The sequence below is a fragment of the Nycticebus coucang genome, chromosome 14 (genome assembly GCF_027406575.1).
Source record: "Nycticebus coucang isolate mNycCou1 chromosome 14, mNycCou1.pri, whole genome shotgun sequence".
Lineage (NCBI taxonomy): Eukaryota > Metazoa > Chordata > Mammalia > Primates > Lorisidae > Nycticebus > Nycticebus coucang.
Window position 1 is genome coordinate 63,994,212 of NC_069793.1, and position 60,948 is coordinate 64,055,159.

At 40.1% G+C, this 60,948-nt stretch overlaps 3 protein-coding genes and 1 pseudogene across 3 annotated transcripts; 2 read left to right on the forward strand and 2 right to left on the reverse strand.

The window, feature by feature from the left end:
- Positions 1-14,611: 14,611 nt before the first annotated feature.
- LOC128565370 (olfactory receptor 52P1-like) lies at positions 14,612-15,559 on the forward strand. Its single transcript, XM_053561774.1, has one exon. The coding sequence runs from the start codon at positions 14,612-14,614 to the stop codon at positions 15,557-15,559; it is 948 nt and encodes a 315-aa protein (XP_053417749.1).
- An 11,122-nt stretch (positions 15,560-26,681) lies between these two features.
- Positions 26,682-27,958, reverse strand: LOC128565366 (G2/mitotic-specific cyclin-B1-like; annotated as a pseudogene).
- Positions 27,959-41,525: 13,567 nt separating this feature from the next.
- LOC128565369 (olfactory receptor 51G2-like) lies at positions 41,526-42,479 on the reverse strand. The gene has a single exon (XM_053561773.1). It carries the CDS (start codon positions 42,477-42,479, stop codon positions 41,526-41,528), a length of 954 nt encoding a protein of 317 aa, XP_053417748.1.
- Positions 42,480-52,881: 10,402 nt separating this feature from the next.
- LOC128565365 (E3 ubiquitin-protein ligase TRIM21-like) lies at positions 52,882-60,471 on the forward strand. The gene is made up of 7 exons (XM_053561769.1): positions 52,882-52,941; positions 53,920-54,374; positions 54,661-54,756; positions 56,132-56,362; positions 58,256-58,278; positions 59,219-59,319; positions 59,647-60,471. Exons 2-7 carry the CDS (start codon positions 53,967-53,969, stop codon positions 60,192-60,194), a joined length of 1,407 nt encoding a protein of 468 aa, XP_053417744.1. The 5' UTR covers positions 52,882-52,941; positions 53,920-53,966; the 3' UTR covers positions 60,195-60,471.
- Positions 60,472-60,948: the final 477 nt, after the last annotated feature.

The window sequence follows — 60,948 nt, forward strand, 5'->3', positions numbered from 1 at the left end:
GTCAATGTGGAAGATAACCAGGCTGCATTAGGGAAAGAATGTGGTAATTCCATGCTTAATTATTTTAAGGAACTACCCTACCATTTTCCAAAGCAGCTACACTATTCCTGCATTCCCACCAGTACTATATAGGGTTCCAAGTTTACCATGCTCTCTTTAACACTTACTGTTTCTGGGCTTTGATAATAGCCATGCTAGTGGATGTGAAATAGTATTTTAATCTGCTTCAATTTGGTCCCTTAATGATTAGTAATGTTGAGCATCTTATTAGTCATTTGTACATCTTTTTTTTGGAGAAATATCCACTCAAGTCCTTTGCCCTTTTTTGAATTGAATTGTTGCAGGAGATGAGGGGTGGCATTGTTGAGCTGTAGGAGTTCTTTATATATTCTTGATAGTAATACCTTATTAGAAATACCATCTGTAAACACTTTAACTCTGTAGGTTGCCTTTCTACTCTCTTCATGCGTCCTTTCATAAAAATGTTTCATTTTTATGATCAATTTATCTATTTTTCTTTCATTGCCTTTCTTTCATTATACTTTTATGAAATATCTAAGAAATCACTGCAAACAGTGATTTCTGTGAATCACTTGTTCTCTGTTTTCTTCTAAGAGCCTTATAATTTCAGATCTTATTTTCAGATGTTTGATCTGTTCAATTTACTGATTACTGTCAAGCAAGGGACATTGAACTAGGCTTCATGAGTCCCAAGAACATGCCCATAGTCAGCATTTTTATGAGTCTTTTCTAAAACCCTGGACTATGCACAGTGATTATACTTTCTTTCTCTTGCTCATGCAGCATTTCTTCAAATGCTATTTGTATGAGACAGTTCGCTCTAAATCTTCTTGGTGTGACCATTTGTAGGTTAAGTAACAGCTCCTAGCCTTTTGTTCTTGCCTTTAAAAATGGGAAAGGTTGTCGTGAGATACTATGCACAAGATGTTTAGTAAAATGCCTGGAACCTGGTAAGTCCTCAATAAATAATTGTTATGGTCATTTCACTTCTATCACCTGGATGTTCAGATTTCTAGCAAGATCAGGGAAATTTTCTTCAAATATGCACTCAGATAATTTTTCCAGCTCTTGTGTATTTTCTTCTTCACCCTCAGGAATGTCTATGATTCTTATGTAAGTCTTCTTTATATAATCCCGTATTTCACGGGACTATAAGAAGACTTTGTTCATTCCTCTTATTTCTCTGTTCTCTTGACTGACTTATTTAATTCAAAAGTGTTGTCTTCTGGGTCTGAGATTTTTCTTCTAGCCTATTCTTGAGGCTTTTCACTGTGCTCTGTACTTCTTTGAATGAATTTTTTATTTCCAGAAGCTCTGTTTGATTTTTTTAATAATTCAATTTCTTTTGTGAAGTTTTTTGTAACTGAGATTTTATTGGTTGTGTTGAGCATCAGTACAGACATTTCAATTTGTACAGAATTCTTAACATATGTACCCCAAATCTTAAAAGCCATTTATTGCAATTCTTTTTTAAACAGTTATTCCAGTGACTGTCCAGATTAAAATTTGGAGGCAGTTTTTCCTTCAAAGGATTTCAAGTACCAGTATCTTCAAATGTTGATAAGCTGTTACTTAAGTCCCACCAATTCACAATTTATTGCCATATATGCTACACGCTCAAATTTTCAGTTCTTCACAGCACAGTAACAAAGTTCTTAGGAAAACAGGAGTACCACAACCAAAGATGTTACAGAGTGTACCTAATCCTGACAGGCAGAGCCATGATCACGGGAGTGGTTTTCTTTAGGAAATAATTCTACTAAAACACAACATCGAAACAGAAGTAATTTAAAATGTTTAAGACAAGGGGGGAGGATGGGCAGAGGGAGGGTAATTGGTGGGACCACATCTATGGTGCATCTTACAAGGGTACATGTGAAACTTACTAAATGTAGAATATAAATGTCTTAACACAATAACTAAGAAAAAACCAGGAAGGCAATGTTAACCAGTGTGATGAAAATTTGTCAAATGGTATATAAAACCAGTGTATGGCAAAAAAAAAAAAAAAAAGAATGTTTAAGGCATTAAAAGCAGGGCTGGACTCCCTCCATATTGCCAATTTAGTATACTTTGCATTACAGGATATAAAAACTAACCCCCATTTATGGAATGTAAAGCTCATATCCAAGGCAGTCAAAGCCTCCCAAAAGTCAACATCCCACACTATTTTCTGGTTGAACCAAAAAATAAACGAGCAAATGATTTCACTTCTTTAAAAAAGCATTTACACTTAAAAAATGGGATGAAGTGAGATTCCTTCCTTCTTAAAAACGTTTCTAGACCTACTTAAAAACTTGCATTTACAAAATAGTTGATAAAAATATTCCTCTGGATTGTACAAGAAGGGAGACAGGGACCACTGATAGACATAGTGTGTAATATTAATCAGACTTGGCTTCTTTCTCTCCTGCTTCATCAGCGCTGGACTCTCCTCAGTTTTAGTTTCTACTTTTTCCGCAGGTAAATCTTTATTTTCTTTGGCCTGCTTTCCCTTTGCTCCCCTTTTCCTTTTTGGTTGCACTTTTTTGTCTGAAGATTTATCCCTTGATGCTGTCTTTTTTGGCTTCATTTCCACTTTTGCAGGAGCAGGTTAGCTGACAACCGCGCCAACCTCCTCTTGGGCTCTTCCTTCCGCGTCCCTTTGGCAGAGCTGACCCTGCTCTTCCGAGTCTTGAGTCTTGGCGGCTAGCAGGGCGCGGGTTTCTGTGGGCAGCGGTGCGCTGAGAGCCTTCTTAAAGCTGCGCTGCCTGGACGCTGCCGCTCCTCCCTCCGGAGCTGCTGAGCTCTTTGGTAAATTTTTTATTCATTTCCTTAATTTTGTGTCTGTGCTTTCTTTGTGTTTGGTTTCTATTTTATTTTGTATCTCATCGAGCTTCCTTACAATCCACATTCAAAATTCTTTTTTTTTTTTTTTTTTTTTTTTGAGACAAAGTCTCACTCTGTCACCCTGGGTAGAGTGCTGTAGTGTCACAGCTCAGGGCAACCTCAAACTCTTGAGCTTAAGAAATTGTCTTGCCTCAACCTCCCGAGTAGCTGGGACTACAGGCGCCGGCCACAACACCCGGCTATTTTTTCCTTTTATTAAGTCATGTATACATAGATCATGAATACATTTATGCCTGTGTGGGATTCCATGTGTTGATTTTTTTGTACAAATTGAAGTGGTTACATCCAACTAATTATCATAGCTTTCACCTCATTTACTTAATCACTGTGTTAAGACATTTGTGTTCTATACTTGATAGATTTGACTTGTACCCTTGCAATATGCTCCATAGGTGTGGTCCCACCATTTACCGTCCCTCTATTTTTTGTTGCAGTTGTCATTGTTGCTTGGCAGGCCCCAGGCCGGGCTCAAACCTGCCAGCTTCAGTGTATATGACTAGCGTCCTACTCACTGAGCTACGGGTACCAAGCCCACATTCAAAATTCTTTATCAAACATTTAAGTATTCTCTTTTTGGATAGTTTCCCTTGGTATGGAGTTAGTGTTTTCTTTGGGGGAGATGTCCTTTCACTCTGATTTTTTTTTTCATGTTTCTGGAGTTTGTTTTTTTGTTGTTGTTGTGATTGTTTGTTTGTTTGTTTTGAGACAGAGCCTCAAGCTGTCACCCTGGATAGAGTATCGTGCCATCACAGCTCACAGCAACCTCCAACTCCTAGGTTTAAGCGATTCTCTTGCCTCAGCCTCCCAAGAGCTGGGACTACAGGCGCCTACCACATGCCTTGCTGTTTTTTTGGTTGTAGTTGTCATTGTTTGGCAGACCCGTGCTGGATTTGAACCGGCCAGCTCTGGTGTATGTGGCTGGCGCCTTAGCCACTTGAGCTATAGGCGCAAGCCTTCTGGAGTTCTTTTGATGATTCCTTCTCATCTGGAGAAACTGTTGCTTCTTATTTTGGAATTTTCTTTTACTTAGATAATGGTATACCCAGTTTAATCTCACATTTGGGGTGCCTGCAACAGCAATTTTGCCTGCTTTTTAATGGTGCTGGGTTTTCTGTTGTTTTTGTTTTTTAGTTGTGTTGTGTTACTTGTAAATCCTGAATGTTAGTCCCCCATCAGATGTGTAGTTTACAGATATTTTCTCCTGTTTTTCAAGTTGTCTGTTCATTCTGTGAATTATTTCTTCTGTTGTGAAGAATCTTTTTAGTTTGATCAATTCCCATTTGTTTATTTTTGGTTTTGTTGCTTGATCTTTTGAAGCCTTAATCATAAAGTCTGTATCTAGACCAAAATCCAGAAGAGTTTTCCCTTAGGTTTTCTTTTTGTACTTTTATAGTTTCAGGTCTTACATTTAAGTCCTTAATCCATCTTGAGTTAAGTTGATTTTTGTCTCAGTTTGGGACCATATGGCAATATACATATAGCAATCCAATTTCCCAGCACCATTTATTGAAAATGGTATCCTTTCCCTAATGTGTGCTTTTGTCAAAGATCATTGGCTGTACATATGTGGATTTATTTACAAGTTCTCAATGCTATTCCATTGATGTGTCTATTTTTATACAAGTACCATGCTGTTTTGGTTACTGTAGCCTTGTGATGTGAGTTGAAGTCAGGTAACTTGATGCTTCTAGCTTCCCCCTACCCCCCACCTTAGAATCACTTAGGCTATTCAGACCTTTTTTTGTTCCATATTAATTTTAGGATTGCTTGTTTTAATTCTATGGAAAAAATGGTGTTATTTTGGTAGTTACTGGATTGAGCATGTTCTTGACAGCATGGTCATTTTAATATTAATTCTTCCGATCTATAAGTATGAAATGATTTTCCATCAGTATCATCTACAGTTTCTTTCATAAGTGTTTTGTTGTTTCCTTAAAGAGATTTTTCATCTCCTTGGTCAAATAAATTTCTAAGGTTTTTGTTTGTTTTTTTGTAGCTATTGTAAATGAGATTGCCTTATTGGTTTGGTTTTCAACTAGATTGTTATTGGTGTATAGAAATGCTACTGATTCTTCCATGTCTATTTTGTATTCTGAAACTTTACTAAATTTATTTATCAAATCTAAGATGTTTTTGATGAAGTATTTCATGTTTTCTAGATATAAGATCATATAATTAGCAAACAAGGATAATTTGGCATTGTCTTTTCCAATATGGATGCCTTTTCTTTCTCTTGCATGATTTTTCTGGCTAAGACTTTCAGTTCTGTGTTGAGTAGAATGATCAGAGACAGCAATGAACAACTATATAATCACAAACTAGAAAACCTGTCTAAATTTCTGGAAACATGCAACCTGGAAACATATCACCTCCCATACAAACATACATGAACCAGAAAGAAATAGAAAACCTGGAGGGACCAAAAACAAGTAGTAAAACTGAAAAGTAATTAAACGTATCTCAATGAAGAAAATCCCAGGACAAGATTCATAGTGATTCTACCAAACATAGAAAGAATTAATAACAATCCTCCTGAAACTGTTTCCAAAAATCAAGAAAAAAGGAATTCTCCCCAACGCATTCTATGAACCCAGTATCACCCTGATACCAAAATCAGACAAAAATACGCACATAAAAAAGAACAGACTGATATCCCTAATGAACATAGATGGAGAAATCCTAAACAATACTAGCGATCTGAATACAATAGCACATAGAAAAGATAATACACCATGATCAAGTGAGTTTCATCCCAGCGATGCAAGGATGCATATGCAAATCAATAAAGGGACTATATCACATAAACAGAGCTAATAACAAATACAATGATTATCTCAACAACAGAAAATGCATTTTATAAAATGTATCATCCCTTTGTAATAAAAATCCTCAACTAGGCATAGAAGAAACTGATCTCAAAATTATAAAGGCCATATAACAAACCTATGGCCAACATCATACTGAATGGGAAAAGGTTGAAAGCATTTCCGCACTTCAGCAGTGATTCCAGAGACAAGCACTTCCCTGAGAAAGCTTCTGCTCGTCCACAGGCACGAGAACTTAAAGAGCAAGAGAAAGTGAAAGGAAAATTAGGGCAAGGAAACAGATAAAAGAAATCACCCATGAGGAAGAATCAGCAGAAAACTCCAGGCAACATGAAGAACCAGTCCAGAACAACCCCGCCAAGGGACCATGAAGTAGCTACTGCAGAGGATTCCACCTATACAGAAATGTTAGGAATGACAGAAAGGGAATTTAGAATACACATGTTGAAAACAATGAAAGAAATGATGGAAACAATGAAGGAAACTGCTAATAAAGTGGAAAATAACCAAAAGGAAATCCAAAAACAGAATCAAATAAGAGATGAACGATATGAAGAATATAAAAAGGATATAGCAGAGCTGAAGGAAATGAAACAGTCAATCAGGGAACTTAAAGATGCAATGGAAAGTATCAGCAACAGGTTAGACCATGCAGAAGAAAGAATTTCAGAGGTAGAAGACAAAGTTCTTGAGATAACTCAGATAGTAAAAGAGGCAGAAAAGAAGAGAGAGAAAGCAGAACGTTCACTGTCAGAATTATGGGACTTTATGAAGCGTTCCAACATACGAGTTATAGGAATTCCAGAAGGGGAAGAAGAATGCCCCAGAGGAATGCAAGCCATACTAGAGAATATTATAAAAGAAAACTTCCCAAACATCACCAAAGATTCTGACACACTGCTTTCAGAGGGCTATCAGACCCCAGGTCGCCTCAACTCTAACCGAGCTTCTCCAAGACACATTGTGATGAACCTGTCCAAAGTCAAGACAAAAGAAAAGATTCTGCAAGCTGCCAGGAGCAAGCGCCAGTTGACCTACAGGGGCAAATCCATCAGATTGACCGCGGACTTCTCTAATGAAACTTTCCAAGCAAGAAGACAATGATGATCTACTTTAATCTACTTAAACAGAACAATTTCCAGCCCAGAATTCTGTACCCTGCTATGCTAAGCTTCAAAATTGACAGAGAAATCAAATCATTTACGGATATACAAACATTGAGGAAATTCGCCACAAGACCAGCTCTACAGGAAATACTTCAACCTGTTCTGCACACTGACCACCACAATGGATCAGCAGCAAAGTAAGAATTCAGAAATTAAAGGACCAAACCTCCACACTGATGCAAAAGATAAAACTAAGCAATGGACTCTCACAAAATAAGACGAATAGAATACTACCACACTTATCAATTATATCAATAAATGTTAATGGCTTGAATTCCCCACTGAAGAGACATAGATTGGCTGACTGGATTAAAAAACATAAGCCATCCATTTGCTGTCTGCAAGAAACACACCTGGCTTCAAAAGACAAATTCAAGCTCCGAGTCAAGGGTTGGAAGACAATTTTTCAGGCAAATAGAATTCAGAAGAAAAGAGGAGTTGCAATCTTATTTTCAGATACATGTGGACTTAAAGCAACTAAAGTCAAAAAAGACAAAGATGGTCACTTTATATTGGTCAAGGGAAAAATACAACAAGAAGACATTTCAATTCTAAATATCTATGTACCCAATTTAAATGCTCCCAGATTCTTGAAACAGACCTTACTCAGTCTGAGCAATATGATATCTGATAATACCATCATAACAGGGGACCTTAACACTCCTCTTACAGAGCTGGACAGATCCTCTAAACATAAATTAAACAAGGATATAAGAGATTTAAATGAGACCCTAGAACAACTGTGCTTGATAGACGCATATAGAATACTCCATCCCAAAGATAAAGAATATACATTCTTCTCATCACCCCATGGAACATTCTCCAAAATTGATCATATCCTGGGACACAAAACAAATATCAACAGAATCAAAAGAATTGAAATTTTACCTTGTATCTTCTCAGACCATAAGGCACTAAAGGTGGAACTCAACTCTAACAAAAATGCTCAACCCCACCCAAAGGCATGGAAACTAAACAATCTTCTGTTGAATAACAGATGGGTGAAGGAAGAAATAAAACAGGAAATCATTAACTTCCTTGAGCATAACAACAATGAAGACACAAGCTACCAAAACCTGTGGGATACTGCAAAAGCAGTTTTGAGAGGAAAATTCATCGCTTTAGATGCCTACATTCGAAAAACAGAAAGAGAGCACATCAACAATCTCACAAGAGATCTTATGGAATTGGAAAAAGAAGAACAATCTAAGCCTAAACTCAGTAGAAGAAAAGAAATATCCAAAATCAAATCAGAGATCAATGAAATTGAAAACAAAAGAATCATTCAGAAAATTAATGAAACAAGGAGTTGGTTTTTTGAAAAAATAAATAAAATAGATAAACCATTGGCCAGACTAACGAGGAATAGAAAAGTAAAATCTCTAGTAACCTCAATCAGAAATGATAAAGGGGAAATAACAACTGATCCCACAGAGATAAAAGAGATCATCTCTGAATACTATCAGAAACTTTATGCCCAGAAATTTGACAATGTGAAAGAAATGGATCAATATTTGGAATCACACCCTCTCCCTAGACTCAGCCAGGAAGCAATAGAGCTCCTGAACAGACCAATGTCAAGCACTGAGATCAAAGAAAGAATAAAAAATCTTCCAACTAAAAAATGCCCTGGTCCAGATGGCTTCACTCCAGAATTCTATCAAACCTTCAAGGAAGAGCTTATTCCTGTACTGCAGAAATTATTCCAAAAAATTGAGGAAGAAGGAATCTTCCCCAACACATTCTATGAAGCAAACATCACCCTGATACCAAAACCAGGAAAAGACCCAAACAAAAAGGAGAATTTCAGACCAATCTCACTCATGAACATAGACGCAAAAATTCTCAACAAAATCCTAGCCAATAGATTACAGCTTATCATCAAAAAAGTCATTCATTATGATCAAGTAGGCTTCATCCCAGGGATGCAAGGCTGGTTTAACATACGCAAGTCTATAAACGTTATCCACCATATTAACAGAGGCAAAAATAAAGATCACATGATCCTCTCAATAGATGCAGAAAAAGCATTTGATAAAATCCAGCATCCTTTTCTAATTAGAACACTGAAGAGTATAGGCATAGGTGGCACATTTCTAAAACTGATTGAAGCTATCTATGACAAATCCACAGCCAATATTTTACTGAATGGAGTAAAACTGAAAGCTTTTCCTCTTAGAACTGGAACGAGAGAAGGTTGTCCTCTGTCACCTTTACTATTCAACGTAGTGCTGGAAGTTCTAGCCAATACAATTAGGCAAGACAAGGAAATAAAGGGAATCCAAATGGGAGCAGAGGAGGTCAAACTCTCCTCTTTGCTGATGACATGATCTTATACTTAGAGAACCCCAAAGACTCAACCACAAGACTCCTAGAAGTCATCAAAAAATACAGTAATGTTTCAGGATATAAAATCAATGTCCACAAGTCAGTAGCCTTTGTGTACACCAATAACAGTCAAGATGAGAAGCCAATTAAGGACACAACTCCCTTCACCATAGTCTCAAAGAAAATGAAATACCTGGGAATATACCTAACGAAGGAGGTGAAGGACCTCTATAAAGAAAACTATGAAATCCTCAGAAAGGAAATAGCAGAGGATATTAACAAATGGAAGAACATACCATGCTCATGGATGGGAAGAATCAACATTGTTAAAATGTCTATACTTCCCAAAGCAACCTACCCATTCAATGCCATTCCTATCAAAATACCAACATCGTACTTTCAAGATTTGGAAAAAATGATTCTGCGTTTTGTATGGAACTGGAAAAAAACCCGTATAGCTAAGGCAGTTCTCTGTAACAAAAATAAAGCTGGGGTCATCAGTATACCAGATTTTAGTCTGTACTACAAAGCCATAGTGCTCAAGACAGCATGGTACTGGCACAAAAACAGAGACATAGACACTTGGAATCGAATTGAAAACCAAGAAATGAAACTAACATCTTACAACCACCTAATCTTTGATAAACCAAACAAGAACATACCTTGGGGGAAAGACTCCCTATTCAATAAATGGTGTTGGGAGAACTGGATGTCTACATGTAAAAGACTGAAACTGGACCCACACCTTTCCCCACTCACAAAAATTGATTCAAGATGGATAAAGGACTTAAATTTAAGGCATGAAACAATAAAAATCCTCCAAGAAAGCATAGGAAAAACACTGGAAGATATTGGCCTGGGGGAAGACTTCATGAAGAAGACTGCCATGGCAATTGCAACAACAACAAAAATAAACAAATGGGACTTCATTAAACTGAAAAGCTTCTGTACAGCTAAGGAGACAATAACCAAAGCAAAGAGACAACCTACACAATGGGAAAGGATATTTGCATATTTTCAATCAGACAAAAGCTTGATAACTAGGATCTATAGAGAACTCAAATTAATCCACATGAAAAAAGCCAACAATCCCTTATATCAATGGGCAGGAGACATGAATAGAACTTTCTCTAAAGACGACAGACTAATGGCTAACAAACACATGAAAAAATGTTCATCATCTCTATATATTAGAGAAATGCAAATCAAAACAACCCTGAGATATCATCCAACCCCAGTGAGAATGGCCCACATCACAAAATCTCAAAACTGCAGATGCTGGTGTGGATGTGGAGAGAAGGGAACACTTTTACACTGCTGGTGGGACTGCAAACTAGTACAACCTTTCTGGAAGGAAGTATGGAGAAACCTCAAAGCACTCAAGCTAGACCTCCCATTTGATCCTGCAATCCCATTACTGGGCATCTCCCCAGAAGGAAAGAAATCCTTTTATCATAAGGACAGTTGTACTAGACTCTTTATTGCAGCTCAATTTACAATCGCCAAAATGTGGAAACAGCCTAGATGCCCACCAACCCAGGAATGGATTAACAAGCTGTGGTATATGTATACCATGGAATACTATTCAGCCATTAAAAAAAAATGGAGACTTTACATCCTTCGTATTAACCTGGATGGACGTGGAAGACATTATTCTTAGTAAAGCATCACAAGAATGGAGAAGCATGAATCCTATGTACTCAATTTTGATATGAGGACAATTAATGACAATTATGGTTGGGGGGGAACAGAAAGAGGAAAGGAGGGAGGTGGGTGGGGCCTTGGTGTGTGTCACACTTTATGGGGGCAAGACATGATTGCAAGAGGGACTTTACCTAACAATTGCAATCAGTGTAACCTGGCTTATTGTACCCTCAATGAATCCCCAACAATAAAAAAAAAAAAGAAAAAAAAAAGGTTCAAAGCATTCCTCTAAGAATTGATGTTTTGCTTTATATCATCTAATTCAATCTTCATTCCTTCACTCCTTTATAGAAAAATAACTAACATTCATAAAAGTTAAGTAGCCCATTCGAAAGAAACATTTAGAAGAAAATATTTACAATACACGAATGGAGCCAAGAGAAAAAAAATAGTAAAATATTCTAAAATCTTTCTATGCTGAAAAGCCTTAAAAATTATTTGTGCTCAAGGACCTTCTCACCTACCCACAGGATAGATCTTTGCTATCCTGTCATCCCCTCTCCTGTCAAGGCCCATATTTTCTATTTCAATTTGCTGCCTCTCTCCAGCATCCCAGGGCTCTTTTTAGTGTGTCTATCCCCAGGGAATCACTACTCTCAGTAAGGGCCCTGATAACAGGATAAATATCCCAACTCTTTTATTCCCCACACTGAGCCCTGCAGGACCTAAGACACCCATACCACTCCCTGCCCAGACTTGGTAAGTCAGTCTGTGTATTTAACCCTGAAGTTAGCACACTGAAAGCAGATGAAATACCTGAACTGCTACTAAGATAATTTTCCCACTGAGATGGTCTCTACTTCAGATTAAAGTGACTTATAAATGAATCATGTTTTTTGACCACAGCTTTGTGCCATGTAGTACAATTGGCTCTTCAGATATACATCTCCAATAGTAATCTCCACAGTAGCCTGTAAAGTAGAAGTCAACCTCTACAGGGCACAGATAGGGAAACAGGTGGAGAGAGTTTACTTGACTGAGATCATACAGCTGGTAAACTGTAAAGCTGGGTTTTGAATGAGGCTGCCCTGGGTCTTCTATTAGTGAGTGCTGAATTCTTGACAGGTAGCCTCCAGATAAAGAACTTTCTCGGGCAGCGCCTGTGGCTCAAGGAGTAGGGCGCCAGTCCCATATGCCGGAGGTGGCGGGTTCAAAGCCAGCCCCAGCCAAAAACCACAAAAAAAAAAAAAAAGAACTTTCTCATTTACTCATGTGACAACTTTGTTCCTGGCACTTGGGCTCTTATTCTTACATATTTTAGGTAAGGCCTTTCTTATGTCAAATACCAAAATAATTCAGAACAAAGAAGAGGGGTGAGAGGCATGAAGTAGAGTTGTTATTCTGAAGAGTCACCTGGAATAGGGAAGCTGGGAGTCTGATTGCCAGATCTTGGGAGGGAGATGAATCAGAAGAAAATAACACTACAGTTAGAGGCAGAAGAGGGTTCACAGACAGAGCCTAAAGCTGTAAGTCTCTAGCCAGTCACCTTCACCTTGGAAAGGGGTCCACAGACATGCAACCCCACCTTTAGGCCCACAGCCTAGACATCAGTGAATCAGAAGGAAATGGGAAGGGCTCCTTTGTATGCATTGATGATAGCACAACTCTCCTGCCTTCATTTCCCAGTACCCTATGATCTTCTCATCCTGGATTTTGTGTGTGAGAGAGATCTAATTCAAGTATTAGTGGACAGACAGGAAGTAAGGGCCTAAAGGACCTCACCTCAACCTTGATCACTCTCCTGGAATCCAGGCATATTATGCTCAGCACATGCTCTTCTAACTTCATTTCCCCATCTGTGCAAATGGGGCAGAGGCAGGAGAGTTGTAGTCATTGTGCTGTGTTGCCCTGTTGAGCAAGGATGGAGTAAAAGTTTCTTGACCAGCAGTTCAGGGATTTAGAAAATATGATTCAATTATTAAAAGGCTGGGCTGGGTGCAGTGGCTTATGCCTATAATCCTAACACTCAGGGAGGCCAAGGCGGGTGGATGGACTGAGCTCAGGAATTCAAGACCAGCCTGAGCAAAGGGAAACCCCATCTCTACTAAAAATAGGAAAACGAGCAAGGCACTGTGGTGGGTGCCTATAGTCCCTACCAGGCATGAGAATCGCTTGAGCCCAAGTGTTTGAGGTTGCTATGAGCTATGTTGATGCCATTGCACTCCACTCTACTCTGTTTCAAAAAGAAAAAATAAAAAATACTGAAAGGCAGAGGTGGAAAAGAATGGAGAGAAAGGAAGGAAGGAAGGATGTCCCATTCACAACCAAATTTTCTCCATACTACATAAAGGGCACTGAACCATGGATGCTCCAAAAACAATATCTTACATAAATGCATGTCCCTGTGTCTTCTGAGTCCAGCCTTACTTGTGAATTTTGCACAGCAACATAGACAATATGCTCATTCATCAAGTAAAATAGTTTTATGTACACCATTTCACAAGGTCTCCTGCACTGATTTCCCTGACCCTGAGCCCTCAGCCACCACAAACATGAAAATCCTCTCTGGGAATGAGATGGTAGAAACTCAAGAAGATGCCACAGAAAGGAAGATAGGAAAGATGTGGGGGAAACAATGATAAGACAATTGGGACAAGATTTTCTCTACATCAGAGTGACAACTACAGTTGGTACTTGGATGGAAAAGAGGCAGTTCCCTCCTATAGATCATGTTAAGAGACTTTACCCTTTTCCTTCCTGCCTTTCTCCCCAAAATAGTCTTCTGTGGGTATGTGTAGCTAGGAGTAATGCAGATTAAGGTTAGGGGTACAAAGGTTAGAAGACCCTCTCTAGAAAGTCCAGTTGGTTCTACTGTTATCTGTTTCAATTAGCAACGAGAACATTGTCATAACCCATTGTATTAAAAGCTATTTTGAAAAAGCTTTCCTCTACTCTTTTCTTCTCTCTGTCTATTCTGGTTCTTGTTCTAATTTTTTCTTCATCACTCCTGATCTTCCCTCACATATGTGTATCTTCTCAGTTTCTGACCCTCATCTATGGGTTCATTATTGGCTCAATGGCTTGGAAAATCCATCGAGATCGCTCTACCTCCTCTTCTTTTTTCTTAAGTCCTGATTGTCCCATCTTGAAAAGTAACCACATTTGAGTCTTCCATTGAATCTGCCTGACCATTTATTTTTTTTCCTTTTTTTTTTTTTTTTTTTTTTTGTTGTTGTTGGGGATTCATTGAGGGTACAATAAGCCAGTTTACACTGATTGCATTTGTTAGGTAAAGTCCCTCCTGACCATTTATTATTAACATTGCCTTTATATTGTCACACAGGCAGATGAATCAGGAGAAAATAATATTAGAATTAGGGAAGAGAAGGTTCACAGGCAGAGAGTGGAAAGCTGCAAGAGCCTCTAACCACATACCTTCACCATGGAGAGGGTTCTACAGCCATACCACCCACCCCCAGCCCACAGCCTTGGCATCACTGGATCCAAAGGGCAGTGGAAAAGGTTTTTTTAAACCTTGGTTATGGTAATCCACCTCTTGCTTTGCATTATTTCCCAGTGCCCTACAATCTTCTCATCCTAGATGTTTTTCATGAAGTCTAACTCAAAATATTTCCTGCTGCCATTCAACCACAGCATAAGGATGAATCCCTGCTTCATTTCCTAGTACTGATAGTAAGATAGTGAGCCCTTCTCTACTCATCCTACCTTGGCTTGGCCATGAAATTCACAAACTACAGCCAACAGAACCCAACCTCCTTCCTGCTCATGGGCATTCCTGGCCTGGAGGCATCCCATTTTTGGATAGCTTTTCCCTTCTGCTCTTTGTATGCCCTGGCTGTGCTTGGCAACATGACAGTACTGCTGGTGGTACGTTCAGAGCCTGCCCTGCATCAGCCCATGTACATGTTCCTGTGCATGCTGTCCACCATTGACCTGGTGCTCTGCACCTCCACTGTGCCCAAGCTCCTTGCAGTCTTTTGGGCAAATGCTGCTGAGATTGCCTTTGGAGCCTGTGCTGCCCAGATGTTCTTTATCCATGGCTTCTCAGCTGTAGAATCTGGTGTCCTGCTAGCAATGGCCTTTGACCGCTACTTGGCCATTTGCCGGCCACTGCACTATGGGTCACTGCTGTCCCCAGAGTCTGTGAGGAAACTTGGAGCTGCAGCTGTGCTTCGTGGCTTGGGACTCATGACCCCACTCACCTGTTTATTGGCAAGACTGAACTACTGCAGCCGAGTGGTGGCCCACTCCTACTGTGAGCACATGGCTGTGGTAAAGCTGGCTTGCAGGGACACCCAGCCAAACAACATCTATGGAATCACTGCTGCCACATTGGTGGTGGGCACTGACTCCATCTGTATTGCTGTTTCCTATGGACTCATTCTCCGGGCTGTGTTAGGTCTATCCTCCAAAGAGGCAAGGGCTAAGACGTTTGGCACTTGTGGCTCTCACCTGGGTGTCATCCTTCTCTTCTATACACCAGGACTCTTCTCATTCTACACACAGCGCTTTGGCCAGCATGTACCCCGCCACATTCATATCCTCCTGGCTGACCTCTACCTGGTTGTCCCACCCCTGCTCAACCCCATCATCTATGGTATGAAGACCAAGCAGATCCGGGATGGTGTCTTCAGACTACTAAAGCAGAGCCCTGGTCAGTCATAAAGTGTCCTCTTAGCCATTGATCAAGGCTTAAAAGGCCATGGCTGCCAGCACTATGGGGAGACAGAAACCCATACTCTGGTATCCTGACTTTGAGAAGGTAGCATAGCATAAGTCAGATGATGGAAGAATAATAAGGTATTCACCATATATGATATAGATATGGTTACAAAGCTCAGGGAGTCACTGTCTAATGGGAAATATGGCTACCAAACTAATGATGACTCCTAAGGAATCCAGTTCTGCTGACTGACTGACATTTGTACCTTCCAGAAGACCTTAATAAAATCAGAAAGATAGGGCTACTGGTCTGATAGGGAGAAAAAAATTCTTATCCACAAGCAGATGTTCCTACTTTGATAGGGATACATAGACACCTCCATCAGTGAGCTCTAAGTCTGACTGGAGAAATGTACACATGTAAACCCTCATACGAAAATCAGAGAGGCAGTCTGGGCCCGGTGACTTACACCTGTAATTCCAGCACCCTGGGAGGCTGAGACGGGTGGATTGGTCTCACGAGTTTGAGACCAGCCTGAGCAAAAGTGAGACCTCCATCTCTAAAAAAATATATAGCCAGGCATTGTGGCAGGAACCTGTAGTCCCAGCTACTTGAGAGGCTGAGGCAAGAGACTCACTTGAGCCCAAGAGTTTGAGGTTGCTGTGAGTTGTGATGCTATGGCACTCTACCATGGGCAAGAAAGTGAGACTCTGTCTCATAAAAAAAAAAAAAAAAACCAGAGAGGCAGACACAGCACCCAACAACTGACCATAATGACAACAATAAAAAAGAAAAAATTATAGGAAAAGGTACAGAGCAGGGGAAGGACCAGGGCCCTTCTTCGGGGAGAACACAGGGAACTCTGTCCAATTTGACTTCCTGAGCAGGTTTATAAAAGTGAAAGTTATAGCAGCCACTCGAAGGCCCTGTATGTTCCAGATTTCTCAGGGTCTGGTTCTGACATCCCTGCCTAGAACCTGCAGGCAGAGATGTCTTGATTGGTATTTTGTTCCTGGGTAATTTTGGAAAGAGCTTAGACAGAAGACCTCTAGCAGACTCAGGATGATCTAGGCCCAAAAATGTCACCTATTATCAGCAATGGATTAGTTTGATACCCCCACAGTGCACCGAGAGGATCTGAATTGTCTTATTGTAGTCTCATAACCATCTGATAAGGAGCATATAATTATCCCCAATTTACAGAGCCATGAGCAGAAGATTAGAAGATTAGGAAGGCAGCAAATTGTCCAAGAAAGCAAATAAATACCCAGCCAGAATTCAAACTTCAATCTTTCTAATTCTAAATTCTATGCTTTTTACTCTTCACCAAGTGAATTCCTAGAATCTAGGCCCTAGGATCAAGAATCTAATAAACTCTGATCCAGGGATGAGAGGATATTTTTTTTCCCTATTATCACTGACACTGCTGAGAATATGCAACACACCACACACGATTCTAGGTGTTGAGATGATAATGATGATTCAGAAAGATAAGTTCTTGGCGACAACTCTAATATGGGACGTAAGCAAATTGCCCCATGTACTCTCAATGACTCCCACGTTTACTCAATCTGAAGCCATCTAAAAAATTCTTCCTTCACTTCAGGTCTTAGCACACATTAGTAGTCTTAATTTGCCCCAGACAATCAGAAGCCACAGACTGACCAATAAATTCTGTTTTCCAGGATCTTTAACTCAAGCTGTTGGGGAAGTCAGAAAAACTGGCTATATTCTACTTGGGGCTATATTAGGTATAATTGAATTTATTTTTCCCTGTCCTCTCTATCCCTGAATGACATATAATTCACATAAAGTAAAATGTACATATATTAAGTATGCAGTTTAATCCAACAAATATGTGTACAACAGTATTGCCACTGCCTCAATCATGATTACAAAGTATTTTCATAAAATAATCCCAGAAAGTTCCTTTATGCTACTTCCAGGTAATACCCTCACTCACTCCCCTATGTAGGCAACTACTATTTGATTTCTGATCTCCTTGAATTAAATTTATTGTTCTTAAAGTTCATCTAAATGAAATTGTACATTACATATTCTTTATGTTCGATCTCTTTGATTTAGAATGATGTTTTTGAGATTACTTCATGTTGTGCACTATTTCATTAATAAGAAAGTTTACATACTTTGTATGAATGTGTGTATGGTATACTTGTATAAATGTACCAAAGTTTATCTACTTTTAGATGCTGGGTTGTTCCCTCTGGCTATTTTGAATACAGCTGCTATGAATATTTTTTAACTTAAAAGTAGAATTGGTGGGTCAGAAAATAAGTATTTGCTAAACTTTAATAAAAACCTGCCTTTCCAAAATAATTGTTGTACCATTTTATAATCCCACCAATGATGTATAGCAGTTCCCAGCTCTTCCACATCCTAGCCGATCCTTAATTTCGTCATTCTTTTCATTCATTTTGGACACTCTCATGAATACATACTAGTAACACATTGTAGTTTAAATTTGCATTTTTCTGATAACTAATGGTGTTTACTGTCATGCATATATCTTCTATGAAATGTTAAACTCTTGACCATTTTTAATGAGCTTTTTGGTTTTGTTATTGAGATGTATTGTTCATACATTCTGGATGCAGGGCATTTGCCAGATACACATAGTGAAAATATTTTGTACAATTTTGTGGCTTGCCTTTTGGATTTTCTTACTGATATTATCTGATAAAAAGAAATTTTTAGTTATTATGAAGTCCAAATAACCAATTTATTCATGGTCAGTGCTTTATTTTATAGATTTAGCTTTTAATTTTAGGGCTATGATCCAACACAAATAAAAATTGGGTGTGATGTGGAATAGAGTTTGATTTAATTTTTACATATAGATACCTAGTTGTTTCAGCATTATTTGTTAAATTTTTTTCATTTACATATTGAATTGCCTTGGCAACTTTGTCAAAAATCTGTCAACTCTTTATGTGTGGATATATTTCTGGGTGTTTTTTTCATTAATCTCTTTGTCTATCTCTAGGTCAATACTACGCTGCCTTGATACTAATGACATTATAGTAAGTTTTAAAATGAAGTAGTTAAGTCCTCCAACATTGTACTTTTAGCTATAGCTGTGATTCTAGCCAGTATAGGTTCTTTATATTCTTATATATATCTTAGAATCAATTTGTTCATTTCCATAAAAATTCTTGCTAGAGATTAAAGTGTATGATATTTCTTTATTAGCTAGGACCTCCAACACAGTATTGAATTAGTAACTCAGACATCCTTACTTTGATTCTAATCTTTTTCTTTTTTTTAAAACATCTTTATTGAGATTATAATTCAAATACTGCACAATTCACTCATATAAAGTATAGAGTTCAGTGAGTTATAATATATACACAGATGCATGCTACCATCACCATTGTCAATTTTAGAACATTTTTATCACCTCAAAAATAAATCCCATATCCTTTAGTTATCACTCTCCTATTCTCCCATCTCCCACTATCCCTATGCAATCACTAATCTACTTTCTTTCTCTAGAGATTTTACTATTCCAGACTTTTATATGAGTTGAAACATATAGTATGTGGTAGTTTGTCTTACTTCATTTACTTAGATTAACATCTTCTAGGTTCATCCATGTAGTAGCATATACACATATCACTATGTCATTCCTTTACATGGCTGAATAATAAATAGTTCATTATATATGCATGCTACATTTTGTTTATTCATCAGCTGATGGATATTTGGGTAGTTTCCACCTCTGGACTATTATGAATAATATGACTATATCATTTGTGTAAAAACTTTGGTGTCAACTCATGTTTTCATTTCTCTTGGGTATGTACCTAGAAATGGAATTACTGATCATGCAATAATTATTTTGCAGTTCCTCAAATAGTTAAGCAAAGCGTGTTTAGAGTAGCTGTACAATTTTATGCTCCTACCAGCAGGGAATGGGGGTCCCCATATGTCTGCATTCTAACTAATGTCTTCTGTGGACCCTCTTATTTTTCACAACTTTATCGAGGTATAACTGATATGCAAACAACTGCACATTATGTACCCATATATAGGTTGAGTTAGGACATATATGTCCATCTGCGGCCTTATTTTTACCTTGGGAGGAAAATATTCAGTCCTTCTTTCATAAACTAAAATGTTAATTATACATTTTTTTATAGCTGTCTTTTACCAGTTGAGAAAGTACACTTCTATTGAAAGTTGTTGAAAATTGTCCAGAATGATGTTAAATTTGGTCAAATTATTTTTCTCACATACTTAGGTAATAATCAGATTTTTCTCCTTTATGCTGTGTACAGTGTACTATACATACTTATTTTTAAATGGTAAACTACTTTGTATTCCTGGAATAAGCCCCACTCAGCCATATATTGCTGTATCTAGTTTGCTAATACTTCGTTTGATAAGGATAATTGTGTCTACGTTCACAAGAGATATTGTTCTCATAATTTTCTTTCTCATAATTTCCCTTTCAGGTTTTTACATCAGCATTTTTCTCACCTCAGAAGATATGTTGGAAAGTAATCCCTCATACTCTATTTTCTGAAAATGTTCATATGATCTTTGTTTTATTAATTCCTTAAGTATTTGACAGAATTCTGCAGGAAATCCCAGTCTGAAGGGTTTTCTTGTTTTGATTTCACATTCAATTTTTTTTTCTTTTTTTTATTGTTAAATCATAGCTGTGTACATTAGTGCAATCAAGGGGTACAATGTGCTGGTTTCATATACAATCTGAAATATTCTCATCAAGCTGTTCAAAGTAGCCTTCGTGGCATTTTCTTAGTTATTGTATGTAGACATTTGTATTCTGCATTGAGTAAGTTTCACCTGTACCCATTCTAAGATGCACCGTAGGTATGGCCTCACCCATTACCCTCCCTGACCTCCCCCCTCCCTTCCCCTTCCTTGGCCCTTTCCTCATAGTCTTGTGCTATAGTTGGGTTATAGCCTTCATGTGAAAGCTAAAATTTAGCTTCATAGTAGGGCTGAGTACATTGGATACATTTTCTTCTATTCCTGAGATACTTTGCTAAGAAGAATATGTTCCAGCTCCATCCACGTAAACATGAAAGAGGTAAAGTCTCCATCTTTCTTTAAGGCTGCATAATATTCCATGGTATACATGTACCACAATTTGCTAGTCCATTCGTGGGTCGATGGGCACTTGGGCTTCTTCCATGACTTAGCAATTATGAATTGGGCTGCAATAAACATTCTGGTACAGATGTCTTTGTTGTATTGTGATTTTTGGTCTTCTGGGTATAGAACAAGTAAAAAAATTATACGATAAAATGGCAGGTCTATTTTTAGGTCTCTAAGTATTCTCCAAACATCCTTCCAGAAGGCATGTATTAGTGTGCATTCCCACCAGCACTGTAGAAGGGTGCCCTTTTCTCCACATCCACGCCAACATCTCTGGTTTTGGGATTTTGTTATGTGGGCTACTCTTACTGGGTTAGGTGATATCTCAAAATAGTTTTGATTTGCATTTCTCTGATGATTAAAGATGATGAGCTTTTTTTCATGTGTTTGTAGATCGTGTGTCTGTCTTCTTTAGAGAAGTTTCTCTTCAAGTCCCTTGCCCACCCTGATGGGATCACATGTTCTTTTCTTGCTAATGCATTTGAGTTCGCTGTGGATTCTGGTTATTAGACCTTTATCGGAGGTATAACCTGCAAATATTTTCTCCCATTCTGAGGGCTGCCTGCATGCTTTACTTACTATGTTCTTGGCTGTGCAGAAGCTTTTTAGTTTGATCAGGTCCCAGTAGTGTATTTTTGATACTGCTTCAATTGCCTGGGGAGTCCTCCTCATAAAATATTCACCCAGGCCGATTCCTTCGAGAGTTTTCCCCGCACTTTCTTCAAGTATTTTTATAGTTTCATGTCTTAAGTATAAGCCTTTTCTCCAGTGAGAGTTTATCTTAGTTAATGGTGAAAGGTGTGGGTCCAGTTTCAATCTTCTACAGGTTGCCAGCCAGTTCACCCAGCACCACTTGTTAAACACGGAATCTTTCCCCATTGAATGTTTTTAATTGGCTTGTCAAAGATCAAATAATGGTAAGTAGCTGGATCCATCTCTTGGTTCTCTATTCTGTTCCAGACATCTACTTCTCTGTTTTTGTGCCAGTACCATGCTGTTTTGATCACTATTGATTTATAGTACAGTCTAAGGTCTGGTAGCATGATTCCTCCTGCTGTGTTTTTATTGCTGAGTAATGTTTTGGCTATTTGAGGTTTTTTCTGATTCCATATAAAATGAAGTATTATTTTTTCAAGATCTTTAAAATATGACATTGGAGCTTTCATAGGAATTTCATTAAAATTATATATTGCTTTGGGTAGTATGGACATTTTAACAATGTTGATTCTTCTCAGCCATGAGCATGGTATGTTTTTCCATTTGTTAACATCTTCAGGTATTTCTTTTCTTAAAGTTTCATGGTTCTCTTTGTAGAGACCTTTCACGTCCTTTGTTAGGTATACTCCCAAATATTTCATCTTCTTTGGCACTTCTGTGAAAGGAATAGAGTCCTTGACTGTTTTTTCAGCTTGGTTATTGTTGGTATATATAAAGGCTACAGATTTATGGGTGTTTATTTTGTAGCCTGACACAATGCTGTGTTCTTTGATCACTTCTAAAAGTTTCGTAGTAGAATCCCCAGTGTTTTCCAGATATACAATCATATCATCTGCAGAGAGTGAAAGTTTGATCTCTTCTGACCCTATGTGGATACCCTTGATCGCCTTTTTTTCCCTAATTGCAATGGTTAAAACTTCCATTACAATGTCAAAAAGCAATGGAGACACTGGGCAACCTTGCCTGGTTCCTGATCTAAGTGGAAATGATTTCAATTTAACTCCATTCAATATGATATTGGCTGTGGGTTTGCCGTAGATAGCTTCTATTAGTTTAAGACATGTCCCTTCTATACCAATTTTCTTAAGTGTTCTGATCATGAAGGGATGCTGGATATTATCAAAAGCTTTTTGTTCATCAATGGAAAGAATCATATGGTCCTTATTTTTTAGTTTGTTTATGTGCTGAATTACATTTATAGATTTATGTATATTGAACCAGCCCTGAGACCCTGGGATAAATCCCACTTGGTCGTGGTATAAAAAATAATTTTTTTGATGTGCTGTTGGTTAGGCTCTTATTGAGTATTTTAGCATCAATTTTCATTAGTGATATTGGTGTATAATTTTCTTTTCTTGTTGGGTCTTTCCCTGGTTTGGGAATCAAGGTGATGTTTCCTTCATAGAATGTGTTGGGTAATATTCCTTCTTTTTCTATATTTTGGAAGAGGTTTAGTAATATAGGTACTAGTTCTTCTTTAAAGGTTTCGTAGAATTCTGACGTAAAGCCATCTGGTCCTGGGCTTTTCTTTTTAGGGAGATTTTGTATAGTTGATGCTATTTCAGAACTTGACATAGGCCTGTTCAACATTTCCACTTCATTCTGGCAAAGTCTTGGTAGGTGGAGTACTTCCAGGTATTGGTCAATTTCTTTCAGATTTTCATATTTGTGAGAGTAGTGTTTCTTGTAGTATTCATTAAGGATTTTTTGAATTTCTGAGGGGTCTGTTGTTATTTCATCGTTACCATTTCTGATTGATGAAATTAGAGATTTTTCTCTTTTTTTTCCTGGTTAGGTTGGCCAAAGGTTTATCTATTTTATTGATCTTTTCAAAAAACAAACTTTTGGATTTATTGATCTGTTGTATAATTCTTTTGTTTTCAACTTCATTTAATTCTGCTCTGATTTTGGTTATTTCTTTTCTTCTGCTGGGTTTGGGGTTGGAGTGGTCTTCCTTCTCCAGTTGCTTGAGATGTCCCATTAAGTTATTAACTTCCTCTCTTTTCGTTTTCTTGAGTAAGGCTTGCAGTGCTCTAAATTTCCCTCTTAGGACTGCCTTTGCAGTATCCCAGAGGTTCTGGTAATTCGTGTCTTGATTGTTGTTTTGCTCCAAAAATTTGGTGATTTCCTTCTTAATCTCATCTATAACCCATCTATCCTTCAGCATAAGGTTGTTTAGCTTCCATGTTTTTGTATGGGTATGCAGGTTCCTGTTGTTATTGAGTTCAACTTTTATTCCATGATGGTCTGAGAAGATGTAAGGAATTATTTCTATTTTTTTTTTAATTTGCTGAGGTTAGATTTGTGGCCGAGGATGTGGTTTATTTTGGAGTATGTTCTGTGGGCTGATGAGAAGAATGTGTATTCAGCTTTGTTGGGATGAAATGTTCTGTAGATGTCTGTTACATCCAGATGTCAAATGGTTAAGTTTCAATCTAAAATTTGTTTGCTTAGCTTCTTTTTGGAGGCTCTATCCAGCACTGCTAAAGAGGTGTTAAAATCTCCAACTACTATGGAACTGGAGGAAATCAAGTTGCTCATGTGTGTTAGAGTTTCTCTTATAAATTGAGGTGCGTTCTGGTTGGGTGCATAAATATTAATATTGAAATATCATATTGAGTATTACCTTTAACAAATATGAAGTGTCCATCCTTATCCTTCCTTATTTCAGTTGGTTTAAAGCCTATTGCATCCGCAAATAGGATTGCAATGCCTGCTTTTTTCTGGTTTCCATTTGCCTGGAGTATAAATGATCATCCCTTCACTTTGACTCTATATTTGTCTTTTAATGTAAAATGCGATTCTTGTATGCAGCAGATATCTGGCTTGAGTTTTTGTATCCAGTCAGCCAACCTGTTCCTCTTTAGAGGACAATTTAAACTATTCACATTAATTTAGAATATTGATAAGCCTTTCAGGAGTCTGGTGGACATTTTTAATCCTTTTGTGACTGTGGAAGTTGGAATTTGATCGAAATTTTTTGGGTGAGTTTACTTTTGTGGTGGAGGATTACGCTGATCTTTATGGAGGATAGGTCTGAGAATATCCTGAAGAGCTGGTTTAGTTATGGCAAATTTCTTCAACATATGAATGTCATTGAAGTATTTAATTTCTCTGTCATAAATGAAACTCAGTTTAGCTGGGTACAGGATCCTGGGTTGAAAGTTATTTTGTTTTAGGAGATTAAAAGTTGATGACCATCCTCTTCTAGCTTGAAAGGTTTCAGCAGAGAGATCTGCAGTTATTCCAATATTCTTCCCCTTGTAGGTAATGGTTTTCTTTTGTCTGACAGCTTTCAGAATTTTCTCCTTCATATTAACTTTTGTGAAATTGATTATGATGTGTCTAGAGGATGTCTTATTTGGGTTGAGTCATGCTGGAGTTCTGAAACTGTCTGCTATCTGAATTTCAGAATCTCTTGGCATGTCTGGAAAGTTCTCCTTCATAATTTCATGGAGAAGAGACTCTGTGCCTTGTGAAGCCACTTTGTCACTTTCAGGGATCCCTATAAGACGAATATTGGTTTTCTTTGAATTATCCCACAGCTCTCTGAGACAGTGATCTGTTTTGCCCTCCATTTCTCTTCCTCTTTGAGAGTTTGGGAGCATTTGAAAGCTTTATCTTCAATGTCAGAAATCCTTTCTTCTGCTTGGTCCATTCTGTTACTGAGGGATTCTACTGTGTTTCTCAGATCTTTGAGGGATGCGACTTCTTGTCTCAATGTGTCAAAATCTTTGGTCATTTGGTCTTTGAATTCATTGAATTCTTGAGATATCTTTTGGGTTACTGCTTGGAGTTCTAATTCGATCTTATTTGCTATCCAGATTCTGAATTCAATTTCTGACATCTCAGCTATTTGTTTGTGCATGGGATCTTGTGCTGTGTCTACCCCATTTATCCTGGGGGGAGTTGATCTACTCTGATTATTCATATTGCCAGAGTTTTTCTGTTGATTTCACCTCGTGATTGTTTTTCACCATTGCCTCTGGCCGTCCTCAGAGTTGGGGACGTGTCTCTCCAAGATTATACCCCAGCAGGATCACTCTATTATTGCTGGATCTTTGTAGGGAGAGACCCTGTGTAGTTCCTCTGGGGCTGCCCCAGCCAGGGAGTTCTGGTCATGGGAGCAGCTCTGGAGTGTGACACACTCAGATCCAGCAACAGGGTGGAAGGTGGTGCGCACAGTTCTGGCAGTGCCTGGTGCCCAGTGACTTTGACACAGAGAGCCCAAGGCTCCAGCAGTCTCTGGCCAGGAGAAGGGCTCTGCGCAGAGGCAGGGAGGGTTCTGGAGGGCACGTGGCTACCAGAGTCCCTGTCTAGATGAGTGGGCTGGTGTGGAGGCAGGGAGGATACAGGAGAGAGGACGCAGGGTTGCATGGCTCCCGCAGTTCCTGGTCAGGGCATGCGGAGGCCCCATAGGCGTGGGTTGCAGGTTGGGGGTTGTGGTGCAGCTCTTATGGAGGTCTGGGTGGTGCCAAACCCAGGAGTTTGAGGTTGCTATGAGCTGTGATGCCCCGGCACTCTACCCAGGACAACAGCCCAAGGCTCCAGTGTGCCAAAACCAGTCTCACTCTGCCCCTGAGGGTTAAGGCTATAAGGCAGCTCAGTCCCTACCTTTACGCTGCTCAGTCACTAGGTTACTAGCTCCCACCCGATCCTTGCTCTGTGACCCTGAGGGCAAAGCTTGCTGGGGAAGTTCTCTTACAATGGCTCCCTGTGGCCCACAGCCAAACACTATTCACTCCGTCCAGCCCAGCAGCTCAGTCTGGGGCCCTAGACAATGCCCAAAGTTCTCTGCACTCCTGCTCAAGCTCTCTCCAAGGCAGTTCAACTGAGTGCCAAGTCTAAAAACACCAAAACCGTTCACAGGTAAGGCTGTTCCACTTTGCAGTCTCACTGGTGCTTGTACTTACGGCTGCTGGCGATTTTAGGTCAATCGAACACACGCAACCACTTGCCAGTTTTCCACTGTTTTTGTCCTCCTCTTGGTGTCCAGAAGTCCCTTGCCGACTCCCTGTATCCTCAAAGGGATGATTATAGGCAGATCCCTCCAGCCAGAGATGCCTGGAGTCTTTTCTCCCCAGACTCACCATGCCCTGTTGTAGGGAAGCTGTTCCTCAGCCGCCATCTTGGATTCCACTCTCCACATTCAATTTTTTTTTTTAAAGGCCACAAACTTTATTAAAAGTAAATGAAACATTAATATGTACAGATGGCACATGCTGCCCATTTTATTTGCAGATATAGTATCAAGTTTACAAATTACACCTTTGCCACAGCGTTGGCTAAATCTTGAACTAATGCAGAATTTAGCTGTGCTACAGTACTGATCTTAGCATGCTTAGACGTGGCATACTTGTTCTTGATAGCCATGTGCTTTGTAAGCCCTTAATTTACCATGACAATATTCTTAGTCAGGTGCTGCATAACAGGAAGAAGGGATTCTTCAGTGTATGATAAGTAATGCTGTAGAGTTGGTGTCCATTCACCATTATCCAAAATCTTCAATGCTAAGCAAAAAGCTCCTGCTGCAATTTGAGAGGAGCAAAGTGCACCATCTCATAGTCCAACATAGTCAGTTCCATCAGGTATTTGGCCAAAGAATGTTGCTCAACATCAACCTCTCCAATCTTAGATGCTCTCCAGAGGAAGTGCAGGGGTAGAGGCCGACCCAGACTGAAGTTTAAACCTCTTAAAATCTTCATTTCCATCTGTCTGATTTGCTGCTTAGTGTAAGTGTTGTCAGTCACAAAAGCAAAGTCACCAATTTCTGGAGGGTACATTTCTTCATATTTGCTTGCAATAAACATGGCAGTGACATCAACCAGCTGTAGCATCTTCTTGAGTACACAATTATTCTGCATGAACCGATCAATAATGGAAACAGTCATGTACATAGTCTCCTGCAGCAACCTGAATTTCATTTGAACTTGTACTAGCCAGTCAATCAGGATGGCTCTCATGTCTCCAGTGATTTCCTGACCCACTAGATATTTTGGTCTGACTGCTTGCTCTTCCTCAAGTTGTCTCAGATAAGCATAAATATCTTTCACATATTCACCACATAGGTTTGGATCAGCTCCATCTTCTGCATCCACATCATTCACTGCAAGAATTATATCAGAGAAATCCTGACACAGATATTTCTTCTGCAGGGGCACATCCAGATGTTTCCATTGGGCTTGCAGAGGGAGTATCAACCAGAATCGGCCCAGGTGAAAGTTTTTCCTCTTTAACAGGCTCAGGTTCTGGCTCTTGCTCTGGCTCAGGCACAGGCTCAGGAACGTTTTCCAGAGGTTTTGATAGTTTTTAGCAATAACTTTTCCAGTAGCTAAAGTTTTTGCTTCCTTTTTCAGAGGCATTTTGGCAGGCAGCTGTTCAGTGATTTTGTTACCAGTGTCTCCAAGTGCTGTCCTTGGCCTCAGCCCTGGCTTGGAGGCTGCAACAGGGGCCATAGGCGCACGCTTTGCACCCGCCATACTGATCTTCACCTTATTTTCAGCATTAATTTTCATGTTCCTGGTGACTCGGAGCACCATGGCTTCCTCTTCACCAAACAACAGCTAAGCAGAAAAAAGCAGAACACTGCAGCCCCAGACCAGCGGAGGCCTTGAAGCCACAGCAGACGAACAGCCATTCCTCCGCAGCACTCCACATTCAATTTTTAATGAAGATAGATCTATTCAGATTTTCTGTTTTCACTTTTTTCTATTTCCTTTAAATAATTGTCAAAATAATAACGAATATAGGCATAAAATGGTTCATAATATCCCCTTTATTATCCTTTCAATTCTGTAGGACTTTTACCTCTTTTATTTCTTATATTTGTTATTTGTATCTGCTTTATGACATTCTGCTGTGCTTTTGCAGGAGGAAAGTGTATTTGTTTGATTAATTTTTAAAACCAAAATGTAGCTTTTAAACTTTTTTCTCCACTTTTATTTTTTTCTTTCATTGGTTTCTTTTGTGTGTGTTTTCCTAAATTTTTTTTGCTTTATTTTTGAACTTTATTTTAATCCAGAAGTACTTCCAACCCTTTTAGAAATAGATAGGATGAATATCTTAAACAATTAATGTTATACAAATCAAAAATGTTATAATGGCTAGTAATTAAACTGCAGACATCACAAGAATGGAGAAGCAAGAATCTTTCATTGATTTCTGCTGTTATTTCTGTTATCTTTTTAAATTTTTCTTTCATTTTTTTGTTTAATTTGCTCTTCTATTCCTAGATTTTGGAGGTTGAGACTTAGACTATTGGTTTAGAAGCAAGAAACAGTGATAACATGGATCTTAAACAAGAAACACATTGCAATGTTTACTTCAAGTTAGGTCATTTCATGATTCCTGGTAAAGAAAACTTGTTCTCTTATGCCATTGGAAAGACAGCAGGAAATTAAAAAACCATCAAGATTTAGAAAATGAGAGCTGGGTGTGGTGGTTCACACCTATAATCCCAGCAACTCGGGAGACTGAGGCAGGAGAATTGCTTAAGCCCAAGAGTTTGAAGCCACAGTGAGCTATGGTCATGCCACTACACTCCATTCTGGGTGACAAAGACTCTGTTCCCACCTAATGGGCACAATGTAAGGGTATATGGCACACCTCCTGGGAACAGGACACAACTCCAACAGGGACTTTACCTAACAAATGCAAACATTGTAACATAATTGTTTGTACCCTTCTGTTGATCTGAAATAAATAACCCTGTCACTAAATAATATATCGATAGATAGATGTTTATAGAAAAAATCAGAAATCAGAAAATCAGAGGCAGAGCATGGACAGGACAGACGTATAGCCCACCTCTCCCAAGCCATCAGGTGAGAGAAAAGGTGGTCTGGACCTTCCCTGTGTGTGGATTATTGGAGTGGACAGACAGCTGGAGACGCCCAGCGAACTGGCGGTTTGCTATATATGAGGGGTAATTTAAAATCACAGACTCTGTTGTAGAGATTCTTCCCTGCTCGGCCATGCTGTCCAGCAGGCCCCTTCCCTACGGAGGTCAGCAGCTTGTAAATGCTGACAAAATCCAATTGACAAATAATTAATCCTGAACTGAGGGAGGCATCCGAAAGGAGAGCCACTCAAAACCACGGGGAGCTGGGCAAACTGTTGGACAATTGAAGGGAAGGGATCCTGCCCGGGAAACAGACATTTTGAACTACCCAAAAGGGCGGGCACCTTTCCCCCAGGTGTTGGAGGGGGCTGGCGGTTCAGGCTGCGCGAAGTGGTGGGCGCCCAACCAAAAGGGAAACTCTGAACCACTAATGAATATAGATGCAAAAATATTCAACAAGATTCTAACAAACAGAATCCAGCAACATATCAAACAAATCATACATCATGACCAAATCGGTTTTATCCCAGGGTCTCAAGGCTGGTTCAATATACGTAAATCTATAAATGTAATTCAGCACATAAACAAATTAAAAAACAAAGACCATATGATTCTCTCAATCGATGCAGAAAAGGCTTTTGATAACATCCAAAATCCCTTCATGATCAGAACACTTAAGAAAATCGGTATAGAAGGGAGACTTCTTAAGCTGATAGAGACCATCTACAGCAAACCCACAGCCAATATCATATTGAATGGAGTTAAATTGGAATCATTTCCACTCAGATCAGGAACCAGACAAGGCTGCCCATTGTCTCCATTGCTCTTTAACATTGTAATGGAAGTTTTAGCCACCGCAATTAGGGAAGAAAAGGCGATCAAGGGTATCCACATAGGGTCAGAAGAGATCAAACTTTCGCTATTCGCAGATGATATGATTGTATATCTGGAAAATACTAGGGACTCTACTACAAAACTCTTAGAAGTGATCAAGGAATACAGCAGTGTCTCAGGTTACAAAATCAACATTTATAAATCGGTAGCCTTTATATATACCAACAATAGTCAAGTTGAAAAAGCAATTAAGGACTCTATCCCATTCACAGTAGTGCCAAAGAAGATGAAATATTTGGGAGTTTATCTAACAAAGGACGTGAAAGATCTATATAAAGAGAACTATGAAACTCTAAGAAAAGAGATAGCTGAGAATGTTAACAAATGGAAAAATATACCATGCTCATGGTTGGGAAGAATCAACATTGTTAAAATGTCCATACTGCCCAAAGCAATATATAATTTCAACGCAATCCCCATTAAAGCTCCACTGTCATACTTTAAAGACCTTGAAAAAACAATACTTCATTTTATATGGAATCAGAAAAAACCTTGAATAGCCAAGACATTACTCAAAAATAAAAACAAAGCAGGAGGAATCATGCTACCAGACCTAAGACTATACTACAAATTGATAGTGATCAAAACAGCATGGTACTGGCACAAAAACAGAGAAGTAGATGTCTGGAACAGAATAGAGAACCAAGAGATGAATCCAGCTAATTACCATTATTTAATCTTTGACAAGCCAATTAAAAACATTCAGTGTGGAAAGATTCCCTATTTAACAAATGGTGCTGGGTGAACTGGCTGGCAACCTGTAGAAGACTGAAACTGGACCCACACCTCTCACCATTAACTAAGATAGACTCTTACTGGATTAAAGATTTAAACCTAAGACATGAAACTATAAAAATACTAGAAGAGAGTACAGGGAAACCCCTTGAAGAAATTGGGTTGGGCGAGTTTTTTATGAGAAGGACCCCCCGGGCAATTGAAGCTGCTTGAAAAATACACTATTGGGACTTGATCAAACTAAAAAACTTCTGCACAGCCAAGAACACAGTAAGTAAAGCAAGCAAACAGCCCTCAGAATGGGAGAAGATATTTGCAGGTTATGTCTCCAACAAAGGTTTAATAACCAGAATCCACAGAGAACTCAAACCCATTAGCAAGAAAAGAACAAGGGATCCCATCACAGGCTGGGCAAGGGACTTGAAGAGAAACTTCTCTGAAGAAGACAGGCGCACGGCCTTCAGACATATGAAAAAATGCTCATCATCTTTAATCATCGGAGAAATGCAAATCAAAACTACTTTGAGATATCATCTAACTCCAGTGAGACTAGCCTACATCACAAAATCCCAAGACCAGAGATGTTGGCGTGGATGTGGAGAAAAGGGAACACTTTGGCACTGCTGGTGGGAATGCAAATTAATACATTCCTTTTGGAAAGAGATATGGAGAACACTTAGAGATCTAAAAATAGATCTGCCATTCAATCCTGTAATCCCTCTACTGGGCATATACCCAGAAGACCAAAAATCACACCATAACAAAGATATTTGTATCAGAATATTTATTGCAGCCCTATTCATAATTGCTAAGTCATGGAAAAAGCCCAAGTGCCCATCGATCCACAAATGGATTAATAAATTGTGGTATATGTACACCATGGAATATTATGCAGCCTTAAAGAAAGATGGAGACTTTACCTCTTTCATGTTTACATGGATGGAGCTGGAACATATTCTTCTTAGTAAAGTGTCTCAAGAATAGAAGAAAAAGTACCCAATGTACTCACCCTTATTATGAAACTAATGTAGGACCTTCACGTGAAAGCTATAACCCAGTTACAACCTAAGAATAGGGAGAAGGGGGAAAGGGAGGGGAGGGAGGTGGGAGGTGGGTGGAGGGAGGGGGGATTAATGGGATTACACCTGCGGTGCATCTTACAAGGGTATATGTGAATCTTAGTAAATGTGGAATGTAAAGGTCTTAGCAAAATAACTAAGAAAATGCTACGAAAGCTATGTTAACTAGCGTGATGAAAATGTGTCAAACGGTCTATGAACCAAGTGTATGGTGCCCCATGATCATACTAATGTACACAGCTATGATTTAATAAAAATAAATAAAAAAAAGAAAGAAATCAGAAAATCATCATGGGCAACAATGTACTTAAAAAAATCAGATCTCACCTAATGTGCACAATGCAAAGGCACACTTCAAAATAACTAATAGTAAATTATAAATGTCTTACCACAAAAAATAAGTAAGTGAGGTTATGGTTATGTTAATCAGTTTGATTTAAGCATTCCACTTTGTAAATCAAATCATTATATTGTACCCCATAAATGTATACAGTTATGATTTAATAAAAAATTAAATAAAAAATCAGAAAATCAGTTTTATCTATAGCAACATGAAAGATGGAAAAAGACTAAAAATGGACATAATATAAATTTGGAGGAAAATTTATTTTCATTCTGAAATTCAGCATCCACAAAACTACCAATCAAATGCAGGAATAAAATGCATTTTCAGACATTCAAGCTCTTGATATTCTGTATGAGTTCTTTATCAGGAAACTATGGAAAGAGGAGTTCCACTGAATCAAGTAAGTGCACCAAGGAGTCTAAGTAACAGGATATCTAAGAATTGAGAGAGAGAAAGGGACCCCCAGGATTCCTTTAGATCCCAGAACCAGAGCTGTGCCTAGAGAGTAACTAGAACAACTTAGAGCAGGTCAAAAAGCTCTGGGATGAAAACCTGGTAGAAATATAATGTGTTTGAATATATTCAAGGGAAGATTTAACATTTGGGTAACAGATAAACTCACCTCTAAAGTGTTTATGTAGTCAACAGTGACGTAAATAATGAATATAGATCTAACTAAAATTATGATATAATTATATTCTGATGAAGGCAGATAAGTGACCCTTGAGAGTGAGAAGGGATAGCTGTGAGAAAGAATTTCTCTTCTTCCATGTTGAAAGTCAATAGATAATGCCTAAAAAATGAAAAAGTAAGAATTTTAAAATTAAGCTTTGTGTAAAAACTATGTTGTTATCAGTATTTAGTGTTTTAATTATGTTACTTTTAAATGTTTGGTAGTTTTTTGTTTTTTTTTAAAGATCATATTCTGGGCCTGATTTTCAGCTCACTGTCCTCTGGTAGGAAATTAGTATCCTTCAAAAGTACTATGAGGCTTGGTGCCCATAGCTCAGTGGTTAGGGCACCGGTCACATACACTGAGGCAGGTGGGTTCAAACCCAACTGAGCTCTACTAAACAACAATGACAACTGCAACAAAAAAAATAGCCAGGCATTATGGCGGGTGCCTGTAGTCCCAACTACTTGAGAGACTGAGGCAAGAGAATTGCTTAAGCCCAAAAGGGATGCTATGAACTGTGATGCCATAGCACTCTACTGAGGGCGGCATAATGAGACACTGTCTCAAAAAAAAAAAAAAAACTGCTATGGAGGACCTGCAACTTTTGTATCATGTTTTAACTTAGATAAGGGAGTTCAGTGGCATGGGCTTATTTCTCTTTGTCATGCTGCCAATGCCATCAAAATCAGGCAACCCACACCATGATCCATAAAATTACCAAGTTTGTAGGCCAATCGGGCATTCTCTTCTTCCACCATTACTTCATCCCAATAACAATGAGAAATCAGGCCGGTCATCACAGCAGGTGAAGTCCCAGCTACTTGGGAAGCTAATGCAGGAGGATCCCTTGAACCCAAAAGTTTGAGGTCTCTGTGAGCTATGACACCACAGCACTCTACCAAGGGCAACAAAGTAAGATTCTGTTTGAGTTGTGTTTTTTGTTTGTTTGTTTGTTTGTTTGTTTGTTTGTTTGTTTGTTTTGAGGCAACGAGAAATCTTTGGTAATTTTTTTTTCCTTTTTTTTTTAATTTTTAGGGATTCATTGAGGGTACAATAAGCCACTGATTACATTGATTGCATTTGTTAGGTAAAGTCCCTCTTACAATCGTGTCCTGCCCCCAAAAGGTGTGGCACACACCAAGGCCCCACCCCCTCCTTCCCCCTCTCTGCTCTTCCTTTCTTCCCCCAACCACTGCTTCTTTCTCTCTCTGCTCTCCCCTTCCCCCACCCCCACCGTGACCTTAATTGTCATTAATTGTCCTCATATCAAAATTGAGTACATAGGATTCATGCTTCTCCATTCTTGTGATGCTTTACTAAGAATAATGTCTTCCTCTTCCATCCAGGTTAATACAAAGGATGTAAAGTCTCCATTTTTTTAATGGCTGAATAGTATTCCATGGTATACATAAACCACAGCTTGTTAATCCATTCCTGGGTTGGTGGGCATTTAGGCTGGTTCCACATTTTGGCAATTGTAAATTGAGCTGCAATAAACAGTCTAGTACAAGTGTCCTTATGGTAAAAGGATTTTTTTCCTTCTGGGTAGATGCCCAGTAATGGGATTGCAGGATCAAATGGGAGGTCTAGCTTGAGTGCTTTGAGGTTTCTCCATACTTCCTTCCAGAAAGGTCATACTAGTTTGTAGTCCCACCAGCAGTGTAAAAGTGTTCGCTTCTCTCCACATCCACGCCAGCATCTACAGTTTTGAGATTTTGTGATGTGGTCCATTCTCGCTGGGGTTAGATGGTATCTCAGGGTGGTTTTGATTTGCATTTCTCTAATAGATAGGGACGATGAACATTTTTTCATACATTTGTTAGCCATTCATCTGTCATCTTTAGAGAAGGTTCTATTCATGTCTCCTGCCCATTGATATATGGGATTGTTGGGTTTTTTCATGTGGATTAATTTGAGTTCTCTATAGATCCTGGTTATCAAGCTTTTGTCTGATTGAAAATATGCAAATATCCTTTCCCATTGTGTAGGTTGTCTCTTTGTTTTGGTTATTGTCTCCTTAGCTGTACAGAAGCTTTTCAGTTTAATGAAGTCCCATTTGTTTATTTTTGTTGTTGTTGCAATTGCCATGGCAGTCTTCTTCATGAAGTCTTTCCCCAGGCCAATATCTTCCAGTGTTTTTCCTATGCTTTCTTTGAGGATTTTTATTGTTTCATGCCTTAAATTTAAGTCCTTTATCCATCTTGAATCAATTTTTGTAAGTGGGGAAAGGTGTGGGTATGCAGTCTTTTACATGTGGATATGCAGTTCTCCCAACACCATTTATTGAATAGGGAGTCTTTCCCCCAAGGTATGTTCTTGTTTGGTTTATCGAAGTTTAGGTGGTTGTAAGATGTTACTTTCACTTTCTGGTTTTCTATTCAATTCCAAGTGTCTGTGTCTCTATTTTTTTGCCAGTACCAAGCTGTCTTGACCACTATGGCTTTGTAGTACAGCCTAAAATCTGGTATGCGGATGCCCCCAGTTTTATTTTTATTACTAAGAACTGCCTTAGCTATACGGGGTTTTTTCCGGTTCCACACAAAACGCAGAATCATTTTTTCCAAATCTTGAAAGTACAATGTTGGTATTTTAATAGGAATGACATTAAATAGGTAGATTACTTTGGGAAGTATAGACATTTTAACAATATTGATTCTTCCCAGCCGTGAGCATGGTGTGTTCTTCCATTTGTTAATATCCTCTGCTATTTCCTTCCTGAGGATTTCATAATTTTCTTTATAGAGGTCCTTCACCTCCTTCGTTTAGTAATTTTATATCACTGTCTCACAGGTGTTACCACTACTCTACTTACTATGAGCAATGTGGTCCCTGCTGCTTCAGTAAACAATCAAATGACAAAATCCTACCCTGGGAGTTTGACTCAAGGGCAATTTCTTATATCAATTCCCTTAGTTTAGGCTGTCTAGAAAACAGAACTTGAGGCAAAACTGCATAAGCAAACTCTACATTGGTGAGCACAATATCTTTCTAGGAGTTAAGGAAAAAGGGAGTGAGGCAGGGAAAGAGTGCATTACTGAGCTGGCACAAACTTGGCCACAAGCTGATTGCTCAGTGTCCCAGAGGTCTTCCAAAGGGCTTTCTGGAGCTGCTTCTTCTCAATACAGACCATGTGGGAGGGTGGAAATAATGAATTATCAGATAAATTATCTTTGTCTCTCATTGGTTAAAGTCCATACCTTTGGCAAACTAATTCCCTTGTACTTCCATCTTACAAATGTGACAGTCCAAACTAGTGGTATGATATTTAATTCCTAAGAATCCATATAGAAGCTGAAGAGCTAGAAATGACAGGGATGTTATTAACTGAATTTTTAAGTCCCTCCAAAATCCATATGTTGAAGCCCTAAGCCCCAGTGTGATAGTATTTGGAGATAAGGCCTTTACCAATGTATAGGGTTAGGTGAGGTCATGATAGTAGGTCCCTCGTTGTGGGAATTGTGTCCTTATAAGAAGAGACACCAGAAAGCTTTCTGGCTCTCTCTGTACTACATGAGGACATGACAAGAGGGTGGCCTTCTACAGCTAAGAAGAGAGGCCTTACTAGAACCCGACCATTCTGGCACCCTGATCTTGAACTTCCAGTGTTCAGAACTGTGAGAAAAAATTTTCTGCTGTTTAAGTCAATAAATCTATAATATTTTGTTACCGCTGCCTGAGATGACTGATACAGCTATGCAACAAAACCAGCAAAGTCACAAGGTACAGTGATGTCAGGATGTTTCAGGAACCATACCAGACACTAGGAACAGTCTCTGGAGCAGGCCATGCAAGCTGAGCAAATACAGAAGCAGCAACAGGAGCATCTTGGCTCTGCAACCTCAATAGCAGCACAGGCAATATGTTGCCCAGTAGGCATCAGACCAAGTGTATGGGCCCAGATTAACAAAAAGTAATTTGGTACAGTGAGGAAACAGCTAAGGATCCTGAGAATGGAAACCCCAGTGAGGTAATGGGGGGAAACAGTAGAGTATCACATCTTGGAGGAAAAGTGAAGAAAGTGTTCCCAGGTTAAGGAAGTGACCAACTGTGTCAAATGCCACAATTAGAATAAAGGATGGAGGATGAACAAATGGAATTGTCAATGTAGAGTTCATTGGAACATTGACAAAAGCCATGTCAATGGAGTTACGGGGTCAAAAGCCTGATTGGTATGAATATGAAAGAGAAAATCAAGTAAAGAATTGGTGGCAATGATTACAAAACTTATTTTCCTCCAGCTTTATTGAGTAAAATTCTTCTGAGTTTTGTTATAGATGAGCAGAAAAAAGTGAGATATTAGCAGGTAGAGAATCAAAACTGAAATATTAATGGGGGCTCTACTTCTGAGTGGCTGTATGCACCAACACTTTCCCTTAAGGGCTGAAAATGATGTTAGTGGTAATTGTACAGATCATCTTGCCTGAAGACAAAGGGATGGACCAGTTGCCTTCTATTGCATTTCACCTTTTGAGATCTTTTAGTATCCTCATTCCTACAGGGCTGGTTGTATAATCCAGCTAGTAACATATAGAAATCTAATATTTATTTCTTTATTTCTTTTTTTTTTTTTTTGAGACAGAGTCTTACTCTGTCACCCTGGGTAAAGGGCCATGATGTCTTAGCTCACAGCAACCTCAAACTCTTGGGCTTAAGAGCTCCTCTTGCCTCAGTCTCCCGAGTAGCTGGGACTACAGGCACCTGACACCACGCCCAGCTAATTTTTCTTTTTTTAGAAGAAATGAAGTCTCACTCTTGCTCAGACTGATCTGGAACTCCTGAGCTCAAATGATTCTCCTGCCTTGGCCTGTCAGAGTGCTAGGATTACAGGCATGAGTCACCACACCCAGCCTAGAATCTACTGTTTCTGAACCCTAACCACAATAAGCCAAATCATTTGGAGGTACAATTTTTGCGGGTATGTGAGTTTATCACATTAAAGATAGGCAAAGATGACTAAAGCAGTGTTGTTTATGTATCTAAAGGCAAAGGCTAAAATGGACATTATAGAACTACCTACTGAGCTCAGGGAGGCAAATGCTCAACCATGTGGATAGGGCTCACATCTTCTCAAATGTATAAAGTGGATTGTACCATTTAAAATAAGGAATCAATACAAAGAACTAGCCTGATGAAGAAATGAGAAAAAAATGGGGACATGAAAGATGGAAGCTATTATTGCTATAACAATTCCTTCCATTGTCTTACGTAATAAAACTGATCATCAAATGTTATAAAGTATTGACATCAGAATAAATACATGAAAATTAATCTTTTCATCTTTACAAATCATACCTGATGGAGTTGGAAATTTCAGAAATATAGAAACTTAGTCTAACCTGGACTAGATGCATTCTTATAAGACAAGATCTTGGAATCTAAAACTAAATGTAGACTTTTCCCTCATCTGGGCACTAGTGCAGACTCATAATATGAATCTAAGCATTGTCAAAGTATTGATTTCAAACAATTATAAGAAAATCTAAACTTTCAGTGTTCTTTTCAGAATAAGAACATTATTTATTCATGTATCCAACAGCCTATACTACATAGTCTTGATACATAGATAGCATCTAGAATAAAGTTGAAAACCAAGATTTCATTCAATAAAAGTCCTACTCTATGAGGAATAGAGTATATTGTAACAAATGCTTTATAAATGCCTACATGAAGAAATAGAGAAATATGGAGGAAGAAATATAAATATTTCCTTGCATTGAATGTGCTATATAAACTTGAAAAATAAATAGAGGCCTATTGCTAAGAAAAGCCTTTTAGGAAGAATGTGTATAGCAATGGGTGAAAGCCCACCTACCTTTAGGACATAATCATTTCATCTTTGTCCTCCATAAAGAGTCAATAGCAGCACCAGCCTCCTCTTGTGTGAGAAGATTAAATGTTGTTTTTATAAAGTACTTAGAAAATATAGATTGGTATTTAAATTAAGTTTAATCATATTGCGAAATTATGTGTTTGGGCTTGGGATGTTGGGTAATTAGATGACTCTCAAACCTGTACTTAAAGCTAGGAGAGGTCTCTTGAGGTTCCTAGAGCTGATGCCTGATGACTGAACTGATGAGAAATGATTCAGTAAGACCTGGTCAGGTATGAGGAGGTTGTGAAAGCAGAGAACCAGGCAAGGTGACTGCCTCAGATGTTTGGGGTCCAGGGGACATCTCATATTAGTAACAATTATACTACTACACATTATCACATTTTATTACATTTCTTAGTGGTCTAGATATTTTGTCCCTTTTGATCTTCACAACAATTTTATGGAGCAAGGGCTGTTATCTCCATTTTGGTGATGGAGAAATTGCTCAAGGTTAGAGAACTAGTTGGAAGCAGAACTGGAATTTGAAGACTAAGCTACATTTCAGATGCCTGAAAATTACGGGTGTCTGCTTCTTAGTGAAGTTTTAAAAACAAAAGCAAAACAGAATCTTGCAGTGTTTTTTAACAGCCAGTGATGAGCAAGACAAATCCCCAACAAAGTTGCCACAGAGTAAACCCAGGAATACAATCAACATTTTCCACTCTCTGGGTTATTTCTTCCTTTCATGTTTCTTTCCACCTTAAATATGCAGTTGACCTATTTCTCTCCTATCTCCCTGAAAGTGTTCTCTTATACTGGTCTATGGGAAGAGGTGGAAGGATTTCAGAAGGGCATTTCTTTTTTTTTTTAATTAAATCATAAACACATAGATCATGTACACATTAATGCATTTATGGAGTACAATGTGCTGATTTCATATAGAATTAGGAACGCTTACATTGGTCAATATAGACCTCATCTCATTTACTTAATTATTGTGTTAAGACATTTATACTCTATACTTAATAGATCTGACATGTACCCTTGCATTATGCACCATAGGTGTGGTCCCACCATTCACCCTCCCTCGATCTGACTTCCCCCCTTCCCTCCCATCCTCTCCTCCTCCTTCCTTCATCCTGGGCCATAGTTGTGATCTATTCTTCATGTGAAAGTGTGAGTGATTGTAAACTGGTTTCATAATAGTACTGAGTACATTGGATATTTTTTCTTCCATTCTTGAGATACTAAGTAGGATATGTTCCAGCTCCATCCATGTAAACATAAAAGTGGTAAAGTCTCCATCTTTTTTTTTTTTTTATTAAATCATAGTTGTGTACATTAATATGATCATGGGGCACCATACACTTGGTTCATAAAAGTCTCCATCTTTTTAAGGCTGCATAATATTCCATGGTATACATATACCACAATTTATTAATCCATTCATGGGTCAACGGGCACTTGGGCTTCTTCCATTTCTTAAATGCCATTTTTCCTTATATTTTTCTAATCCACAAAGCATTACAACACAAATAATTTTGCATTTATTATAACTTCCCATCATTCTGAATGAATTTACAGAAATTGCTCATGGGATAAATCACTATAGACTTCCTTTTTCTTTTTTTTAAAGGTCAAAGAAGCCCCTTCCATTATAGAGAGCTACTAGGAAATCATTTGCTCCATGGCCAATCCATGAACAATATAGATTAACCTCCTTGGGAAGGCTTGGCTTTGAAGAACTTGTGACCCTCAGTGAGATGGATGTGGTATATTCCCAATCAGAACCTTCTTGTTATTCAGGTGACCCCCCACAGAGGGTCTGAATAACATGGTTGCTTGTTGGATGCAAGACTTGCACCCTGGTTTCTATAAGCCACCTTCTTCTCCCCCTCCTCTTGTCTGGGATCATCCTCACTCAATTCCTTGATTTCTAGTAACCAGGCCCAGTCTAAGGGTGGATATAAATTTATTACCTGATCTAAAAATGTACAAGGTGTGTCAGTCGCTCCTTCCCAAGTCACCAAGGGTCCCACTCAGCTTGACAGTATCACAAACTCAGAACATTGTTCAATTATCCAAGGATATACCTTGGTATCTGGAATTAAAGTACAGAAGTGAGCAGCTTCCCTAGGCTTGGCAATGCCAGACTTCTCTCAAGCTCAAAACAGAGAAACACCTGAAGAGACCAAAAGGAAACTACCACTCCCTAGGTAGTTTGCCAAATAACTGCAAATATTGGCATGCAAAGTGTTGTCATGTGTTTCACCACCACCACCTTCCTTTTCTTCTTGTTGGTATACAAGATGGTCAATATTAAATTTGGGATAAGGTGGCCAGTATTAAGGTTAGTATAGTTTACTACAACTCAGCCTTAGGCTTATAAATCAGATGGGAGAGAAAAATTCAGTGGAAAAAAGGAAAGAGATACCTATACAAATAGATATGCACACAAATACTCTCAGTGTGGTTAAGTTCCCTCATTAAGGAGATATCCCAGTATACATAAGTTTGAGATAGTTCGACTCAATAAAATAGAGCAATGAGATGATTATCAAGGTGATATTTTGATAGGCTTTACAAAGCTCTCCATCTCTAAAAACTATAGTAAGAGATGAATTGTTCAGAAACCTCAAATTAACTCTCTACCACTCCTCTTCCCCAACCCCAGGGCCCACGGTGATCCACTAGGGTCATGTGCCACTAAGGCCTTCTGCTATTCTAGGAAACATCAACCCTCTTTTCCTGGAAGCGCTTCAGGATCCCCTGACGGATCTGCCTAGACTTCAAACAGTACACAATGGGGTTCATGAAGGGTGGGACCAGGAAATGCAGGTTGGCCATGAGCACTGCCAGAGCAGGGTAGCTGTGCTTCTCTACTCGGTGCAACACAGACAGCCCCAGTTTGGGCAAATAAAAGATGAGAACAATGCAGACGTGGGAGACACATGTGTTGAGTGCCTTGAGCCGTTCCCCAGGTGACACAATACCCAGCACAGTCCGCAGGATCAGGGCATAGGAGAGCATGATGAGGGAGGAGTCAAGGCACAGTGAGAGGAGGATGGAGACCAGGCCAACCAAGCTGTTGATCTGTGTGTCTGAGCAGGCCAACCCCACAAGGTCACAGTGCAGGCAGTAGCAGTGAGAGAGCACACTGATCTGGGGAAAGAGCAGACGCCACAGGAGGATGGGTCCTGGGAGGTTGAGCAGGATAGCCCTTACTAGAATGGCAGTTCCCACTTTGGTCATTGCTGAGTGGGTAAGGATTGTGGCATAGTGCAGAGGGTCCCAAATGGCAATAAAGCGGTCGAAGGCCATGGCCAGCAGTACACCCGATTCCACATAGGTGAAAGCATGAATGAAGAACATCTGTGCTGCACAGAGATCAAAGGGCACTTCACGAGCTCCAAGCCAGAAGAGCTGCACCATAGTGGGGAAGGTGGAGGCACAGAGACCCAGATCAGAGGCTGCCAACATGGACAGGAAGATGTACATGGGCTCGTGTAAGGCTGGATCTGTGCGGATCAGGAAGAGGATGATACTGTTACCCAGGATGGAAACCACACAGATGAGATTGATGGAGATGGAAACCCAATGATGAGAGGCTTCCAAGCCTGGGAATCCAGTGAGCAGGAAGGTAGAGTGACCAGAGGTGCTGGTGTTGCAGGAGAACATAGTGATTCCAGGAAGCAGCTGTCCACCCTAGGAGTAAGAGACATTTATTCATTTGATCATTTCTTGCAAATTCCCTTCTGAGTGTCAACCGGGAAGAAAGAGCTGCCTCATAGTACTTTCTAAGGCCATAAAACAAACCCCATTCCTCTGAGGAGCTCCATTCCCCTCCATTTTCTGGCTAGTTTGACTTTCTCTGGTACTGAATAAATTCCCGAGTTGATCTCTGCTTATTGTTTACAGCTATTTCTTTAGCCACTCAACAACCATCTTCCCTTTGCCCTAAACAACCTATTTTTATCACTTAAGTTAAACTTAGAAAAGTGTCTTATCAGATTAAATACTAAAGAAAGGAGAATGATTTTCGTAGAAATTTAAAATATTAGGAATAGGAAGTTTGGACTCCATTTCTGTTTATTCTTAGAAGTAAGTCTTACAGTCTAACAGATCTGTTAACAAACGGTATAAAGAGTACATTCAAACAGATGATGTGTTTTCGAAACTGTCCTTCTGGAAGGCTGGTTGCTAATTCGTCAGGTGCTGTCATGAAAGATTTTCCGTGCTTCTTTTCTAGAAATGCCTTTGGGGCCCAAAATAAGTCGTACTCAATGGTGACAAAGCTCTCTCTTGTAAAGATGAACTGGCTTAAAGGAAATATTCTAGAATTCAAGTCTAAGTTTGATAAACAAGATGACAGTTTACCAGATTTCCATTTTATTAATCTCCTTCCAACCTCCACTTCACTAGCTGCTTAAACTTGCCTATTCTGACCGTACCTTCAAAACAGTCCTATGGTTGTGGACTAACTTAGAAGAAACTTTCCTCTTAAATATCTCTTCTTCAGCCACCTTACTATAAAAACTGATAAGATAGGGCTAAGTACTTGACATTGTCCCCAGCTGGGGACAGGGCAGAAGGCAGAGGCTGACTGACAGGCATCACCTGAAGAGTCAGAGCAGCATGAGCTTCCAGAACCCCAGGGAACAGAGTGTAGTGTGAGCTCATCTGATTTCACAACCTCACTTAGCACGTTTAGCTACAGCTTCTCTGCCTTAACTTCTCTCATCAGAACAAGACTCCTCCATTTGTCTACCAAACACCTCACACAGGTTTGCATTATACATTCACTATACTGCCAAACCACAAACTAATTCCTCTGCTCTTTCCCAAAATCTTACCATCCAGTACTCGTTAGTTAGTGCCTCCCTTCCTGTTCTGTTATCCTTGAAATATCTAGGGGGAAAATAAAGCACATTGTGTATCTTTTCACTTTTTAACATATTCTTCAAATCCTCTCTCTTTAAACTCTCCCCACCTTTCAGATCCCAGTAAAACTAACCTAGCTGAATCATCATTTCTCTGAATGTTATAACAGCCTAACTGTCCCACTTTCTTCTGTCTTTCTGTATTCTAATCATAGTTTAATTCTAATCATATTCCAAATTTCCATTAGAATTGTAACACAATATTTATGAAAAGACAAGTATGAACATTTAAATTAGTATGTGTGTAGAGAGAAAAATGGTGATCAAATTTCTATAGGAAGATGGCTTCTACTATATTACAGCTGTGTTTCATGATCACCAGTGGTTCCTTGATGACTGCAGGATCAGGTATAAGCAAGAGCTTCATACTAAATTGAGAGGAGAAAAGACCTTGTCGATCCTATGCCCCTAGTCTTTTCAGTCACCTCTCTCTCAATATAAACTCTTAGGACATTTTTCTACTCACAAAATTTACCATATTTGATCATTTAAAAAATATTTTTGTTGAAATATACACATAGAAAAGCGTACATATCACAAATGTAAATCTTGATGAAGTTTCACAAAGTGAAAACCACACCCAGATCAAAAAACAGAATATTGTCAGCACCCTCAGAAGCCTCTGTGTCTCTTCCAGACACTCCCTCTCAGTAGGTTTGGTCATCCACATCCTGATGTCTAACACCACAGATAAATTTTCCTATTTTTGAACTTCACATAATATCCTGTCTATTGTTGAGAAACATTTGGATAATTTCGATTGTGGAGCTATTATAAATAGTGCTGCCATAAATGTTCTAATACATTTCTTTTGTGAATACATGTATGAATTTCTGTTGGGTGTATACCTAGACATGGAATCATATTATCATAGGCAATGCATTTAGTCAGATTTGGTAGATTGTTTCAAACAGCTTTCAAAAGTGATTGTATCAACTTACACCACACCAACACTGTAGAATTCAATTGTTCCACATCTTCAGCAATGCTTTGTTTTGTTGGTCCTTTTAATTACAGTTATTCTGGACATGTGTGGCAGTATTGCCTGGTGGTTTAAACGCATATTTCTTTGATTTCTAAGAAAGCGAGAACTTTATAAGTTTTCTGGCTATTTGAATATCTCCTTGTATGAAATTCTGTTTAAGTCTTTTGCTGAATTTTCTGTTGGGGTGCCTGCATTTTTCATAATGTTTTGTATTAGTACTTTGGCTCATCTGAATAAGCCACTGTGCATTTTTATGTTTTTAAGTGACTGGATCATTTTCTAACTGTAATTTTTATGAAACTTATGTAACCTTGACAGGCTTCGATTTCCTAAGTCTGTTTTTAATATCTTCATGCATGAGCCAGCTAAATCCTATAGTCAGATGTCTCACACCATACGTAAAACACTGTGTATTCTTCATAATGTTAGTTTACTGCACTTGTGTATTCAGTGAATATTTAAGACTCTTTAAAGGCATGCTCCATTATAGTGAAAATCAAGAAAAATAAGCCCTTTGATAATATCAAATTTTCATGTTTCCTTCTTTTATCCCTGTTCTGTAAGAGAAAACTGGCTGAGGAAAGTTCGTAAAGGGAGTCATTTCACCTATCTGAATCCTCTCAACAGTCTCTCCAGGATGAGTCCCATATTGCTCTGTACATGCCTTCATCAACAGCAAGTCATACCATGTCTATTATACACAGGCCTGAGCAACTGTGAAGGCCAAGGCCACACTGTGCAACTGCAGGGGGCACCATACACATTCTAGTCTGTGTAATGGACCCTCCTGGAATTGTGGCTCTCAGTCTGTGCTGTCGCAGAAAATGGCCCTGACCATGAGCCAAAAACTGAGTTGCTGACTCCCCACACTGGTAAGAAAATGAATATCAGACACCAACTAAGGTGGCAGAGAGTGCTGAGTGTGCAGACACACCCACAGAGGAGGTCACAGGAGTCTACCCAGTTCAAGGACGAAACATCTGTGCTTGAATCAGAAAATGTTTGGTCTTCCTTATCATTGTAAACCTAGTACCTGGCATAGTGCCCAAGCGTACTGTCGTATTCATAGTAGACTCTTTAAAGGCATTCTCCTTTATAGTGAAAACCAAGAAAAATAAGCTCTTGGACGATACCAAATTTCCAAAAATTTGTTGCACCAACCTTTTGTCCACAGCAGGCCAAAGTGAAAATCACATCTCCACAATCCCAGCTGAAGAACCAGAGATCTGTCTTCTCAGGCACATGCCAACTCAGATGCCCCCTTTCTTTGTGGTTCCTAGAGATCCACACATAACTCTCTAGTGAGTTAAAGCCACCCTGGACTGTCCTTTTTTATTTTTTCCTTTTTGCATGTTTCTTGCTTTCTGATACTAATAATAGTAAGAATCAGGAAATAACATGTCTGTCTTTTATATATGCACTTTATACATATTATTATACTTAATTCTCTAGCCCTGTGGTATATTTTTTTCATTTTCTGATGAGAAAATTGTGGTTCAGACAGCTAAGGCTAAGTAACTTTCCCAAGGTCATGCAGCTAGGTGATAGAGTCAGGAATTAAATCCAAGTTGCCCTAAGAAAAATCCCAGTTGCTTACTTCCTTCACATAAGGAAAAATCAATTCTAACTCTTGACACTTCAGATGTCATCAGATCCTTTGCCCATAGGATAAGTTAAAGGTAAGGCTTTTAGTTCCCTCTTTCCAAGCCCATTTCCTTCTAAAGAAGAGGTTAAAGATAGGAATAAGATCACCCACTAAGAGGTGCAGCCTTCAGAACAATCCAACCAGGCATCCCTGCTTCCCATCACTTCCTGTTTTTCCAACCTTTCCTCACAGGCTGTGGCCCATCCTCTGGAGGTAGGGCCAAAGTTATCTTCTACATCCCAACTGTACCCAAGATCCAAGAATTCTGCAGTTCTGATTCAAGGGAGGCTGCATCCTGTGCCTCCTGCTCTAACAATGTGTGGGTGGCAAAGAAGTTCCAAAAAAGTTGTGTCCTTGTCATTTTTTTTAAAAAGGACAATAATTCTGACCTCACAGAGTTCTCATGAACATGGAAACAGCTACAAACCCTTCAGCACATCAGAGGCATTGATTAAAATGTAACAATAACCAGACACAACCTGGGACTTTACAGCCAGTAGCTCTTCAAGTCTCCCTTCTCCCAAAGCCTATAATGCAGCATTATTCCTTTCTACAGATGAAATAAAGTCTCAGAGGTGAACAAACCTGCCAAAGACCACATGAACAGTAAGCAGAAGGGACTAGTTCAAGTGCATGTCACTCAACTTCAAAGCTCATGCATCTGTCTCTTCCTCAGCATTTTCATCCCTAAAAAAAATTTTTTTTTATTGTTGGGGATTCATTGTCATCCCTAAAATACTTTTTAATATTTTTCTCTTGAGATAAGTAATGTGTTGTGCTGCTTCTTTCTGTTGTGATGATTATTATTGAAAAGATAATAATATTTTCAATATGAAGTGTTAAGCTTCTGGCTTTACCAGCTGAGTTCTGGAGATGAAGAAATATCCATCTTTAGTATTAAATAGAATTACAGATTCATGGGATCTCCTCATATACCACACCTGCCTTCTTCCTGACTGCTCACAAGCATCAATCCCGCCAGGTCCCCATGGAAAAGCCCTAAGACCAAAGGGGCCCATGTGCTTTCTGACCATCACTGTGTTAGATACTGTGTGAGTTTAATTATAGACTCACAGCTTAGGAAGAAAAAAATTTTCCTCAAAGTAGCAATTTCCTGAAAAAGCAATGAAGAAACAATATAACTATATGTGGAAAAAAATAAAATAAACATGGCAATAGAGAGATGGAGACAGATGACAAAAGTTGACAAAGAAGGAATAAATGCAGAGCAGACCCTGTTGAGGAGGTGGAATAAAATTAAACTACAATCTCTGCCCTTCTACCATCTTACTCATCCAGGTTCTGGAAGACAATGAATAGTGAAAAGACTGTTTGTTTCTCTAATCAGGGGAGTCTATCCTCTAAAATCAATGTATGAGTCACTGAAAGGAGATGGCTCAGCTACAGAAGGTTGGAGACCATCATTCACCAAGGTTCCATGGCAACAAGGCATCGGTCTCCAGCACTCCAGGGAATATGAAGTGTTAAGCTTCTGGTTTTACCAGCTGAGTTCTGGAGATATATTAGTCCCAGGGACCAAGAGAGAAATTTCAAGAAAACAAGCCCCTACACTGCATTCCTAGCCTAGCAAAGTCTGTCAGGAGTAGGGAACTTAAGTTTTTCCCAAGCCCATGATCCTGTCTGCGCTTTAGCAAAAATTTGGTCTAATACTGTTCTGTTCAGAAATAAGCTTTGCATAAACATGTCTAAGCCAAACACCTGTAACTGAGAAGTCACAAATTGTCTGCAGGTTTCCTAGCTCCCTCAGAATGACTCAGATCCCCTCCATCCCTATTGCTTTCTAGCTGTTTGGATCTTTTATTACACCATAAGGTTGAATGGACGATGTGTGGGGATGGGACCTCCTTCCTCCCCATACCACTTACAGACTGAGAGGCACTCAGAAGCTACTGCTCAGTATTAACAAAAGACTTACACCCTGAAAACTATTGATGAACTTGAAGATCTGATGAAAAAAATAAAATTAGACTTTCTCAAAATCTTTTAGTTTGCTCGTGATTTGGGATACATACAGAACAAAAGCATTATTAATAACTAAATATAATCCTAGAAGCCTTTTTCTATCCTTTACTTATCTCTGTAAATATTTTTAAACAGAAGATTCTCTTCAAATCTAACCATACAAGTGTTGCCTCATTTTGAAAGATGGTAACCAGAATCCTTGATTAAATTTAAGTGGTGAAGCCAGGGACTGCAATGGGTCAAGAGTATCTCTAGTATTGAAGATATTGAATTTTAAATGATAGGTAGGTGGATAGACAACTTAGTGCAGAGATATTGTTTATAAATCATTGGCATCTGAGAATATCTTGTAACCTGGCCTTCTGTGATCTTCCCTGCAGGATCAACACAGACAAATCTGTGAAGCTATCTGCTAACTGTTGACCTATCTGCAAATATAACATCTTTAACTTCCTTAATTGCCTACAATGGCATAAATAATGTGTTTTCCCGTTATAAGCATGTATCTCAGAGGTTGAGAAGGTCTGGCTTCTTGCATACATCCTAGGTAGCAAGCCCAGGGTTACAAGTCTATGCTCAAGATCCAGACTGTCCGGGTTTAAACCCGGGCTTTACTACTTACAAGCTATAAAACCATAATCCCTCTATGTCCTAAATGTTCTTACATATTAAAGGAAAATTACAAGAGAATCCCTGTCACTGAGTGGTAGTGAGGTTAAATTAGTTCATGAGGAAATCATAAGCCCATCATAGTAGTAACCATAGTCATGGTCTGTAACGGAACTGCCGGCCAGCCTTCTCAGCCCAAATCAGCCTAGAATGAGATGGAGAGTGACTCTGTCCCCTCTGCCTGTGCTCAAACTAGTCAGAATATGTCATCAAAGGGAAGGTTTAGTCAAGCACCAAGACCCCACACTGATCCAGAGTCCACTAGGCCTATCTTTGTCTTACAAGCAGAAACCCCACAATAGGATGCTGAACATCTATCAGATTCAGCCTGTGTTAGAAGCAGCCACTGTGGATGAGCCTGGAGAACCATCAACAAATTGTTTTCTCCAGATTTGACCAATTGGTTAAGGACTGAAGAGGAACAGTGTTTCTTTTCATCACAAGGTGACCATGTTCCTTGGCCAGATCATCAAAGAATAATCAAACTTGAAAAAGGCAAGGATGTGATTAGAGCCCATCACAGATGCCCACTCAAGCTCATTACATTATAAGAGAGAGGACTGACAAAGGCCTTAAGGTCATTCATACCTGGAATGGAAAGACCTGAAGGGAAGTTTCCTCCCTTAAACAAATCCCATCCAGTGCTGTCAGGCCTCCAGCCAAAGCCCAGCTTTGACATCCTACTCCCTCCAATCACCACAGCTCCAGAGCTTGCATGTCCTCTCTTCTGTCCCTCTGTTTGTGAAAATCATTTCTTCTGTGTCCAAAAGAACTGATAATTTATAATCCTCTTGGTGAAAGCAGGGAAATAACAGGTCTGCTGGGATCCAGGCACAAATCCTAGACATTTCCATAGTTGAACTTTCTGAACCCCCCTGAGTTCTGGGCAGGAGGCAGCTCTGGGACTTGGAAGGAAGCATCAGGCAGTGCATCCTGATGCTTTTTCTTATGGGACACCAGGAGAATTCTAAGACGCCTGGTACTGAGCACCTGCTCTTTCTAAAGAGCCAGGCTATGAATCTCCTAGTGACAGATGGAGACAGGTGGTGAGAAAAGAGGATGTCTAGGAACTGGGATACATTCTGCCCTTCTGGGACAACAGAGGCCATGAGGAATTTCCACTTCAGAAAAAATGAACATAGGCTATTTCCAAATTCAGCCAAAGCAATATAGGCAGTGTAACCAAAGAGGTGCGCATGAAAGCTTTAGACATGGGAGCATGCCAAAGAGGAGAAAAGAGTTTCTCTAACTTTATGCCTGTGCCTAGAGAATGAAGGTGGCTGAAAATAAAGCTCCACTGATAAAGCAATCTTTCTCTCTCTTCCAGTTATACCCCTGGAGATCATCCCTTAAACATGATGAAAATCTATGACCTATTTCTGGGTCTGTCACTTAGTGTGTGATAATGAGCAAATTACTTTACCTCCTTGAGCATCTCCTGCATTATTTGTAAACTGGGAACAATGGTTATTTCATCGGATCATTTTTAGAATATATGAAGGCACTTAGAAGGGCTTGCAAATGCCACACATGCTCCCTTTCCTTTCCAACAAAAAAATTTTAAACTCATTTTGGTAACCTATCTGGACCCCCCTACATTGGCATGTTACAGTAACTTTCTCCTCCTGTAAACCACTCATGGACAGGGGTTTTTTTATTACTAAAGTTTTTCTATTTTGGAATAGTTTTACAGAAAAGTTACAAGTATAATATAAAGAGTTTCTCTGTGTGTGTGTGTGTGTGCGCATATACACACCCACTGATCTCTCTTTTGTTTGTTTTGTTTATTTTGTTTTGTTTTGTTTTGTTTCTAAGAGAGAGAAGGTCTTATATTTTTCACCCAAGCTTAATACAGTGGCCTGGTTAGAACTCACGGTCTCAAACTCCTATGTTCAAGTTATCCTTTCTCCTCAGACTTCCAAGTAGCTAGGGCTACAGGTGAATCACCATGCCTGGGTAATTTTTTTTATTTCCTTTAATGTTAACATCTTACATAACCATAATACATTAACAAAACCAAGAGATTGATATTGGTACATTACTATTAATTAAAGCCCAGATTTTATGTATTTTTAACTGTTTCAGGATCTAATCCAGGGTACTGCATTGAATTTAGTGAGTATTTCCCCTTAGTTTCTCAATCTTTCCTTGTTTTCTATAGCCTTAAGAAGTTTTGAACAATGGCTTGGTATTAATATTTTGCAGAAGGTCAGAGATTTTAATGCACCAACTTCGTCTATTTCTTCTCTCTCTCTTTCCAGCATGGAGAAGAAGACAATTCAGAGGTGACAAACTACACGCTACTGATGTTCTCACTCCTCTTGTCCACTGCAAGTCCCAGTGTGTCATGGAAATTAGAGAACAGGATGTTTCAAAGTTCCGTCTGCTTGAGACCATTAGCAATTTCTAAGATCCTTCAAGTAGTTCTTCCAAACTGGAAACCAATCTCTGTCTTCCTGAGCTGCACACATCCTATTTGCATACATTGAAATTTAAGTTAGAAATCTATAGGTTATTATAGATGAGTAAACTGAAGCTTAGAGAAATGGAAACCTAACTAGTAAATAGCAGAGTCAGCAGTGAGACCCATATTCTTTTCTACCCCTCCCAACGACGGTTTAGTCAATGTAACAACAGAGTCTTCAGTGATGTGAAGCAGACTCATTTTCTGAGATCAGATATAGTTCTCTTCTTCGATATTTTTATTTTTTTACTCTGAATCCATTCTGCTTTTGAGGTCTGTTGAAGTGCCTGGAATCAAATCTGAGTACAATAGCACAATATGGACATTAGATATTGACTGAATGTAACCTGACATAGCAGCATTAATCACAATAGCCAAAAGGTGGAAGCAACCCAAGTGTCCATAGACAGATGAATGGATAAACAAAATGTGGTATACATACAATGGAATATTATTTAATCTTGAAAAGGAGGAAAATTCTGACACATGGATGGACGTTAAGGACTTTGTGCTAAGAGAAATAAGCCAATCATAAAATAACAAATATGTTATGATTCCACTTATATCAGGCAACTAAAATAGTCAAATTCACAGAGAAAGAAAATAAAATGGTGGTTTCTGGGGACTGGAGGGCAGAGGAGAGTGGAGAATTATTGTTTAATGAGTACGGAGTTTCAGTCTGGGATGATGATGTTCTGGAGATGAATGGCAATGGGCATACAACTATATGAGTGTAATTTTTGCCACTGAACTGTACACTTACAAATGGTTGATGTGGTAAATTTTATGTATGTATTTTACCACTGTTTAAAAATAATAATATAACCTGAGAACATTCCTAGCTCAGTGACAACAAAATTGATTCTCTGTAAATGTCAATTTCCTTCTTACCACTCACTGGTGTGATTTGCGCATTGGGGTCATGCGCAATAAATCTCTCACACCCAGATGTTACAAAAGTATCAGTCACAGGAAAGAGAATTCCTTTCTGGAAGCAGGAAGCAGATGGTGGCACTAGAAGGGAGAGCTGGCACCCTTCTCTGCATCCAAATCTTCTTAAAAGCAGCCTCCACACATGGACATAGCACGTTAAGCGTGGAGCGATGACCAGCGCCAAAAAAAGCAGCATTGACTCTTCTGACCTGCAGATACAAAAGTCTACATGCTGAGATCATGAAGAGGGCAGCGCTTGAGCCTAGGACAACCCACACAGCTAAGCTGCTCTCCTGCTGTCCCAGTCTTCCAAAGCCTCTGACCCCGCCCCCTACCAACTCCGCTCCCTGCCCGCCCACTTCTCCGCCCCTCCCCTTTTTTCACCCCGTGTCCTCTTCAAGTCTCCCTTCCCCTGTGGCTCCTCCCAATCCCTGCCCCCGCTCCTCCCCTTTCCTTTCAGACCCACCTGTGAGAGGAAAATGAAAGTGAAATAAGGAGCCGGAGCTGAGTCCGCTGAAAAAGTAAGTAAACCCGTGCCTTTCCTAGACCCCTCTTCCTCCGCCGCCCCAGATATGAAGAATCCTTCCAACAGGTCCGCCGCATATCCCTGCCCCATTTGCCCGCCCCGTTTGCCCCTTCTCCTCTCCACTGCTAGCTCAGTCCAAGCTCTGCACTTGTTTCCAGATGACCCATCTACCTGGGAGGGGGCTGGACTGTGTAAGTGACATCCTAGTCATCCAGCAAGGGCTCGAGCTATCCTGAGGCTGGCACCTGATCTAGGAGGAGGGGGCAGGTGACTCTGTGAGAAGCAGGACTGTAATCTAGCCCAGTATGGGGAGGTCTCCCATGGTTGATTGAGACTCCCATCCCCAAAAGTTTCCCCTCCCAAGAGTGAGAGGGGCAGGCCGTTTCGGATGTGGATGTTCAACTAGAAATTTATGTTCCTTCAAGATTACTCTGTGCCCTAAAGGAAATGAAAACAGGAAGTAGGCTTGGAGCAGCTCAGAGCCCAGGGAGTGCTCTCCACACTTGTGTACATTGTGGTAAAGATAGGTGAAGATGTAGGCGAAGCATGTAGCATCTCTTTGGCACATGGAAGGTGCATGGTCAAAGGCTACTGGAATCGTGATTATAATGCTCTATTATAACCTCCATTACATCAGCAACATGGAGGCCTATTGGCATAGATGGGAGAAGATGGATGGAAAAGGCCTGGACACTGAGGATTTGAAAAGGGAGGACATGATGAAAGTAGAATTGTCAACAGTTTAATCTCTGAGGTTCCTACCAATTCTCCCACCCTCTTTGGGGCACTCAGTTTTTCCTTCTGACTGGATCGATGGAGCAGACTATGGAGACGTTCTTGTTATTCAGGCTGATGCTCTTATGTTTTCTTGTTTTCATCCTTCAGTACCCTCTCCCTTTGTTTTTCTTTGTATTGTTTTTCTCATGCAGACTTACTCTTGTCTTCTCTTTTCTCTTTTTTCTCTCCCCACAAGGTCCCCTTGAGGTCTTCACAGCATTGCTTAACGAGAACATCACCCTTATGGCCACAGCAATGCCCCTAGCAATGATGTGGGATGAGGTCACATGCCCCATCTGCCTAGATCCCTTTGTGGGTCCTGTGAGCATCGAATGCGGCCACAGCTTCTGCCGGGAATGCATCTCTCAATTTGGAAAAGGTGGGGGCAGTGTCTGTCCTGTGTGCCGGTGCCACTTTCTGCTCAGGAACCTCCGGCCCAATCATCAGGTAGCCAACATGCTGGAAAACCTTAGAAAAATGAGCCAGGACACTAAGGAGGACACCCCAGGGGCACGGTGTGCAGTGCATAGAGAAAAGCTTCACCTGTTCTGTGAGGAAGATGGGAAGTTGCTTTGCTGTGTGTGTGCCCAATCTCGTAAACACCGTGACCACGCCATGGTTCCTATTGATGAGGCTGCTCAGGAATACCAGGTGAGGCCTTAGCACAGAGACACTGACAGGAAGAAGGAAGGTGGACCCTGGTGAGTGATTTGTTCCCTCAGAGGTGGGGACGGGAAAGAGTGACCTCTGGAGTTGAGGGGTTAGGGAAAGGGGGAGCATCCCTCCTTCCGTGTCTAATATAAGGGGAAAATTGCAGGCTAAAGACAACTTTCCCATTCTCTAAAAGCAAGAGATGTGCTATGGGAAAATGCTGCAAGGATCACCCTACCCTACTACTTGGTCTGATTGGAGACTGATCTGTTATCTTTCTCTGCAGGAGAAGCTCCAGGTGGCATTGGAAAAACTGAGAAAAAAACAAGAGATAGCTGAGAAGTTGGAAATGGAGGTTGCGATGAAGAGAGATGACTGGAAGGCAAGAGTCCCTGAAGGCTGGGCAGGGTCCAGGGCCCTGGACTCATACCTTTAACCATACCTGTCCCTGTATGAGGAGTGATAGAGTGGTATATCTCACTTTCTGAGGACCATCTGCCCTCTAAGTCTCCAGATAGGGAGAATATAAAGAATGGAGGCTCAGCGGAGAGCTCTCCATAAAGGCACAGAGATCAAGAATCACAGAAGAAGGTTGTGAGAGGGTTGAGCTATACCCCAAAGGTCCCTGTTCCTCTGAGCCCAATCTTGGAGGGTGATAGCAGCAGTATCTCATTGTCTGGGATGGAAGTACCCCAGGAGAGAAGCCTAACTGCTAGGTCTTTCAGGAAATAACAGTGGCTGTGAGGAATAGGCTTCAGGGAACCATCAAGGCCTGAGGTATAGAAAACCTCATCTGACTAGTTGGTTGCTTGACCACATCCAGATTGCTGGTTCAAAATACAATGGAGATCCAAAGTTCATCCTGCATTAGTAGAGATGGGGCAGGCATTAGAGAGGAGTGAAAGGAGCTCATGGGCATGGATCCCAGAACAGGAAGATGTGGGATTGAGGAAAGGTAAGTCCAGGCTATGGTGGCATCCAGTGTCATTGCGTGACCTTCCAGTTTCCTAGCAGGAAAGGGTGAGCAAAGAAGGTCTCAAAGCCACCCTCTCCCAGGACTTAGGTTCACAATACTATTACCATCCCTGTGTTTGTGAGGTTGCTGAGAATAGGAACAGGTGTTATTCTCTTGGTAACTCACTGAGACATAAAGACAGTGGGACACATAAGTGGTGACTGGGTTTTAGAAGACAGGTTGAAAAAAGTCTCTGATGCCATAGGTTCATACAGCTGTGGTTGTAAGCCAGCCACAATGTACTCCCTACCAATCCCATTTCCCTCTCAGCCCCGGAAGCCTCACCCATCTCCCTCCTCAGCAAAATTGTGCACACCCATGTACACATGTGTGTGTGTGTTTATTCCCAGACAGGTGGGCAAAATGGTGCATCTCCACAGGCTGTAAATAGATATACTGATTCCTCTATCCCCAAAGCCTGGGAGGGTTTTTTGTTTGTGTGTTTGTTTGTTTTTTATTGTTTCAGGGTAATGGTGGGCAGAAAGAATTAGGTTACAGTGTTTGCATTTGTTAGGTAAAGTCCCTCTTACAATTGTGACCCACCTCCAAAACGTGTGCCATACCCCTAACATCGTGTCCATTAAGTGGGAGCACACCCATACCCATCCCCCCTTCTCTGCATGCCTCTTCATTCCTCCACCCCCCACTTTAAATTAATGTGAGTTTTTCTCTTATGTGGGCATGTATCAGAGCCTGGGAGATTTTAATAAAAACTACCTCTCTCTTTCCCTTGACACCAAAGAGGAAGGTTCAGATACAGAAATCCACAATTCATGACGAGTTTGTGAAGCAGAAAAACTTCCTGGTTGAAGAGGAACAGAGACAGCTGCAGGAGCTGGAGAAGGATGAGAGGGAACAGCTGAGACTCCTGGGGAACAAACAGGCTAAGCTGACCCAGCAGAGTCAGGCCCTGCAGAAGCTGATCTCAGAGGTGGAGCACAGGAGCCGCAGCTCAGCACTGGAGCTGCTGCAGGTGAGAGGAGGATGGAGGTCCCCTCTGAGATGCACAGAGTAACTGAAAAAAAGCCAGAGCTATCTGGAACTACCCTTAGAACCTGGTTCCTGGAATAAACAGTCTTACATAAACTGGAATTCAGACCTATGAATGGTTTGCATTCAAGGCATAGAAGGGTACAGATTTAGGAGGGAATAGTCCATTCAGCAATTGAGAGAAATGGCCAGCCCTAGGAAGTCCTTGCTCAAATGCATACCAGGTGTGAGCCGTCAAGACCGTTTCACAATCTTTCTGTTCGCCCACTTTCTCATCTGTTAAATTGATATTTCAAAGGATTTTCATGAAGATTAAGTGACAAAGTTCACCCCTTAGATGAGTGTCTGGACATAAAAAGATTTTTAAATAGGGCGGCGCCTGAGCTGAAAGGAGTAGGGCACTGGCCACATATGCTAGAGGCCGCAGGTTCAAACCCAGCCCCAGTCAAAAACGTCAAAAAGAAAAGAAAATATTTTTAAATAAATGTAATATATCTAAAAACACTGAATTAAAAAGTAAGCGACAGTAGCCAAGCCCAGGTCCTGCCACCAATTCTCTCCATAATTCTAGGTTAAGTCATTTTCCTTTCCTGGACCTAATGTCTCCGCTAGTGAAACAAGAGAGATGGAATGGACAGAATGACCAGGGTTGCCCAAACTTTAGTCAAAAAAGTATCTGTATGCTTTCTGCTACTTCTATGAACTACCTATACGATTTTAACATGTTGCTTTTCTTTAAATTGTCTCACTCTTCTCCCTGAATAAATTTAGTTTAAAAGGAAATTTTTCTAAAGCAGTAGGACCTAAGAAATCATGTGTTTAGTTTATGTATTACTGATATTTTTCTAATTTATTTCATAACAAGAATGTTCATGTTAACTATAGATTTGGAAATAGCCCATATTACCTGCCAGGTATTCAGGTGAGTACTACTATCATCTCTGTGTTTCATAGCTGAGAAGACTAAGAGGCAGAGATACTGAAACTTAGAGACTAAAACTAAATAACTTGGGCAGGTTCACTTAAACAATAAGATGTAGACTTAAGATTAAAATAAATACATAAAAAATCATCAATATTGTTGTACTTCAAGTCACCTCACATCTACCAGTGACAAATTTCCCACACTTTGGGAATCTAGGGACCAAAGGGTCTCAGAAGTCCCTCCTGTAACATCCTACAGTTCTTCTTGCCATACCTTTTCACTGTCTCTGCCACATGCAGTCATGAAGCCTTTCTTTCTGGTTTGTGCAAAAAAAGCTGATTGTATTGGGCTTTCTACTGATCAACATTGAACCCAGCTTTCTAAATCACTTCCAACTGAGACTTGGAGCCTGCCAGCTCCCATGTAAGAGCCCCCAAACCCTGCAACAGAATATTCTCAGTGATTTGATTTCCTATACAGGAAAGACGACATTAACTATAGCACAGAGCAGCGCTCTAACCAACCGTTGTTCCCCAAACAACTCAAGCCTTCAAGTGAGGTATAGAGCAGGTTCTTCTTGTCATCCTACTTGCCCGTTCTCTCCCTGTGACCATCTTTGGACTTCAACCAGGCTGGGTTCTTTGTGTCTTTCACCCCTATTTTTATCTTCCTCTACCCCCAAGAATCTGGTCTTTCTGGGTAAGAGTCTAGAAACTGATAATCCTTCCTTAGGTATAGATCACACCCACACTGGGTCTCTGGTGATTCCCTAAATATCCTCACATCCTTTCTGCTCCAAACTGGTCAGAATCATCTTTTGGGCCCTGACCCAGAGATAAGGGAAGGGTAGTGTTCCAGGGACCATGGGAAGTGTCACATTACCCACAGGGTGGAAGTCTCAGTGGTGAACCACAAACTGTAGAACTTATTCTCTGTCTCTTCTCTCCTCAGGAGGTGAAAATTGTCCTGAAAAGGTAAGGGAAAAAATTTTTTTGTTAGAAGAGGGGCTGGCAAGAAGCATATGACTATAAAAAAGCTATAAATACATGCCCTGAAGTTTTCCCCATCCCCCTCCCTTTTCTCAAAATTTTACCTTCTTTGTCAGTATTTTTCAATCCTTTTTGCAGTTTCTGGCTGGGGCTGGGTTTGAACCCGCCACCTCCAGCATATGCAGCCGGCACCTTACTCCTTTGAGCCACAGGCACTGCCCCAATTTTTCAATCTTTTTTATCTCACTCACACTTGAACCTATAGTTAAACTTTCTTGCAACATTTAAATTATGTTGATTAAAAAAAAAAAAAAACATTTTTTTTTTCTTAGCACACCTAAGATCCTCTCACAGCACACTATTGAAAATCACAGCTCTACACAGTGTAAAATAGTTTCTGGTCTCTGAAGGCCACTACATGGACATCTCAGTTGATGAAACTTCCTGACGTGATTGGACCTTAACATCTTACACAGTAAAGCCCTGTCAGGAAATTCTAGGAAGTTCTAGGTCTACAGATTGCTGGGATTTCTTCTTTAGCTGGAACATAACCAGTTACAAACCTCTCAGAAAGAGCCACGATAAGACTCACAGCGTGGGCAAGACTCCTTGAGTTGCCTCGCAGAAGTAATTCACCTATGTCAGATGCCTTGCCTATAAAACAAAACAGAATGTACTTGCACAGTGACCTTGGGATTACAGTAGACACACAAGAATCCTCATGCTGCAGAGCCTCTTGTAACCAAGAGCTCCTGGCTAGCAACTAAATCCTACATTCTTTGCCTCTCACCCTGATCCCCAGAGACCTGAACACAAGAGGTACTTGTGCAGTTGAGTTGAATTAAATTGTCAGAGATTCTGGTGTTAGCATTTGAGGTAGGAGGCGGGAGTAGAAGAAAGGGGCCTCAAACTCTCTCTCCCTCAGGAGTGAGTCCTGGAACCTGAAGGACCTGGATACTGTCTCCCCAAACCTGAGGAGTATGTGCCATGTGCCAGGGCAGAAGAAGATGCTGAGGACATATGGAGGTGAGGCCAGTTCTTACAGCTGTGTGGCTGGGGATGCAGGGGATACTGAGGGTGCAGAGTGGGTCCCAGGGTTCGGGAAAATGAGAACAAACGGCAGCTCAGAGGAGAAGTGGCAGGCTGGAGTAAGTGGGGCAGAGCCAGAGGTAGGGAAGATGGTTCCCACAGAGGTCCAGGCAAAGGCTGAACTGGTTGAGGGTCGCTTTCTCACATGGTGAGGTTCAGGGTCACCCCTCACCCTCTCCCTGGAATTTGCACAAATCCCCCACCATGGGCATGGGGTGACTGATTTCCCCCACATGAGACCTGACCGTGGTCCCCTCTCTACAGTGCACATCACTCTGGATCCAAACACAGCCAACCCGTGGCTCATCCTTTCTGAGAACCGGAAACAAGTGAGACTGGGAAACACTCAGCAGAAGGTGTCTAAGAATGAAGAGAGATTTGATAATTATCCCATGGTCCTGAGTGCCGAATCTTTCCACTCTGGAAAACGTTACTGGGAGGTAGATGTGACTGGAAAGGAGGCCTGGGACCTGGGGGTTTGTAGCGATTCGGCACAGAGGAAGGGGCTTTTTCTACTCAGCTCTGACAGTGGCTTCTGGACAATTGGGTTGTGGAGCAAACACAGATATGAGGCTAGCACGTACCCCTTGACGCCCCTCCACCTTCAGGTGCCTCCATGCCGAGTTGGGATTTTCCTAGACTATGAGGCCGGCACTGTCTCCTTCTACAACATCACTGACCATGGCTCCCTCATCTTCATCTTCTCTGGATGTGCCTTCACTGGACCTCTACGGGCCTTCTTCAGTACTGGTTTTAATGACAATGGAGGAAACGCAGCCCCTCTGACCGTCTGTCCAGTAAAGATTGAATAGTAGGGACCCACTGACTGTTGATGGAGCTCTCTGGGCACTGCCACCCTCCCCATTGGAACCCTTTCTCATCCTCAGACACTGCCTTTTTCCCATGAGCTGTGAACCACATTTGTCTCTACAGAGGCATAGGATGCCAGCCAGCAGGCTTTAGTGGCAAGGTCTCTTCAACACCAATATTCCTGCCCCAGATTGCTTTCTGATTCCCTCCAGGGAAGCACACTCCTTATATGTGGCCCAAATTCATCTGGATCGACCAAAAATATGATTCTTCCTTCTTGATGTGACTTCAGTTCTGTCTACTCCTCTGTATCTCTAGATTGTTGCCTTCCGATCTCTGTTATGTCTTGCATCATTTGCAAAAGGGCTTACTGAAAAAATGGTACTTTAATCTATCCCATTCAGTCCGTCTTCCTTAATCTTGAAAGAGTTCACAGCTATGAATATAACTAATAATGATGTATCTATAACATTGTTCATGTTTTTTCTGCCTTGACTGCCGCCCCCCACCCAGCCCCCAGGTTTGGAAGTTTTGGCTGAGACAGAAGACCCTGGTCGAGAGTCTGTTGTGTAACTCCCCACAGCAGCCACTGTGACACAAGCCATGTGAGCTCTGATCACTGCCTGAGTGGGTTCTGCCCCCTCACTGTAAGGGAACTACTGGCTTTGAAAGACAAAGTTCTTCTGGGGCTGGTATAGCTCTCTGGACCTCTGCCTCTCTGACCCTCACAGATGTGAGACACCTGTCCATGTCCTT

Coding starts and splice junctions, on each gene's coding strand:
- LOC128565370 (XM_053561774.1), top strand. CDS start 14,612: ATGAAATTCACAAACTACAGCCAACAGAACCCAACCTCCTTCCTGCTC.
- LOC128565369 (XM_053561773.1), bottom strand. CDS start 42,479: ATGTTCTCCTGCAACACCAGCACCTCTGGTCACTCTACCTTCCTGCTC.
- LOC128565365 (XM_053561769.1), top strand. CDS start 53,967: ATGGCCACAGCAATGCCCCTAGCAATGATGTGGGATGAGGTCACATGC. Junction 54,375..54,660: donor AGGCTGCTCAGGAATACCAG/GTGAGGCCTTAG, acceptor CTTTCTCTGCAG/GAGAAGCTCCAGGTGGCATT. Junction 56,363..58,255: donor CAGCACTGGAGCTGCTGCAG/GTGAGAGGAGGA, acceptor TTCTCTCCTCAG/GAGGTGAAAATTGTCCTGAA.